This window comes from Nicotiana tabacum, chromosome 3, assembly GCF_000715075.1.
Source record: "Nicotiana tabacum cultivar K326 chromosome 3, ASM71507v2, whole genome shotgun sequence".
Classification (NCBI taxonomy): Eukaryota; Viridiplantae; Streptophyta; class Magnoliopsida; order Solanales; family Solanaceae; genus Nicotiana; species Nicotiana tabacum.
In genome coordinates this window covers 104,491,788-104,563,876 of record NC_134082.1, presented here as the reverse complement: position 1 = coordinate 104,563,876, position 72,089 = coordinate 104,491,788, and the positions used below count along the sequence as shown (strand labels likewise).

The 72,089-nt window shown below is 37.8% G+C and overlaps 5 protein-coding genes across 6 annotated transcripts; 2 read left to right on the top strand and 3 right to left on the bottom strand.

Annotated features, from left to right (window-relative positions):
* Positions 1-16,386: 16,386 nt before the first annotated feature.
* Positions 16,387-20,591, top strand: LOC107800763 (putative membrane protein At3g27390). The gene is made up of 9 exons (XM_016623991.2): positions 16,387-16,710; positions 16,820-16,928; positions 17,012-17,207; positions 17,291-17,424; positions 18,272-18,560; positions 18,655-18,761; positions 18,838-19,012; positions 19,289-19,737; positions 19,849-20,591. The coding sequence occupies exons 1-9, from the start codon at positions 16,626-16,628 to the stop codon at positions 20,078-20,080; spliced, it is 1,776 nt and encodes a 591-aa protein (XP_016479477.1). The 5' UTR covers positions 16,387-16,625; the 3' UTR covers positions 20,081-20,591.
* Positions 20,592-28,977: 8,386 nt separating this feature from the next.
* On the bottom strand, positions 28,978-29,873 carry LOC107800760 (uncharacterized). The gene is made up of 2 exons (XM_016623987.2): positions 29,367-29,873; positions 28,978-29,238 (listed from the first exon to the last, which is right to left on the bottom strand). The coding sequence occupies exons 1-2, from the start codon at positions 29,871-29,873 to the stop codon at positions 28,978-28,980; spliced, it is 768 nt and encodes a 255-aa protein (XP_016479473.2).
* Positions 29,874-33,344: 3,471 nt separating this feature from the next.
* Positions 33,345-35,164, bottom strand: LOC107800762 (cyclin-dependent kinase inhibitor 7-like). 2 transcript variants are annotated; one of them, XM_016623989.2, is made up of 4 exons: positions 34,458-35,164; positions 34,189-34,229; positions 33,879-34,037; positions 33,345-33,753 (listed from the first exon to the last, which is right to left on the bottom strand). In XM_016623989.2, exons 1-4 carry the CDS (start codon positions 34,806-34,808, stop codon positions 33,678-33,680), a joined length of 627 nt encoding a protein of 208 aa, XP_016479475.1. In that variant the 5' UTR covers positions 34,809-35,164; the 3' UTR covers positions 33,345-33,677. The 2 variants fall into 2 exon arrangements, with proteins under 2 accessions (XP_016479475.1, NP_001312619.1); NM_001325690.1 differs by having other exon boundaries at positions 33,350-33,753; positions 33,879-34,034; positions 34,458-34,891.
* A 1,321-nt stretch (positions 35,165-36,485) lies between these two features.
* On the top strand, positions 36,486-39,232 carry LOC142176810 (uncharacterized). The gene is made up of 8 exons (XM_075245178.1): positions 36,486-36,591; positions 36,700-37,313; positions 37,452-37,665; positions 37,762-37,871; positions 37,986-38,048; positions 38,244-38,471; positions 38,574-38,689; positions 38,986-39,232. Exons 1-8 carry the CDS (start codon positions 36,486-36,488, stop codon positions 39,230-39,232), a joined length of 1,698 nt encoding a protein of 565 aa, XP_075101279.1.
* Positions 39,233-45,002: 5,770 nt separating this feature from the next.
* Positions 45,003-52,310, bottom strand: LOC107800761 (uncharacterized). The gene is made up of 2 exons (XM_075241350.1): positions 51,561-52,310; positions 45,003-45,985 (listed from the first exon to the last, which is right to left on the bottom strand). Exons 1-2 carry the CDS (start codon positions 51,579-51,581, stop codon positions 45,284-45,286), a joined length of 723 nt encoding a protein of 240 aa, XP_075097451.1. The 5' UTR covers positions 51,582-52,310; the 3' UTR covers positions 45,003-45,283.
* Between the last annotated feature and the right edge of the window lie 19,779 nt (positions 52,311-72,089).

The following is a 72,089-nucleotide window of genomic DNA, read 5'->3' as shown; positions in this document are numbered from 1 at the left end:
TGAGGCACTATAGGCCACAAACAAAGCATTACAATCAGACGACATATCAAAGAAAAAGGAAGTGGGAGTAGTAATGGTGACTCAAGGCCCAAAATCTCTGCTGACATACCAAACACCTCCCCCACATACCAAACACCTCCACCCACATACCAAACACCTCCACCTACATACCAACCCTCATCTCCAGATATTGTCAACCTGCCACCGCTTATCACACTTATAACACCTAGTCGACCTACTATCATTCACCTATAACTCATCCAAATTACCAAAAACCCCGACCCAACTTTGATCACAAACCACCTAGACAATACATCGCTATTGCTGAACCCATTGACTAGCTATACGAAAGATTGAATGCTGCCGGTTATGTCACCCCTATTCCTGCTGTGGAAATGGAGAACTCATCTCAATGGGTCAACCCAAATAAAACCTGTGCATATCATTCCAGCATAAAGGGGCACACCATTGACGAATGCCAAACTTTGAAAGATAAAATCTAGACATTGATTGACAACAAGGTCATACAGGCAAAGGAAGCTACGCCCAGTATCCGCAACAATCCTCTCCCAGATCATAGGGGTGATAGGGTACATGTGATAGAGACGAATGAAGAATGGGATCCTGAGGGGTCGATCGGGCTTATTCGAGAAGGCGACGACTTTAAACCTGCTATCACACTCACTCATATTGTGGTGCAGACGCAACCATTAGTCGAGGTCGAGGAAACCACAGCGGTTCCATTTGAGGTTGAGGTAGCTCCACTTGCATCCACACCTGTTTCGTTTGGGGTAGAAGTGGCCACACCTTTCACAGTGATAGTATCAACCACACCTCTTTTCAATTCCAAGGCTATATCTTGGGATTATGTTGTTGAAGCCAGGCGAAAAGGAAAAGCAAAAATGGAAGAATCTGATGCTGCACAAGGAATGACCAGAACGGGAATGATCTATACACCTAAACATTTGGGAGGATCTAACAAGGAGGCTGCTACTAAACAACCTGTCATTGAAACTGGACTAGATGATCTTTAAAGAAAATTATAGGCAAGGGAATATTCTGTCGTCGATCATTTAAACAAAACCCCCGCCCAGATATCTATCCTATCATTATTGCAAAATTTAGAGGCACACAAGAATGCTTTGATGAAGGTGTTGAATGAATCTTATGTGCCCAACAATATCACCTGCGGAGAAATGGCCAACATGGTAGGGCAAGTGCTGGAAAGTCATAAGATTACCTTCCACGAGGATGAATTACCACCTAAAGGGTTAAGTCACAATCGAGCATTGCATATCGCGGTGCATTTTGAAGACAAATTCAATGTCAGGGTCCTAATAGATAGAGGTTCAAGCCTCAACATTTGTCCGTTAACTACTCTGAAAAGATTAGGCAAAGATTTCCACGAGATACATGCAGAAAATATGAATGTGAAAGCCTTTGATGGGTCTCAAAGGGCCACGATTAGGGAAACTAACCTTTGCCTGCAGATGGGGCCGACTTGGTTCGATGTCGAATTCCAGGTGCTTGACATATCAGCTACATACAATCTTCTGTTGGGTCGACCTTGGATACACGCCGCCGGGGCTATGGCTTCCACACTACACCAGGTCATGAAGTTTGAATGGAACCATCAGGAGGTAATCATTCACTGAGATGGAAGTAACCCCATTTACATCAGTCATACTATCTCAGTTATCGAGAATAGAAGAAGGCTAGGAGGGAAAACTTATCACCACATTGAACATGTCAATGCAGTTGAGAAATACAAATGGTGGAGTAACAAAATAGAAAACATACTAGCATGGTCTGGGTATGAACCCGACAAAGGGCTTGGGGAGAAACTCCAGGGCATTACCAAGCCGATATAGTTGAAACGTCACGGCACAACTTTCGGGTTGGGATATCCATACACCTGGAAGGAGTACAATGATTGGTTGCCGCCATGGCATGGTCTTTATTAGCCCCTCGAGCAACCAGTGCCACATTTGGGTTAGACTTTTCACTAGGCCGATACAATATAGGGAACTGCAGAGGAAGAAGCTTTAGTTGGGCTGAGGAATTTGTTCCTAGACGACAAGAATATGGATTGCAGTGCGATAATTGAGGAGGATGAAGAAGAAGGCCTCACCATTCAGACTGTTGAGAAGGGAGATGTTCTCAGGAATTGGACTGCCACACCATCCCGGGCCTGCCGAGTCCCTGGGTAGCTTGGCATCTTGCCTAATTTATTTCTATAGCCATGCTAGGCATTTCAAATGTTTTCATTAATTTTGTTTTAAAGACACTTTTTGTTTCAAAATAATTACTTGATTCATCGAGCCGTACTTGTTTTGGATATTTTCAAAAATTTAATCAATGCATTGCTATTTATTATTTGTTATTATCTTTCATATTTTTTTCTACAGCATTATTATTACTTTTCCTGATGAACTGATGACTATGACATGTAATAAGACAACACTACATAAGTATAGTGACTCAGAAGAAGAGGATGAAATACCTGAGAAAGTTGTCAGGGAGGTTGAGAACTTTGAGAACAAACCTAAGTCTAACCTGGACGAGACCGAAGCGATAAATTTGGGAGATGCCGAAACCATCAAGGAAACTCGCGTAAGCATTCACTTATCATCATCAGAGAAGGAAGAGTACATTCGTTTCTTGAAGGAATACGAGGATATATTTTCATGGTCATATAATGATATGACCGGTCTGAGCACATCCATATTGGCTCAAAAGTTACCTACCAATCCAATGTGCCTGCTAGTAAAGCAGAAGCTCAGAAAGTTCAAACCAGACATGAGCCTGAAAATCAAGGAGGAAGTCACTAAGCAAATCAAAGCTAAAGTCCTTAGGGTAGTTGAGTACCCAACCTGGCTAGCCAACATTGTACCAGTTCCGAAGAAAGATGGGAAAGTCAGGGTGTGTGTTGACTATCGGGATTTAAACAGTGCAAGTCCCAAAGACGATTTTCCACTGTCAAATATACACATCTTGATCGACAATTGCGCCAAGCATGAACTCTAATCCTTTATAGATTGCTTTGCGGGTTATTACCAGATCTGGATGGATGAAGAAGACGTAGAGAAAATGGCTTTCATCACACAGTGGGGGGTATACTGCTACAAGATGATGCCATTTGGTCTAAAGAACGCTGGGGCTACTTACATGAGTGCCATGACAACCATCTTCCATGATATGATACACAAGGAAATAGAGGTGTATATTGACGACGTCATCATCAAATCCAAGAGAGCCGCAAATCATATAACAGATTTGAGAAAGTTCTTTGACAGGTTTAGGAGGTACAATCTGAAATTGAACCCCGCAAAATGTGCGTTCGAGGTTCCCGCAGGGGAGTTGTTGGGATTCATTATCAGTTGCCGAGGAATCGAGTTGGACCCATCCAAAGTTAAGGATATTCAAGAGTTACCACCACCAAAGAGCAAGAAGGACGTAATGAGCTTCCCAGGACGTCTCAACTATATCAGTCACTTCATAGCACAGTCCACATTTATATGTGAACCCATCTTCAAAATGTTGAGGAAAGATGCTGAAACGAGTTGGACCGAAGATTGTCAGAAGGCTTTTGACAAAATCAAGGAATACTTGTCCACACCACCAGTCCTAGTCCCGTCAGAACTTAGGAGACCTTTGCTACTCTATCTGTCCGTATTGGATTGAGCTTTCAGATGTGTTTTGGGACAACATGATGAGACAGGAAGAAAGAAGCAAGTCATATACTACTTGAGTAAGAAATTCACACCTTATGAAGCACAATATTCTCTGATGGAATGCACTTGTTGTGCTTTGACTTGGACAGCCCAGAAACTGAGGCATTACTTCTATGCCTACACCACATACCTCATATCCAGGATGGACCTTCTAAAGTACATCTTTCAGAAGCCCATGCCAACCGGGAAGTTAGCTAAGTGGCAGATACTCTTAAGCGAGTTCGGCATCATCTATGTAACTCAGAAGGCAGTCAAAGGACAAACATTGGCAGACCATCTTGCCGAAAATCATGTGGGAGAAGAATACAAGCCCTTGAAAACGTATTTTCCTGATGAAGAAGTATCGTTCGTAGGAGAGGATATTGCTGAAGCTTACGACTATTGGAGAATGTTCTTCGATGGGGCGACAAACTTCAAAGGAGTGGGCATCAGAGTAGTTTTGGTATCAAAAACAGGTCAATAATACCTTGTATCCGTGAAGCTTATGTTTTTATGTACCAACAACATGGCAGAATACGAAGCTTGCATCATGGGGCTCAAACTAGCCATCGATATGAATACATAAGAGTTGCTAGTAATTGGTGATTCAGATCTTCTAGTACACCAGGTTCAAGGAGAATAGGCTATGAAGAATACCAAGATACTGCCATATTGCATCACGTGCAGAAATTGATGGAAAGATTCACAAAGATAGAATTCAAACATGTACCTAGAATTCAAAATGAGTTCGCAGACGCACTGGCCACTTTGTCATTAATGATACAACATCCAAATAAGAATTTCATTGTTCTCGTCCCGGTGAGGATCCACAATCAACCGACTTGCTGTGCTCATATTGAAGAGGAAACAGATGGAAAACCTTGGTTCCACGACATCAAAGAATATTTGGCAAGAGGAGAATATCCAGAGCAGGCAAACCATACTCAGAAACACACGCTGCGGAGGCTGTCCAATCACTTCTTCCAAAGTGGAGGGACCATGTATAGAAGAACTCCTGATCTGGGGTTGTTAAGATGTGTTTATGCAAAAGAAGCTTCCAGATTGCTCGAGGAGATACATGCTGGAACTTGTGGGCCATATATGAATGGCTTTGTTCTAGCCAAGAAAATACTCAGAGCTGGATATTTTTGGATGACCATGGAAACGATTGCATCCAGTACGTACAGAAATTCCAGGTACATGCAGACATGATAAGGGTACCACCAAACGAGCTCAATGCAACAAGTGCAGCTTGGCCTTTGCTGCTTGGAGAATGGATGTCATCGGTCCGATCGAGCCCACTGCTTCAAACGTGCACCGGTTCCTTTTGGTGGCTATTGATTATGTCACTAAATGGGTTGAAGCTACATTGTACAAAGTCGTGACCAAGAAAGTCGTCGCAGATTTTGTTAAGGAACGTATTGTTTGCCGATTCGGGGTTCCTGAGTCCATTATCACTGATAATGCCGCCAATCTAAACAATGACCTGATGAAAGCCATGTGTGAAACCTTCAAAATCAAGCACAGAAACTCCACAGCATACATGCCTCAAATGAATGGAGCTGTAGAAGCTGCTAACAAGAACATCAAGAAGATACTAAGGAAAATGGTAGAAAACCACAAACAATGGCATGAGAAGTTACCCTTTGCCCTATTGGGGGTACCGCACTACGGTCCGCACATCAACCGGGGCAAACCCTATTTATTGGTTTATGGTACCGAAGCTGTCATTCCAGCCGAGGTAGAAATTCCTTCTTTAAGGATCATACAGGAAGCCGAACGCAGTGATGCAGAATGGATAAGGAGCCGCTATGAGCAACTGACCCTTATAGACGGAAAAAGAATAAACACAGTATGTCACGACCAACTTTATTAGAACAGAATATCCAGAGCCTTCAACAAAAGGGTCAAACCAAGACAATTCGCACCGGGATAGTTGGTGCTGAAGAAGATCTTCCCGCATCAAGATGAAGCCAAAGAGAAATTCTCTCCCAATTGGCAAGGTCCTTACATGGTTCACCGGGTGCTAACAGGAGGAGCACTCATACTCGCAAAAATGGACAGAGAAGTTTGGCCGAAACCAGACACAGTCAAAAGATACTATGTTTAGATTGTTTACATTCCTTCATATGATGTAACTGAACTACGCTTGACCTGATTCCCGTTTAAGAGGGGATACGTAGGCATCCCTATAGGTTCGGTCATATCTTAATAAAATCTTCATTTTCCCTCAACACCAAAAACTGGGGTAGGATTTTGAGGAGGACCCTCAAAATTCTGGAGCAAGTCCAGCTGACGCCATCATATGCCAAACAGTCAGAAATCGGTTAAGAAACTGGGTCAGAATTTTGAGAAGGATTCTCAAAATTCCAGAGAAGTTTCAGCAAATTTCATCGCACGCAAACGCCGAAGGATCATTTACCAAACTAGGACAGAATTTTGAGGAGGACCCTCAAAAGTTTAATGCAAGAAAGCTACAATGTCTCTGAAATGTGTTTGGTTCATCTAAAATTACTCAATATTTCACTATGTTTTCTAGAATAACTCTACTTTCATCAATAAGTGCATATTTTCGAAAACTCTATTTCCATGACAGTCAGGTTCTACCTAGGGCAACTCAAACAGGGCCTCCAGAACGGAGCAAAGCACAGCCAGCAGACGAAGGCACGAACCAACCTCCCCTTACAAAACTTACAATTTTTCTTTGGATGCAGGCATAATGGACATGATAGTGGCATTCACAAACATATACACACAGCAAAATCACTATCAATCGAGCCACCAGACACCAAATATATCTCCAGCTAAGACACATTCTACTCCTATTTGCTGCTTGTTCACTACATAAGGCTAAGCATTGCCTTCTCTTTGCATGAGTTTAAGCTCTATCTCAAATCTTGCTTAAGGCTAAGCATTGCCTTCTCTTTGCATGAGACTAAGCTCTGTCTCAAGTCTTGCATAAGGCTAAGCATAGCCTTCTCTTTGCATGAGACTAAGCCTTGTCTCAAATCTTGCATGAGGCTAAGCACTGCCTCCATATTTGCATAAGGCTAAGCACTGCCTTCTCTTTGCATGAGACCAAACCTTGTCTCAAATATTGCATGAGGCTAAGCCCTGCCTCCATATCTGCATAAGGCTAAGCATTGCCTTCTCTTTGCATGAGACTAAGCCTTGTCTCAAATCTTGCATGAGGCTAAGCCATGCCTCCATATTTGCATAAGGCTAAGCACTGCCTTCTCTTTGCATGAGACCAAGCCTTGTCTCAAATATTGCATGAGGCTAAGCCCTGCCTCCATATCTGCATAAGGCTAAGCATTGCCTTCTCTTTGCATGAGACTAAGCCTTGTATCAAATCTTGCATGAGGCTAAGCCCTGCCTCCCTTTTTGCATAAGGCTAAGCGTTGCCTTCTCCTTGCATAATACTAAGCCCTGTCTCCAATCTTGCATGAGGCTAAGCCTTGCCTCCATATTTGCATAAGGTTAAGCGTTGCCTTCTCCTTGCATGAGACTAAGCCTTGTCTCAAATCTTGCATGAGGCTAAGCCTTGCCTCCATATTTGCATAAGGCTAAGCACTGCCTTCTCTTTGCATGAGACTAAGCCCTGTCTCAAATCTTGCATGAGGCTAAGCCCTGCCTCCATATTTGCATAAGACTAAGCATTGCCTTCTCTTTGCATGAGACTAAGCCCTATCTCAAATCTCGCATGACGCTAAGCCCTGCCTCCATTTTTGCATAGGGCTAAGCACTACCTTCTCTTTGCATGAGACTAAGCCTTGTCTCAATTCTTGTATGAGGCTAAGCCCTGCCTCCATATTTGCATAAGGCTAAGCACTGCCTTCTCATTGCATGAGACTAAGCCTTGTCTCAAATCTGGCATGAGGCTAAGCCCTGCCTCCATATTTGCATAAGGCTAAGCATTGCCTTCTCCTTGCATGAGACTAAGCTTTGTCTCCAATCTCGCATGAGGCTAAGCCATGCCTCCATATTTGCATAAGGCTAAACACTGCTTTCTCATTAGACTAAGCATTGTCCCTGCCTGCACAAATGTTGCTCTATTCTAAACTTGGCACTATCTTGTTCCCTCGGGCTAAGCTTTGCCCCCAAACTTTGCGCAAGACTAAGCTCTGTCTTGCTATAACTTTTGGTATCATATCTCTGCACCTCATGGGTTGATATATAGTCAACCTGTTCAAAGGCGTCATAGTTCAAAGGCATCATCCTCATAGCCTGAAGACACCATATCATGGCCTAAGGATCTCTCAATACATGCACATCATTATTTAAAGGCGTCATGGTTCGGAGACACCATCCTCACGGCCCGAGAACATCATTTCATGGCCTGTGAATCTCCTATCACATAATTCATAGCCTAGGACATCATAGTCTGAGGATGTCATCTGCACTGTCCAAAGAGAATCTTTCATGGTCCAAAGGGAATTTGCATCATGTTTAAATTTATGCACAGATGTATGCTTGTAGTACATCTTTACTTGCAGGTGATCCGATGAGCAAACCGCTACTCCAACAGGAGCAATCCCGCTCCAGTTCCTTCATACTGTCTCAAACTTGACCGCAACCTTTGCACCTACCCCGAAACCTTGTGTCTGTCCTTGTGGTAACTTCATCGGTATATTCCACTGATAAACCCCGAACTACACAGGGCCTGATTCCTATAAAATAAAGGATATATAGGCATCTCGGAAAGCAGAGTGCGACTTAAGACTCTCAAATCATCTTACTCAGTCAAAATTGACCATCATATCTTTACTTGACAACTCTTTCATCCTTCCCGGGTAAAGAGGGGCAGCTGTTGATACCTAGTTTTTTTCCTATAATATTTTTTCAAAATGCATATATACCTCCAAAACTATGCATTAGCATCAATTAATGTTTTTTCCATAATTTCTGCATCTTTAGGGTTTTTAATTAATTTATCCCAGTATTTTTATTTATACAAACAATTACTAATTGCATCACAAATGGTTTTATAATAATTTTGTGACTTAATCTTATCATTTGTATCTGTACTAAGTTTTAATTATTTCACAAATAGCCACATTTGCATTTTTGGGTTATAATTGTAAACTTTGCAATTATAGCCCATGTATGCATTATTACATTATTTTACCAGAAAATAGATTTTTGTATTTTTTAAAGTACTAAGTAATTGTTTTAAAACATTTCTAGGCATGAAAATTATTTTTTATAACCTTTTAATTATTTTTAAAAGTATTTTTTCAATTAATTGGGTATTTAACAAATAGCCCTTTTATTCCTTTTATTTTCGGACCTAACCCATTAAACTAGCCCAAACCCCTTAATATACCAGCCCAATTTCAACCCCAGACCTAATATATACCTGTCCAACCTAATAACCCCATTTAATCGTGGCTGTTGATCTTTTAGATTAACAATCCACAATAATACTTACTATTTTAATTCAATAGCCAACCCTAACCCCCCTCCCCACTCTTTCATTTCTGCCGTCATTGGTTTCCCTAGCCTCTCCAATTCTCTCTCAACCCAACCTAAACCCTAATCGCCGTCACCGGCGAAAAGTTCCCATCTATGGTGTTTTCGTGCATTCTCCGACCACTACCAGCCTTCTATACCCCCTGGCTGTTTGATTACATAGATCCTTGAGAGAATGTCATGAAGATTCAACCTGGTTCTTGCCAAAATTTGTCTATAGGCCTGTTTGTGGCCTTTCACGTTTGTGAGTATGGGTTTCCTCTCTTTTTTTTAGTGCAAATCCATAGTTTTTGACCGATTTTCTTTTACCTCTACTATTTTTGAAAACCCTAGTTTTGCTATTATTCGAATTTATTAAGATCTTTGTAGATTTGAAATGATTCGAGTACTATCAGGTGTTTCCCTTGAAAATCTTTGTTTTAGTCAACTGCTTCGATTTATTTCACTCTTTCTGAAATTAAGGTTCGTCCCAAACTCTTCTTCTAAGGTTTTTTTTCTAACTTTTCAGTGTTTAAACTAATTGTTCTTCACTATCTTGATTGATTCTCGTGTATATGCTTAAACCCCCAAATGTTTTTGTTTGTGACACTGGTTTCTTCGAATTTTTCCCATAATTATGTTTATTTCTGTGAACCAGTCATATTGACTGATTCTATTTAGGGATTTGAATAGTCTTTCTTGTTAAAATCAGTACTCTTTGGGATTTTTACTTGATTAATTTTCTATTAGGGATTTGAACAATCATTCTTGTTAAACTCACTATTCTTTGAGATTTTTACTGATTGATTACTATCAAGGATTCAAATAATTGTCCCGTTAAAATCAGTATTTGCTGGGATTTTTACCTATTTCTGTATTTGTGACCTTGATTAATTATACTTGCCTTAATTAATTATCAGCACGATTTGGGATTTGACTGACTCCCTATATGGTATGGTATTGATTTCTTACCTTAGTTAAACCCCAGTTCTGACCGTTAACTGACTCTCCCTAATTAAAGGGGTCTTTTCTGGATTTCTCTATTGGAATTGATTCTATAATTGGCTGATGGATTCTAATTGATTGAACTGTGATTTCCTTTACCTTATTTGTTTTGATCCCTAAGTGTTGTATATATACTCTCACTCTGCCTCTTCAAAACACGAATAATAGTTCACCAAAAACTCACATTCACACATAATTTGCTCTCATCTCTCCGCTACTTATGCTCATTGATTGTCTAGCCGGCTGAAAGCCAAAGCTAGACTACTGAATCCTGCATACCTTTTATCTCTTATTTGCTTCCCTTAACTGGTATGTTTCTATCTCTAATGTCATTATGAAGTTGAACCTATATGATTCTCTGTTTATCTATTCCTATTAATGTCCATGTCTCTTCTGCACTAGTCTAACTACCTATATACATAATTCTATATTCTTTCATGTTTACTGCTTTGATCAGCATGCTTAAGTTTTACTCTTTCCTGTTCATTGTTTTAATCGACATGTCACTTCTATTTTACTTCTATACTGTTTTCCTAAAGTTATTCCTACTCGGTCAAGCACTCTCACTCCTATTCTTAGAATACTTAGGATTCTGCTCCTCCAGTGTGTGTACTGCCTAGGAATCCATGAGATTCCTCTGAACTCTGGCACACTGGGCTGGCCCTTCCACACTGCACAAAAACTACTTCTCTTTAAAAGGATCTTGGTGTGAGCATTGCCCGGGGTCCCTCAGGCCCTTGGGAACTTTGACATACCAGGATACCTTCTCTTGGACACTATGAGATATGGTACTTTGGACTGTTTGAAGGCCTGATTTTTTTCCAAGTTTACTTTGGGCCTATCCAGTCTCCCTATAGTATAGTATTATTTTTGTAATTCATTTATGGTCTGTAATAATAATTCTTGTAAATAAATATTGGGGATATTAGTAAAAGTGAAGGATTTATATATATTTTTATGAGTAAATCGGGTAGAAATCATGCTCTTAGGATTATGATGCTTGTCTACTTGCATTGAAAACCATGCTTATAGGTCATTTTGTGCACTAGAGAATATGTTTAGAGGTGCATCATTTGTTTCTGAAACTTTTGCTTTCTAAAAGTTCTGCATAATCATGTCCACTTAGAAATCCTGTCACTAAGTTGTTACTAATCCTACCTAATAATCACGTTCATTGTCTTATGTGCATTAGAAACCAAGCTTTAGGTTTTTATTGTATTCACCTAAATACCATGCTCATATCGTATAAAATCAGTAACTACCATAGGTTTTTTTAAAAAAAATAGTCCCAACACCTAGATATCATGTTTATAAAGATAAATGCGTATAAAATCAATCCTGTAATATTCATCACTTAGACATCATGTTTGTAGGACATAACGAGTAAAATCTGCCTGTTTAAAATCGTTTGTTCGCCTATTAAAACACTGATTACGACTAGATATCATGCTATAGGATATCTCAGATCCATGCCTAGGCAAGCCTATAGGATAATTAAAATCTTGCAAATTATAAAACTGTGCTTTGTTTAATTATTTGTGAATTACCCAGATTCAGCAAGCCCTAAAATCAGTAGGCAAACTGATTAGGTCTCTATTGCCTTGCTTTAACACAATGCTGCATATATTCTGTTTGTCATGCTCACCTAGATATCCTGCTCTAGTATCCTTTGAAATATCTGAAATCTTGTTGTTTGAGACGTGCTATTGGCTACTTGTGTGAGGAGGTAAAAGTGAGCCTTTAATTGTCCCTTTATGTGAATGTCCTATTTGTTTTTGCTTGTCGCTTCGATTTTCTCCTTTTAAGCACTTTAAGAGAGTCTAGAACTACCTTAATTAGAGATCTTAAACACCTCTAGGTCCATAAGGAAGGGACGGGTAATACACGCATATAGTACGTTTAATTAGAATCACTTATATAACTACTAAGGGGATGGTAATTGGGTAGTAAAGGATATGATGACCTGTGCGCTAATTCTATGTGTAGCACCCCAACTTGGGGACGATTACCAAGCATTGCACAGAAGTGATCCTATAGGCTAAAAAACCTAGGACCCCCTTTATCCCTTATTTTTTAAACAAAATGTCTGTTTGTCTGAATTACTTTGTTTGCTTAAGACTAATTCGAGTTTGGACGGGACCCACCATTGTGGATCTCGAGGGGTGCCTGACACCTTTCCCTCAAGGTTATTTCGAGTTCTTACCCAATTACTGGTAATGCAAACCGGTTTTTTGAGTTATTTGCTTTAGGTGCCCTAACGCACCTTAAATCCGTTAGGTGGCGACTCTTCAAATTCCATGCCCAATTCCAAAAGGAAATGAGTTATTCCCAAGAAATGTCGAAATTCGGACTCCGCGAGGAAAAAGGGGGCGCGACACTCATCATCAAATCTGATTTTGACTTGATGATATCCAGATCTAAGATCACTTTTGAGAATATCGTTGATCCATTGAGCTCATCTAAGAGGTTTTCTACCATGGGGATAGGGTATTTGTTCTTCACAATTAGAGAATTTAATCTTCTATAATCCACACAAAGCCTCCAAGTATTATCTTTCTTCCTCAGAAGTAATGTAGGAGAAGCAAAACAAGAGTGGCTGGGAACCACTGTTTGAGATTTCAGCATCTCTCCAACCATGTTTTCAATGGCATTCTTTTGATCAAATGAATACTTATAAGGCCTCAAATTTAAGGGTGAGACCCAAGTACCAATGTTATAGAGTGATCACAAGGCCTAGAAGGTGGCAATCCTTTAGGCTCTTCAAAGATGTCTTGATATAGTTGCAACAACTTAGTGACTTCTTCAGGAAGTTCTGGTTCAGTGGACACAGGGGCAGTATTGAGGGTACAGATAACAGCCACAGTGGCCCTAGAATTCTTGAGAAACACTTTCTCCAATTTGTCCCTTTCTGTTGTGACCAGTTTAGGATCTTGTTGAAGACTCAGTAATGTAACCCAAGTGTCACCTCTAAAAAATGACATACTGAGGGGTCTAGTGTGCAACACCACTGGGGCAACCAAGTCTAACCAATCTATGCCCAAAACTAGGTCACACCCTCCTACTTGTAGCAGCCTTACATCAAAATAGAAGGGTTCCTCTTGCATCTTCCAACAAAAATTAGGGCAGATGGCCCTACTGTACATATATTCCCCATTAGCCACTTTCACTTTCATTGGAGCATAACTAGGTATTGCTTCTAATCTAAGGACCTTAACTATTTTCGGATTCACAAAACTATGAGTAGAGCCACAGTCAACCAAAATTGTGATAGGCAATTTCTTCGCATACCCTTGAATCTTTATAGTTTTAGAGGAAGAACTTGTCACTCCCATAGCAACACATAATGATATCTCACCTGCTCCTCTTTAGGAATCTCCTCTATTTCCACCTCATTTTTACTTCCACTACCTTCCCCTTCTTCCTGAATAGCTTGCACATGTCCATATAGTTCTACCCCTTCCCAAGCAATAACATTCAATATTTTAGGTTTACACTGGTGGCCAAGGTGGTATTTCTCCAAACATCTATAACAAAGGCCTTTATCTCTTGCTATATCAGAAAGTTAGTTTGGTTTGAAGGGAACTCTGGGCTTGGGAACCAAGACTCTGTATTTTAGGTTCTGGGGAGTGGTTCCTTGATAGGGTATAATGGCTTTGGAAGTAGGTTGGGGACTATTTGGGATATAGGTTATTCTGGGAGTGGTGGATCTAAGGAGAGCTTTAAAAGAGGCTTCATAAGACTTAGCTAAGTCAAATATATCCATCATGCAAATGGGATTTGCTAGTCCTACTAGGGGTTTTAATTCGGGTTTAAGGCCACTGATATAGCTGGAAATGAAATGAATGTCATTCAAGAGGGGATTTACCAACAACATGTATGATTTCAGCTCTTCGAACTTCTCCTGATAGCTTTCCACACTACCTGTTTGTTTCAAATTGTTAAATTCGTCCACAATATCAATGGATCTCACACTCCCAAACCTCCTACAAACTTCTGCGTGAAACACGGGCCAGTTAGTCCCCTTCTTCTCCAGGATATGGCTATCAAACCATATATCTGCCTTGTCTTTCACATGCACAGACACATAGCTCATTTTGCTTTGTTCAGGGATCTGATAAATTTCAAAAAACTGCTCACATTTAGTTCGAAACTGGCCCAGATTCTTGTATTATCAGTGGTCCTTGTGCTGAAGACGCCATGGATCTGGGAGAAGCAACAGTTTATGCTCTCTTCAAGGCATCGATCTGAGAAATAATTAGTTCCAACCTCCGATTCGTCTCTTGTGTTTCCCTTAGCTGAGAGGAAAATTGATTTTGACTAGATTCCAGTGATTCAAAACACCTTGCATTCTCCGTAGCCATGGATTCCAGCTAGGTTTCGAGTTTTTTCATACCTTCTTCGAGGCCCTTGAATTTTTCAGCGTCAGCCATTGTTATCCACGAGAATCGAATGGCTCTGATACCAATATCACGAGTTGAGCTATAAACAAGCTCAGTCGTGAAGAAGCAGAATAGGGAAGGAGAGGGAAAGAAGAAGAAGATAGAGAGAAAGTTGGATAATATTTCTGATAAGATAAAAATGCGTACATATGCCAGCTAAATAGGAATCCAGCATTAGATTCTAATGTAACAACCTATTACACCATTGACTGCCACGTATCCCTACTAGAAGGGATTTAATGAAACTTAATTGTAAAAACAAGAAAATAAAGATAGGAACTAAACTGAACATAGTAAGACTTATGGACCTCTGCTACTAAGCTTAATTCATGACTCTATATATATATAAGATTCTGTTTCTGTTTCTCTATAACTATCTTGTATTTCTTTAAAAAATTGATCGAATTTATCCGATTTTTTCCGTGAAATATTTTCTTTTTTATATCCCCAGTTATCCATTCTTAATTCGCATTTCTTAAAATGTTCTTCTACTTCGCTTATATATATAAACGAGTTTTTTCTCTTATATTCAGGAGCATGAAGCAAAAATTAAAACAACCAATTAAACGATAGAAAAGCGTTAGAATTACCAAAAAAGGGACGGCTAATGAGGAAGAGTTTGACCAATTAATACTGATCAGCGGCTTGCTATATTCTTATGCTTATAATTATAAATTTTCAATTGAAAGACTATTTTATTGATCGAGGTTTGGTGATAATTAAGACAAAAACAAATCATTCTTGGAATTGGATCATGTATTAGGTTAGTGGTTATGTTTTTTATGTAGTTGCCAGAGGGAAGACAATTGGTTAAGGAAAATGAATTGACAGGTTTATGGAACAATTAGCTAAAACATGACGGTTTCTTCACTTCAGTCAAAATTAATCGCCTGCTAGCATTGACTATCATCTTTGGCAGCCCCCGTCGGAGGACGGAAACTTTTCTGTTTTGTGCTTCACACGTAACCCACCACATGCCTCCTTTGCTTCTTATACTATTCACTACTATTATTTTCATTTCATAATCTTTTTGTAATAAAAGCACATCCAATTACAAAGAAAAAAAAAATACATTGCCCATATATATCTTCAACAAATGTAGTATCTAAGGCTTATTTTGCCGCAAAAAGAAAATTTGTTTTAACCCCCATTTCTCTTCTAGTCATATTACACAGAAAAATAAGTGGTATTTGTAATATTTTTCTTTTTAATTTTTTTTTTTTTTGGAGATACGAGCAGGCGGTGAATGTGCGAGGGAATTTTGTTATGTGTAAGTTGAAGATGCAGATATTAAGTGCTAAACTTTTTATATTGCACTTTTGAAAATTTAAATCAATAGATTCTGAATACCAGATAATCAAGTAAAAAGAAATAAATCATGAGACTGCAACTTCAATTTATAGTATAATAGCAGTTTGCTCGTAATATCTAAATTTAGAAATTCGGCTTAGTTTTTGTGTGGATTTCTTGCAGTCTAAGTTGTAATATCTTAGTCATTTGAAAATAGGTAGCAGAACTTCAGGTACATTAATTATTATGAGAAGAAATCAAGTAGTAGAAGCTATTCCTTTTGAAGCATAAGCAATATTTCAACTTCTTCGCCTCAGTTTCTAGAAGACAAAAATATATTTTATTGGTGTTTCCAGGATTTTCAAAATAAGTTAGCTGACTTTAATTTATGAAAGAAATAGCGAAGAAAGAAAAGTCGTGCAAAATTATTTTGATATTATAATATAACAAAAGTTGCACGCCAAATTATCTTCCAATGACTCAGACTCATCCCTAAGCAAAATTAGAAGCCTCCTTACGTCATGGACCAAGGCAATAACTCTTAAAGAGTCTTCGTTTCAAGCTAATTGGTTTAAAATCATACTCCATCTTCTTTGTCTCTTGTCCCAGAAACCTGCCCGCCCAGCTTCTCTCTTTTTTTTCTCTCATCCCAAGTTTAATTTCAACAAAATTGTCCTTCTTAGTTCATCTCCCCAGTTTCTGTTTTTTCTTAACACAAAAACTAGACATGTCCAACAACGTGGACAATTGGCTCAATGCCGTCTATGTGGTTTTTGCGTTTTGCTCTGCTTTACTTTTGGGTGCTCTTAAAAGTTAGTAATCTTTTCTACCCTTGAAGATTTTTAATATATGAATTTGTGATTATTTGCTCTGATATTATGTGTCATTCTTGGTTCTCAATTCCAAAATTTGATGATGCAGGTGTGTTAGTGGGTCCAATTGCTGGCCTTATACTTATTATAGGAAATGTTGGAGTAATCCTATGTCTCTTCCCAGCACATGTTTTCTGGACAGTTTACACCCTTTTCAAGTAAATGCTTTTCTTAGGCCATTGTCCAAAGTTGAATTCTGTATTTTTATGATTATAACATGCATTTCTTCGTTCTTGAACAGGACTAATAGATTTGATGCGCCACTTAAAGTTGTTTTCTTGTTTGCTTTGCCTGCGTTATTTGGAATATGGTTGGTTTTAAGCATAGCTGGTACTGTTCTTGTGGGAGTTGGATATGGCTTCTTTGCTCCCTGGGTTTCTGCTTTTGAAGCTTTTAGACATGACGACGAATTTAACAAGTTTATTCATTGCATTGTGGTAAGAATCCCTTCTTGTTTGGTACTGCAGTTTAGTTAGTATTATAATGTCTTTTTGTTGATTTTGATTTGGTCAACTTTTAGGATGGAACATGGGGAACCATAAAAGGTAGCTGCACTGCCGTCCGAGATTGTGCAGATATGTGTTATCATTCTTATCCAATGTATTTGAAAGAGCTGCGTCATTCGCCTTCTTCTCTTGACCTTCAACCTTTTAGGTTTGTTTCTATATAAAAACTTTCAGAGAAAAAAGAAATAGGGGAGAATGAATCTGTCTCATTGTTGTACACGGTATCATGCTCATTTTCTATTAGCACGGAGTAGTATTTTGAGGAAAAAGTCAATAAATGTGGTTGACTTTCCCCCACGCCCAGGGGCGGAGGGAGAGCATTAACTATGGGTTCGTCGGTAACTTTTGTTAAAACTCAGTGTTTGTATTAGAAAATTTATAAAATACGTATAAATATTTAATTGCAAACCCAGTAGCTAAGACGAGTTATGGGTTCGGTGACGAATTCAGAACTCATAAACTTCAAATTCTAGCTCCGCCTCCGTGCCCTCAATAATCACATTAAGATATTTTCGACACTAGGAATAGTATACTGAGGAAGAAAAGAAAAAGAGTAGCAATCAAGAAAAATAAGATGGAAAAAAGGTAATGCTAAGTGTAGAAACTAGAAAATGATAAGAAAAAGTCTGAAGAACTGATCAGTGAAGATGAGAAGAGATTTTTTTGGATGAATTCTAGGAAGTTTTATAAGTATTAAGTAGCAGACATTACCCAAAAATAAGGTAGATGAAGCCATTCAAAAAGAGATTAAATTATGTGTACGGACATCGTACAATATTTTTACACCATAAAGTTAAGATGACCTACAACAACATGTAACCATCTATAGTATTCCTAGTTGGGTAACTAATGTCGTAAAATAACCTGCTTCACAAGGTTAAAATACACTAATAGCCAGCGGATAGTTGAATTGAATGGTGGTTGTCCAGGGAATTGAATACCAGTATTTCACAATTCACACATTATGTAGTAATATGCTTAGTCTTGTATTGCAGATTCATCCATGTACCAGGATGTATCATGGTTGGTATACTAGGTCTGATTGTGGAAATTCCTCTTTACACTGCTATAGCCGTAGTCAAGAGCCCATTTATGTTGTTCAAGGGATGGTACCGACTCATACATGATCTGATCAGTCGCGAAGGTCCATTTCTTGAAACTGCTTGCATTCCTATTGCTGGATTGACTATCCTTCTGTGGCCTCTTGTTGTCATTGGAAGTGTTGTAATGGCTATCTTCTCTAGCTTTTTCATTGGATTATATGGTGCTGTTATTGTCTATCAGGTAATTAATTTATTTCTTTGCCTCATTAGTTTCTCAATTCTGCTATTTTAGTGTGACAGTCGGATTTATTATTAGTAAAACTATCTGAATTCAGGAAAGGTCCTTCCAAAGAGGTGTTGCTTTTGTGATTGCAATGGTGGCAGAGTTTGACGAGTATACAAACGATTGGCTTTATCTTCGAGAAGGGTCCATTCTTCCAAAGTAATTACTCAAGTTCTTCATTTTTACTCTGTGCTGTTTTCTTATCTAAGTTACTGATCAGCTTAATCTTTGCCAGGCCTCGTTATCGAAACAAGAAGTCATCCAACTCGTCGGAGTACTCTGTGAAACGAAATGGTTCAGTACAAGGCAGATTAAACTCTATATTTGCTGAAGCACCTGCAATGCTTGTGCCGAGCCTAACCTCATCTAGATCAGTCAGGGAGGCAATACAAGAAGTGAAAACGGTGCAGGTATGCTTTTCTTTCTGCATTGTTTTACGGGTTTTTTAGTAAAAGGTACACCAGAAGAAAAGGCTAAATTAGCAAGAATGCTGACAAACATGTGAAATGATCTACTCGAGTAAACATCCCTATGACCCTATATCTACGTTGAGAAAATAATTAAGTAAAGAAAGGGGCCAGTGAGATGGTCACACAATTCAACAGAAATTTCATATACTGAATCCTATTTTCTTGTCTAGGAAACTATGAATTTGGGTAATTGACATCTCACAAAAAATGTAACAGGTGTGGCAGAACATGATAAGATCATGTGAATTAAGGGGCAAGGAATTATTGGACGCGAAAGTGATAACTCCCAGCGACCTAGATGATTGGTTGAAGGCGAAACATGGACTTGATGTTGCAGTCGTGAATGTTGGTTTACCATGTTATACATTTCTACAGATCATCTTCTATTCCATTAAAGCTGGATCGTACGGATTGTTCCTTCTCGAGGATCTTGAGATCACTCACCTGAACAGACCTCAAGACAGATTATTGGACTGGTTTTTCCAACCAGTTATGGTCCTAAAGGAACAAATTAGAGTCCTAAGTCTAGAAGAAGGTGAAATGAGGTTTTTAGAGAAAGTTGTACTTTTCGAAAGCAATTCTGAACGCTTTAAGGCCTGGGAAAATGGAAGCTTGGCGCCTCAAGATTCTCTTAGAGCTGCTCAAATTGAAGGCATAAGCCGAAGGTAAGCCTCTTCTTTAAATTTTCATTAACATTTGAAGGGTTGAAACAAGATTTATTCTTGGATTTGAGTGTGGTGGTACAGTAAATGATGAAATTATGTTGCTTTTGGCAGGATGGTGGGAATGGTTAGAAGTGTTTCTAAGTTTCCTACTTATAGAAGGAAATTCAGACAAATAGTGAAAACATTGATCATGTATTCCAATCCTAAGGAAGGTTCCACGCGATCCATTTCCCAATCTGTAACGAAGAACAGTTCCACGCGATCCATTCCTCATTCTGTAACCAAGAACAGTTCCACCAAATCAGGGTCCACGAGATCAAATGGTTCCCTGGAAATTGTTTGAACGCTTGTGGACTATTTAATTTCACCGGATCAAGTCTAAGTTGGATTAGTTCTTTAAGTCCCATTGAATTGAAAGGTGAGTTCAGTTGATATTCATATTTGAAAGACTTCACAAAGTAGGCTAAAATTTGAAATCCAAGCTCAAGTCTCTGCCTAGGGACATCTTCTGTAGCTTGAAAATATCTTGACAGAGATAGCCAAGAACATCAAGAAAGGTTTAAGGCGTAGAGTGGTAGACAATCCAGTCTTATTCTATCAACGGAAGATCTAGAGGGACGTTTAAGAGATCATATTTGTCACAGGAGGTTCATTGAGGACAAGTTATTGACAAAGTTGTTTAAAGAATTACTTGCTTCTTTTTTCGAATTCAGTTATTTTTCCCTATTTGAAACTTGTATAGACATGGGTTTTTCTCTCTCAAAAGAGTGAGGTTTAGAGTTGGAGATGGTGTAAATTCTTTTATTCAATTGCTAAGATAGTGGATCATTCTAAGTTTTTTTTCCTCTTTTCAAGATGGATATTTCAGTATGCTGTAGACTGGATAAATTGGCGTCAAAATGGTCTAGTTTCCCTTGTAAATGCAGTTCAATTTCTCCTTCCTCTGTCATATTGGGGGAAACAAAAGTGATAAATAGTGTTTATTAGTCTCAAGACAAATGAAGTTCGCTTTTTGATTAGAAAGTAAAACCAAAGCTGGTGTTAGAACTAAGGATACAGTGTTACAGTTTAGGCATATGTTCCTTCAGTGGATTTACTCCATAGGAATAAATCTCTTTTGTTAGTGTAGGTCAAATTATTCTAGAAACAGGAATTTTGTGCTGTTGTTCTCAGGAAAAGGCAATTTGTCAAGATTGAAGACTCCAGAGCTAGACTTGCATAGGTATACACATAATTTTCTTCTACCATTCACGCTTTGTTGAATTTAGTTAATCTGCAACCTTCTTCCCGTCATTAAATTATGTTTCACAGCTATTCAAATTAAGGCTCTCTTAGCGTTGCCTAATCCATTATTTTGCTGCACTAATATGACTCTCAAAGCTAATTAGCTATACTTTTATACCAATTAAGAAATCCAACAAGGAAAAGCTAATTAACAACGGTAATTTGCAGGGGCAAATTAAAAGAAGTAGAAAAGACAGCTAGCTAGCGGAACTAATTAAACCAATTTAGAGGAATTTTATCTTAGTTGTCCCTTCGTTTAAGTTTTAACAAGTCTTTTCACTTTTGAATGAAGAGTTGAATATACAGCTACTATGTTTTAAATTCCAACAATGACCAAAAAATATATAGAGAAATAGCTAGTATAAACTATACAAGCCGCCTTACTGCCTTACTAATATAAGCCGCCTTATAACTAATATAGTTGACAACTGAATATTGGGCTTATTATTCATTATACTGTTCTTGCTTCATTCATACGTGAACTGGAAACATTAAAAGTTAACTTCTCCATGATGCATTCCTTAAGCTATTTTGATATCTTTCTGAAATTTAACAAAAAATTCTAATTCCACTAAAACTGAAAATACGTGAATAATTTATCATTTTGAATCTGGTGGGTATCTCTATAGTTACTTGATATCTAGTTTGTCAATTTATTTGTCACTTTTTGCTCATCATCAAGAGTTAGTTTCTTAAATTATGTGAAAGGCAACGACCCTAACGTTACTTGGGCCAATTAGGACAAAGAGAGTATTCTATTCATATTAATTAACTGAGTCAACTAGCCATTTGCTTGGTACTTTTTTGTTGATCACCCATATGCCACTTAACTTGTACCAAACTTGATATTGGAACAAATCTGGAAAAATATAATACCAGATAAAGATGCAACAGTATAACGGCAGAGGTAAACCCGAGATTTTAACGTGACAAGGGCATCACTATTTTGCTCAACCAGTGGCCTGTAAAGGCTTTTAGAGTTTTAGTGTTCAAAGTTTCAAATTATTTATATAATAATTTTCAAGATATATATACATATACAAGATTTCTGATGAAGTTTACGGGATCCGATGACCTTTCAATATTACACATAGGTGCGCCTCCGAGTATAACCGGACCTTGGTCTTGTGGCATTAAAAGTAACCATGAGACGATCTGCCAAAATAAGTGTTAACGGATATGACGCTGTTTTATTTGGAAAATCAGGTAAACGTTAGAACATTAGCGCCAAAAAGAACACATAAAAGGGGTAACATCAATTGATCCACATTTAGCACTAAGCCACTTTATGCTAGGAACAGTATATACCCCAATGGTGCTACTCCAGAATTTAATGTGGTATACATAACGAAGCAGCAGGTACACTACCCAATATAAGGTCTCATAAGCAGATCCAAGAAGAATGCTTATGTAACAAATGATGTAAGCAGCAGTTTTTGCGTATTTTTTTTTACTGCTGTGCCACTCCTTTCCGCTAGACCAACTAAAAGTCCTTGACGCACGCGCCCGCTCTTTGCTATTGTTTTATGGTTTTCAATCTCGAGCAATTAAGATTCCTATATTACCCTCAATGTTTAAATTTTGATATAATTACATTTAATATATTTAATTAGTAATTACCAATTTTATACCATAATATAAAAATAACGGTACATTAATTGTACTGTATATCCTTCCTAAATTAATGGTACCGTATATTCCTCCAAATCCCCCCCTCCACGTTTCTCTCTCACAAACTCACACCCTCACCCACGTATCACCTCACACCCACATTTCAAACCCATTATTTCCTCTGCTAAATCCAGAGAACATATGTAACTCCCACCATTAGCATCCAATTTCAAGTTTTTTCTTCTACAACCAGTCAAAATTGAAGTCAAATCTTCAAAGTTCATACACACATTTATCTTCAATTTCAAATTTTCTCAATGAAGAAGAACAAATCTTCAAAGCACCGCCCTAAAAAAGCTAGAGAAGCTGATATACCTTCTTTCGATTTGGGTGTATTATCACCACATTCACCCAAAAAGCAAGGGAAATCTTCACATGCAATTGTACATATGAAGCATAGTCTTTTTCCACGTCAAATCAGGGCTGAAGCTATAACTAAACAAAAACATGATTTTGATGCTGGAGAATCTTCGAGGCCAATCAAACAAGCGGAAAGGAAACGAAAAGAGATAGTGTCGATGATTTTGTAGAAGATGTGTCTATCAGTATACCTGGAAAGAAAGCGAAAGGGGCTCCCAGTTCAAAAACTCCCAAAAAGAAGAAAAATTCAAAAAAAAAACCTAGTGTTAAATCTCCTAAAAATGTTCGAAAACAGTCATTGGTGAAGGTAATAATTTAGTAATTTCTTCATTAGTTATTTTGTTTGTTTTAGTTATTAAAAATCTACATAATCTGTATTGTTTCTGCTTTGTAGATTTTTTGTAGTAATTTTGTATATAAATTGCAAATGTATCTATGTTTTTTAAGCACTGAATTAATGTGAGATTATTTGTCTTCATTTTGAAGATTAACTGTAGCTTTGTTGATCTGTATTAACATTGTTGATATTTTGTATATTTTTTGAAGTTATTTTGTAGATAGATTGCAATTGTTTCTATATTTTTAAGCACTGTATTAATGTGAGATTATATTTATTGATTGTGCAGAATGAACATTTTTTTGCATCCCATAATGTTGATTATGAGGTTCTTAGATTCCAGATATTATGTGACCCTAGCATTCCTAAACAAATTAAAGAGCTTTTGTCTCCAAATGGTTTGAAGCTATTCAAGAAGATATGATTTGGTTATTTACTGTCATTTCTCAATTTATGCATGCAAAATCAAGCTATCCATCTTCTTATGAAGTATGAATTGAATTCATCCGATGCTTCCTATTTTTTAACTGAGTTAAAAGGTAAGAGGTTAAATTTTGGATTGAGAGAGTTTGCATTAATAACTGGTCTTAGATGTGAGGTGACAGACTTTGGTTACACTCTGAATCATGTCAGTAAGATAATGAGCAATTACTTTCCAAACAAGGCAAAAGTGGAGAAGACATACCTAAAACAGATTGTAACCAACAAAAGCTGGGTAGATGATGAGGATGCAGTAAAATTATGTATTCTATATCTCATAGAATCCTTCATTTTTCCTTCAGAGAGAGACCATATTGGGTTGGTAGATCATTTTAGGTTTTATTTGTTGGAATCCGGTCAGTACGAGACTTTTGCATGAGGTATTCAGTCTTACAGACAGTTGATTGAATTAGTTAGGCACAAGCTAAATCCTTTCGTTCATTCTTATCTCATTCGAGGATTCCCACTAGCCATGCAAGTATGGTTGTATGAGTGTTGCTCCTCCGTCAACACTGATATAGCTATAATAATTTCTAATTCAATCCATCGCATACTTAACTGGTCAGCTAGTAAGGGTCAGATTTGGTTAGCTGCAATTGAAAACAGAATGATCAAGCTTGAATGAATGAAGGTAGATGGTTTTTATTTATGATTATATAATTTACCTATAAAATATCTACAATTGTATACATATTCTGCCTTAATCAAGCTAATTTATTTTTTTCCTTATTCAGTTCACCAACATAAATGAATCACCTGAAGAGCTTTCAATGATGTCTTTGCCTGATAAAGTTGAGTACATATTTGAATAGGTTGAACATGTTTCTGAGGATCCCAAAGTTGATGCTCCTCCATTGGAACCCAAAGAATCAACTGGAAAAGAGGACAAGGAATCTATTCTTCGTAAAATAAGCAAGTTAAAAAGAGGTCTTGAGAAGGTAACATGTATTCCTAAACAGCATTGTGATGTATACATAATAGTGCATCTGTTCTTTAGTGTATGTTAAGACATATTCTGAAGTTAACTATGTATTTTTTTAATTATGTAGGTCGATGAAAAGCTTGAAAAATTTAGGAAAGATGTCTTTGAAGAACTAGGTAGCCTTCGAGTGCTAATAAATGAGTCAGCCAAGAATGTTTGCAGGTGATAAATAATCCAAATGATCAAGTTGATGCAAATATAAAATTTCAATTTTATTCAAATTAACAAAACTATTTATGTCACCTCTAAAATATATGTCCTAACTAATATAAAACTTTCAGTTTGCTGGGAGTTCAACCAAAAATACTGACCAACCAAAAGGCAATAACAATTAGCAATTTTAGTTCAGTAGTGGAGAACCAGTGCAGGCTAGCACCAGTAAAATGGGTATCTACAAAATAACTCCACTTTATCTATAATTATCTACAGAATATCTATAAAATATCTACAAGTTATCTACACAATAACTATAATTTGTCTATATTATATATACAAAATATATATAAATAAATATAGCATATTTGGCACAGCTCTACAGATTTATTTGGATCTTATAACTCACCTACATATCTTCTTAAACTGTCAAGCCACTACTATCCATTATGATTTAACATTTTTAATGAAAAAATAGAACATGTTGAAGGTGCATTTGGTAAAGAAAATCATCCAGCACGTGTTGATTTATATACACATTTTGAAGGGGCAGTTGATGAAGAGAATGCAGGTATGAAAATGTATTCAAGTATATTTTCTTTAAGCTAGATATACATGGTGTTACAGAGAGGAAGATATGCATGCACAATCTTCAATTAACGGAGTGACAGTAGCAGCTAAAACAGAACAACAGAATCAGGAAGATGACAATGTAGGTGAAGAGGCAGACTATGTGAATGTAGGTGATTCAGAAGACTTCGGAGGTGAGAAGAAGGAGGTTACACTTGATGATTTCGAGCTGCCTGATAACTTCTCCCAGTTGGTTAAGTTCGGCGAGCATATACAAGATGAAACAACACCCGTGCATCAAGGTAGAACAAGGCAGCCGGGAAAGCATGCCCGATCACCATTTCTCCCTTTATACACTTCTGGTGGCAGCACCTCGGTTGGACCTCAAATTTTTCACCTCTAGCACCCATTTACTAGTGTTATTGGTTAAAATGTAGATCCTGAGTTGTTGGATCAATTTCACAAGTGGTTATACCACGATACCGACACAGGTTCAAAGAGGTTAGTTTTCACAATTTGACACTTTTATTCCAGTATTCATCTTTTACACATCCACTTCATGCAACAATTTTATTTTAATTTGTATTTGTTTATATAGGAGGAAGGCTTTGTATTCTATAAAGGACAACCAAATTAAGCCATGGTTAGATCTTGGAGTGAAAAAGGTTGATGACAAGAAGGAGTGGTTGTTTTCCCTGGCACACCCAGGACATGTCCTCAATGACTCGGTAAGATTCAATGTATTTGATTTGTAGATTTTTTATAGATAATTTGTATTCTGATTGTAGATGAATTGTAGTTATTTTGTAGTTTTCTGTAGAATATTTGAAGATAACTTGTAGAATAAATGCAATTTGTTTTTGTTGCAGCACATTAATGTTATAATGTATTACTTGAGGAAAAGAGGTAAGTATGGCCCCCACGACAAGACCAGGTTTACTACAACCGATTGTGTGTTCAAGACTAGGATTGATCAGATTTATGAAAAGTTCCAAAATTCTCCTCAAGAAAAGAAGTTTTCTGTTGTCAAAACCCAGGACGTTGTAGCAGAATATATATTGGGGTATAGACTACTCGCAAATGTTGCATGGGATGAAGTTGATTATGTCATCATGCCCGTCAACATTGTAGAAAAATTCCACTGGGTGTTGGTTGTTTTTGGCATTGCAGACAGACAATTTTATGCGCATGATTCCATGGTCTCTTCACGCAATCACCCAATTGTTGAATCTTGTGTCAACAAGTTTTCTGTTATTATCCCTTTGTATTTGTCATGCACCGGTTTTTATGGGAAGCGTAAAGACATCAACTTCAAGAATACAAAGGCATACATTGAGAAAGCTGTTACCGACCCTCTTAACATTCAGTGGATCGTCGGAGAGATACCACAACAAAAAGAAGGATCACTGTAACAAAAATCTTTTTTCTTTCTATACATTTAACCCTTTTTTCCTAATGGTTTGGTAAATTTTGACATTTTTTTTATCTTTGCAGTGATTGTGGTGTATTTGTTGCTGCCTTTGCAGGGTATGTTAGTCTTGGAGAGTTATCAATTCCGGCTTGAAGACCTTTTTAATATTGATCAACACCGTAGATGCTATGGAGTGCTACTTTGGGACTATGCTAGAAAGAAGCAGGATCATGGGGCAATTAGTGAAAGTGAGGTGACAGGAAAATTGGCTAGGAGAAAAGGTGCACCAGCTTTGAATGAGAAAATACGAGTCCAGAGGAAGAAGAAGTAGTTGTAATGTTTTGCATTAAACATGTAGTACAATTGTTTAGTTGATGACTTGATGCTAGTTTAGAAGAAAGATGGTAGACAAGTTTTTGAACAATATTCTTGTGTTTTAATTGTAGCAGACTTGCGTTACAATTATAGTAGCCTTTATTTTTTTTTCTTATCCAGTATAGTAGTTCAAATGGAAACATTCTGTTGGTTTTATATTAACTTGTTGAATCTTTACAGTACTTGATCTTCATTATTTTAGCATATAAATCCTTTCCAGCTGAATTTTTATACAATTATTCTGTCAACGCAAAAAATGTGTAATTATTTTGTTGTTTTTTTGTAGATAAAATAGGGCTAGGCATGTATCGGGTAAAACCGATAACCCAAACCGTTAATTGTTTATTGGGTTATCGGTATCGGGTTATTGGGTTAACAGTTCGATAACAGTTTAGAATTTTTTCACTATTGGGTTATCCGTTCGGGCCTTGGTTTACCAATTTTGTTAATGGATTAACCGATAACCTAATAAGAATTAATAAAATTATGATTATACCCTTAAGTATATACAAATGCTATCTCTCCTATTCTTTCTCAACCGCACTCTTCAGTTGCTTCATCTTCATTCTTCATAGACCTTACTAGTTACTTCTAGCGTAAGTATTTAGTATACTATATGTGGATTTCTCTCTTTTTTGCTTTAACTCCAGTGAATTGTCTTCTCTTTTTTGCTTAACTCTATATTGAGTTATCTTATCGGGTAAACCGATAACCGGACCGATAATGATCGATAACCGATTAACCGATACCCGATATCTTATCGGTTCGGTTATCAGTTTATTAAATTTGTAAACCGATAATCGATATGCTAAACCAATAATATTCATAACCAAACCGAACCGACCGATGCCTACCCCTAAGATAAAGTGTAAAAATCAGTAACTAAATATTTTGTTGCTTTTACATTTAATTTGTTGAATGTAAAAAGTACCTGATATGTATTATTTTTAGCATATAACTTCTTTCTAGCTGAAATATAATCTAGCTATTATGGCAGCTCTAGCTATTGTAGTTTTTTTGTAGTTGAATTTGTAGAAAAGTTTAACAATATTTTTGTTGCTTTTATATTCATTTGTTGAATGTAAACAGTACTTGATCTACAATATTTTACTATATAACTCCTTTCCTACTGATTTATAATGTAGTTACTCTGTCAATTCCAGTTAATGTAATTTTTTTCTAATTGTATTGTAGATAAATTGCAAAAATATATTAACAACAATGTATAGGATGCTATAGATAGTAAAAAAGTGGTAGATTATATATATAGAAACCATTCATAAACAAATCACTCTATGAAAGTATTATCTCAATACAGAAAAATCCTAACTAACTACATTATGATCTTAAAAAACCTCAACAATTACACATCAAAATCTGTTATCCTGAACTCACCAAAAATATTATGAAATTTTCTGTTAACTACATAAAATTTTATTTCTTTTTGGGTGCATTCTTGCAAGATCTTTTGTTATGCCTTTCTCCTCCGCAGTTGCCACATGAAACCTTGTACTTCTTTGAATTTATTTCATCATATGTTTTGTATCTTTCTTTTTGAGGTCTTCATGGCTGCCTTTTCCCTCCTGTAGGTGGATTTACTACTTTTTCAGATATATATTATGGCACATTCCATTTGCTTGCATCAGGTAGGAGATTTACTGGTATTTCATAAGTACACAAGAGGTTCTTCCTTGTGTAATAAGGAGAACAATATTGTTCAAAAGACTCATCTCTGTGTCTTAAAGCAGCCAAAGCATGTGGACAAGGAAATTCATCAAGCTGGAATTGCCCACAACTACATCTCTTATTTTCAAGACAAACAATATAGCGCCTCACACCATTTAGTACTGTATGGATGCAGTCTGTTGAAGCCCTCACCTACGATTACATTACAAACAAAAAAACAATTCATATACGGTTTAACTCAAAATATCTACAAAATATCTACAAATTATCTACATTGTCCTGTATAAATTAATTTGATGCAATAAATGATCAGATCTTACTCTAAGCTTGTGCGACAATGTTCTGTTGTCATCCAACTCTTTGTTGAATTTGAACCCAAGGTATGTGAATGTACCCTTTGCTTTCAATAACTTTTCCTTCATCCAACGTTCAAGAAGGGTCCTCATATACTGTAATAGTTCTACTATCGGCAGTTCTCTTGCATATTTTGTTACAACATTCAACGACTCTGCAATGTTTGATGTCATAGTCCAAGTTCTGTTCACCGTAGCATGTACTCGAGACCATCTATGATAGCCAATATCGTATAAGTATGCTTTAACACGGGGGTCAATCTCTTCAATCTTTGACATCCTTTCATTAAATTCATCAAGCGTGTATGACCATGCCGTGGCATAGTACAATTCACTTAACTTTAGATGTTCTTTCTTGAACTTTGCCCGTATATTTGTCCAAATATGCCACATGCAAGAATAATGTGGTATGCTGGGATGAACAATAGATGTTGCCTTCAAGATACTCTCATTACGATTCGAAACAACACACATATTTGGTCTTTCACCATATGCATGTTTGAATTGCTCAAAAAATCACTTCCATGATGCGTTATTTTCTGAATCAACAACAACATATGCCAATAGTAATATGGTACCTACATTATGTGGAAAAAATCAATTAATTGGCTGTAGGAAAAATGCAGAAGAAGACATATACATACAAACTACAACTTTTCTATAATATATCTACAAAAAATTTACAAGTACTACAAAAAACATACAAGCTACAATATTTCTACAATAAAACTTCAATACCTGCTGCATCTATTGTACTAGCTGTTAGCATTATTTCCCTGTATGCTGACGTTAAGAAGGTCCCATCAACTACTACAACTGACCTACAATATTCCCAACCACTAATTGACGTAAAAATCGCAATAAATACATACAAGAAGCAGTCATCGTCCGGCCTTTTCAATTTAACTACATACCCCGGATAAGTTATCGTCCGGCTGTATGAGTCAGCAGGATGACCTCTCAAAAACTGTAAAGCCTTTTCCTTTGCTCTCCAAGCTTGCATGTAGGTTAGATTCACGCCGTGTTCAGACAACATGTCAAATTGTATGTCTTTTGGTGTGTAAATTGTCTTAGGATCAGAATATTTTGGAATAACCATGCTACCAACTACCATGGCAGTAGGTTTGGTTGTATGAATGTATTGTCCATTAAAGAGCATGTGTGCTGACTGTCGAAATTTCTGACCTTGAACATTGCAGAATCATTTATGCTAGTTGCCTTGAAGTGCCATGTACAGTTTTCACCAACACATATCAGCTAGTAGCTACAAAATAAATACAATTTAAACGTTGTTTTAAAATGTAGATTTAAAAAGAAAAAGACTGTTTTAGCTTAAATGATCACATTATACAATTTATATAGAACACAACTACAATTCATCTACAATACAAATAAACATTAACATAAGAAAAAACTGAAGAAGTAAAAAATTACAAATAAACTACAAAATTAAAAAATTAAAGATCTTTGACCATTCATATGTTCATACCTTCTAACACTAGATTTTTTAACCCTGAATTGGAACTTGTGCATGACAGAATAGTGCTTCATTGCAGTTGCAATTGTTTGCTTGTCTTGGTATACTTGTCCTACTTCAATAAAACTTGGTGTACTATCTATTATTATTATACTTTCATATTCCTCTATAACGGAAGATGTTGGCACATCAAGTAACTTTAGTGTTCCAGACGTTGGACCTGCACGAAAATAAAGATAAATACTGTTATGAACATTTTGTAGAAATTTTGTAGATAATTTGTACAAACATTGAAATTCTGTATTTCATATTAATTTTTCAAATGATATGCAGTTTTATTGTAGAATAAATGTAGAAATTTTGTAGATATTATGAGAATCCATACTAATATATATATATATATATTTACTATGACATGTGGTTTATTTGTAGTTAAAATGTAGATAAAGTGTAGGATATGGACATACAACCAGAATTTGATAGAAAAATTAACAAGCCAAATCTGCAGCTGTGTTCTCATTGGTGATACTCAATTTCATATTGAAATCACGAACAATTATACATAGCGGATATGATCCTAAGTTTTTGTTTTCCTTTTTCGTCTCCATGTATACACGAACACCCACATCGTTCCTAATTTTCATTGGAAGACAATGCTCATTGACAATGTATTTGATTTCTATAATTTTTTCGGATGTATCGATCATTAATTGCTGTGCTATTGTAGAAATCAATAGACTATAACTCGCATCCTCATCGACTACAATGCCATCGACCTGAAATTTTCTAAATCTCCCATATCTATCCCAATTCTCATTCAGTTGTAGCATAATTGAGATTTTGGACATAATTGCATTTGTTGCAGAAGAATTGTAGAAAATTTAGTTGTTTTTGATTTGTGAAGTCAGAAAAAAGATTGAAACAGAGTGTTTCACATAAATAGAGTAGCTAAATTTGAAACGAAACTGACGATAATTATTAATGTACGTGATTTGCGTTGTAGAAGATCTGGAAGAATATTTAATTCCTCAATTTTAACGCGCCTAAATAAGAAAGCCTACAGCTACAATGATTCCTTATTTAATGAATTGTCTATATTTTGTAGAAATACTATTAGCATGACGGGTAATATGCAAACTATGAACATATTTGGTAATATAGTTTCCTATATGGTATAGGAACGAAAATTTTCCTAAATTGTATTAGTGGAAAAAACTACTCGGGCCTTTAACAATTTTCCCATCTCAAAGATGTGTTTGTGTTTCCACAGGGGCGGGGCGGGTAGGATATGGATGGGTCAAAACGAATAATGCAAAAAATGGATAAATTGTCTGACCCGACCCATAGTTAATACAGTTAAATAACGGGCTAACGGACGAATAATATGGATATTCATATTATACATGACTTCTTGAATATGATCACTTTTGGAAAATCTCTAATCTCCCAATTTGAGAAACCCCCAAATTGAGGGTTTACAAATGTAAAAGTTAAACCCATTAGTTATCCATGGATAATATGGTTTTTATTCATATTTGGTCCGTTTTTTAAAAAAAGTTCATTATCCAGCTCATCGTTTAATGAATAATATAGGAGGATAATTATTTTCTTTTAACCATTTTGCCATCACTATTTACACCTAAAATCCTAATAGGAGGCGCAAATCACCGTGTATAACCTGTGGGCCTCAACTTTTCGCCTCTCTAGGGCTTGGTACTATGAGAAATGGGCATTCATGAAATGCAAGTATTTTACTAGTTTGCTAATTCAGAATTCTAACTTGTGCAATTAAAATCAATGGATCAGTTAACTCAATTTTTTAACCCGACGAATTACTGTATAACCAGTCTACTATTCCTCAATCACCAGGCCAAAGAGTGTAGAATACTGGACCTCCTCTTCAACAACTTTTACTCCATGCTCATTTTAAAATTTCCTGTACTATACTTCATGTGTCTTTTTCCTGGGGCTAGAAAGAGCACATGCGGGTTAGCTTTCGTGCATAATGCCTTTTACCAATGAAATGAAACCCAAATTACCAAAAGAAAAAACAGAGATGGAAGCAGTAATAATTTGGCCAAGTGCGTAGTGTACTTTGTTCTGCATGGAGAGGGTCCAGAATACTCAAAGCCCACATGGGATAGGATAACCTTTCCATTAAACACGTGCCCGTAACTTACACGGCAAGGCCTACTGCTGCGTTTTCTGTACTGTAAGCTACTATCACTGCCTTCAGCGAATATTCTAGTGCTCCCTCTTTGACGTCAGTGGTTTAGTTCCATTCTCACTATCAGAGAATGTACATTTTGCGATACATTCGAACAGAATCACCAAAAATCAAAGACGAAACATTTCAGTGTAGCAATGTCTACAACGGTCTACTTACTGAAGAGCACAATTGCATTGCTCAAATACAAAATTCACCCAATTGTATTGTGAGAGTGAATACATTAGGTATTTTGAGAGGATTTAATAAAAAAGAGGTTTCTTCTCATTTCTCAGTTGTAAATTTGGAGTTCAGCTTCGGCGTGCACAAACTACTTTTAATTATCACAAAGGGAGACCGTTTTGCTCCCATACGTGGAAAGAAAGAAGAGAACTAACTGTACATATCCAAACTTAAATTAAACCATAAATAAAAAGAAAAAAGGAGAAAAAGAGAGAACTATTTTAGAAGGGCGAATACTTAAATATACTAGGAAATACTAGAATCAGTGCGCTACCAGGAAATTAGATTGAGAAGCTCGTGGTCTTAGCTTGTAAAATCGTGTTGTTAATCTTGCTAAAATCTCCATTCATCGTCATGGTTTTACAGTCGAACGGACCCACTCGTAGTGACCTTCCAATGGCTCCTCCTTCACAAAGTCAAAGTTGTACCTGAAGCACGCAAATTTTATAAGAATGTGTTAAAAATTTGAAGAAAATAGGAGAAAAAAACAAACTTCATAATTAGAATGTGTTAACGCGAATGTCAGAAAAAAAAGAAAGAGAGAGAAATGTACTTTTTGGTAAATCGTTTAAGGATATCTTTCTCGGCTGCAGCAAAGAATTCTTCAAGGTCAGTCTCCGAGGGCATTTTTTCCTCCGTTAATCGGCGGCGAGATTTGGGATGGTGTGCTCTCGTCGTTGGCTCCATTTGGCGTAGTTCAGCTTTAATACTACTACAGAGAGACGCTTTGTAAACGACGGGTGGAATTGAAGGCTTCATAGAGAGATATTTGAAACGGCAGAAAGGAACTAAGCGGCTGGTGAAGTGAAGAGACGGGGAGAGGAAACATATATAAGCGTGAAAATGAAATGACGCATATTTACCTCTCTTTACTCTTTGACGTTGCAATCTCCACTGTCTCCTCCTGAAAATTCAAATATTCAGACCGTCGGCAATTTCAACCAAAAAAAACAAGAAAAATAAAAGCTATGAACATCACTAATTCAACAGAATTTATAGTGCGACAAGACAATTAACAATACTTTAAATGCAGCAAGTTGATACGATTAAAATTGAATGAATCATATACTATATACGAGTGAATCAATAGAATAAAAACCGGAAAGCAAAATTCGAAGACTTTTGCACATACTTCCAGATCTAGGGATTTCGAGCTTCCATTACTTGCACAGCAAGATGCTAAAGCGTCATCAAAGTCAGAGCTCAGAGCAGCGTTCTCCTTTGGGGAACTGAGCTCGCTCGTCGGAGTAACTAAACTCTCTTGTGCAACTAAAATATCTTCAGAGTGACTTCTAACACAAGCTACAGTCGGTAACATCTCTAAATCACCATCACACATCTTCCTCTTCTTTGCGTGGTCGGCAACCTCTAAAACCTCCCGTTCAGCTGATGCTGTCATCTTCACTGCTACCTCTTCCACCTTGCCAACCTCCATAACCGTCATTTCTCCAATTCCCTTCGACTTGCTCTTATATCTTCTCATCGATGTTTCAATATCTCTCCAATTACGATCCTTCTTTAATTTCCCGCTATTACTTTCGCAATAATTTTGATAGTAGTATTTTTCTCTTCATTGGAGTACTCAAATTTTATGCAATCTAGAATTTTTTCTCTCCCAATTAACGCTTACGTCTTATTTAAATTCTCTCTTCGTCGGACACGGATTCTTCTTTGCTATAAACTACTGGAATTACAGCATTTTTGGACACCAGAATCGTACGATCTGAATGAGGATATCTTTCTTTTGCAGCAGCAGCAGCACTTTGTTTCAGTGTGGGGGAGAGAAGAAGTGTTGAGAGACGGTGATGGTGATAATGATGATGATGATAGGCCAATTCTATTGAATGATTCGATTGGGTTCGTGTATTATTGGTCGCTTAGTCATGTGGTCCATACCTCTAATGTGACGGGGGATCTTTTCCTTACCGTAACGGGAATTTGACGTCCGTTAGTCATAATAATACTTCGAGAAGAATAAACAGGACTAAAGTCATAACGTTCCTTTTCTCAAAACTGTTACACAAATTTGCTGGAACATGTTGAATGGATTTACTTTCAAAGGCATTTAATTGGATTAACAGATAATTTTAAATGCTTTTAAGTAGATAAAGTAAAAAAGTATTTTTTAAGAACTTGTTTTTAAGCTAAAATGATAAAAATAAGCCAAAAACTAGAATTCCTAACTTACGACTTTTGACTTAAAAGTCATTTACAACAAGCCCATCCAAACGGGCTCTAAGATTCCAATCTCCACTTGTTTTAATTTTAGACTTTTAACGAAAAAAATTTATTTAAATAATTTTAAGTTGAAAGACATTCCTTCGCCAATCTTAATATTTATGTTAAAACTATATATAGAGTCTTAATAAATATATAATTAAAACTATATATAGTTGGGTATCAGTGTATTAATATTATCATTATTTTGTAAGCAAGACCAACTAGTTAAATGAAGATGACCCATGCCATATATACCACTTTTTTTTTAACCACCCATGTATACCACTTGACCATGTGGAGTTTAATAGTTTTCCTTCATGTGAGGGCCTGAAACAAGACTATTTTACCGTTAAATTTAGTACTTGTTAGCCAAATAAAATTAAAAGAAATTGTGATTGACTCTCTTAACGTTTTGGGTTGATACCTAGAATATCTACTAGACAAGCTGGGAATGAAAGATCTATTTCATCCTTCAGCTTGAGGGGGAGTGTTGAGTATAGTGGGTCCCACTTATTTAATAGTTAAATGTTATTAGTTATAACTACACTTAGCTGTTAATTAGTGATAGTATAAATAGAGTAGTCGGTTAGTTACACTATACACAATTATCATTTTCTTTCTTCTGAGTTGTGTAATAACAGAGCTTTCTTCTTCATCTCTTTTCCTTCTTCTAGAATCTTTATATGCCATGGCTGTAGCTCCTTAACATGGTATCAGAGCTTGGTGCTCGATTTCCTTAAGCTCAGCCGTGAGAAAACTTAGATTCTTCAGCTATATCAAATCATCTGCTCATCAATTTGATCGAGCCATTTTCAATACGAAACTCTCTCTGCACAATCTAGGGTTGGGGAATTTTTGATTTTCTGGTTGAATCAAGGTCAAATTGCGTCTAAGAGTAAGTAATTTCTTATTTTCTAGTGAAGATCTCGCTGCTGTGCCAATGTCGATCAATGAAAATATAGATGGCTCTCCTATTACTGCGTCAACTTCTACAGAACTTGTAGATCACAACCATCCTCTCTACATTCATCCATCGGATACTCAAGGTTATGTTCTAATTTCTATTTAGCTTCAAGGTTCAGAAAACTATTCTATTTGTAGTATATCTATAAAAATTGTATTGCATGGTAAAAATAAGCTAGGATTTGTTCTAGGTATATGTAGAAAAAACAGATATGATACTAGTTTACATGAATTGTGGGATAGGTGCAATGCTATTGTACTTGCTTGGATAATGAACACAATTTCACCAAGCTTAATTAGTTCAGTGATCTATGCTTCGGATGCCTACACAGTGTGGGAAGACCTTAAGAAAAGATTTGATAGAGATAATGCATCTAGGGCTTGCTATTTGCACAAGGAAATTGCCATATTAACTCAAGGCATATCCTATGTGTCTGTACACTACACTAAACTGAGAGAATTATGGGATGAGTATGAGACTTTGACTCCTCCACCTACTTGTGGTTGTGCTGAATCGAGGAAATATGTAGAGCACTATCAGATACAGAAGTTATATCAATTTCTCACAGGGTTAAATGAGTCCTATGAGAATGCAAAGAATCATGTTCTCATGACTCGCCCCTTACCTAATCTGAACCAAGCTTATGCTATGATAGTCAATGTGAAAAGCCAGAGAATTGATGAAAAATGTGTATTTTTTGAGGGTAATGAAGCTGCTATGATGAGTAATAAGGGATATTCTGGAGGACAGACTAACAATAATCCTAATGGATGGTTTATAGGTGGATATAATAGTGGAGGACAGGTTAACACCAATTTCAGTGGAGGCTATAGACCTAGAAATTCATTTGGTAAAGGTGTTGTTTGGTGTGACTACTGCAAATAAAAAGGTCACACTAGAGAGAATTGTTTTAAGCTTCATGGCTATCCTTCTGACTTCAAGAACAAGTGGAAAGGAGGGAAACCAAATGCTCAAGCTAACAGTGTGACTAGTTATGGTGTTTCAACCTCAGATATCCAAGGTCAAGGACATCAGACACCAGTAACCTCTCCAGCTCACTTCTTTACTCAGGAACAGTACCAGCAAATTCAGCATTTGTTGAACAAGGATAAGGAAGCTGAACCTGTTGCGAGTGCTGTCACTGCAGGAACAACAGGTAGTATACATGCATGTATGACAAGCCTAATACATAGTAACTGGATTATAAACACATGAGCAACAAATCATATGGTTCATAGCCTGCACTTACTAGAGAAGTATGATGAAATACCAGAAAATGCTAGGAATAAAGTTCATTTATCAGCAGGAGAACAAGTGTCTATTACTCATACTTATATTTGTTCATTCTTCAAAAATAAGAAGGTTCAGAATATCCTTCACATTCCAGAATTCAAATATAATCTCCTCTCAGTGTCCAAACTCACAAAGGAGTTGCAGTGTCTAGCAACATTTTACCTTGATTTCTGTATCTTTCAGGAACTCTCAAGTGGGAAGGTGTTAGGGATTGGTAAAGAAGAGTTGGGACTATACATTCTCAAGGTAGAAGACAGATCAATATTCCATCATCAATGCACTCATTCAAATTCAATTGTATATACCATTCCAGGTGACATCAATAAATGCATTAATCTAGCAAGTAATAAGACTTGAGATGTATCCTCTTTGTGGCATCAAAGATTAGGACACGCTCCTTTAAAGGTTTTGAGATCTGTAGGTGCTTTGCATAATATGCAGCTGAAGGAACATCATTGTACTGTGTGTCCCGTAGCTAAGCAATCAAGATTACCTTTCCCTACTAGCTCTTCTTGTTCCAAGTATATTTTTGATATTGTGCATGGTGATGTCTGGAGGCCATATAAGGTGGCTACACATGATGAAAAGAGATACTTTCTGACCTTAGTCAATGAATACTCCAGGTTTTCCTGGTTATTTTTACTGCATTCTAAATCAGATACAGTTGAAGTAATCAAAAGCTTTATAGCAATGGTCTCAACACAGTTTGATCACAAACTCAAGTGTCTAAGAACAGATAATGACACATAATTTTTTAATGATCAAATGTAGTTATTGTTGAAGACTCAAGGTATAGTACATCAAAGCTCTTGCACATATATCCCTAAACAAAATGAGGTTGTTGAGAGAAAACACAGGTCTATTCTAGACATGGCTAGAGCACTCAGGTTCCAAGCCTTCCTACCTCTCAAGTTTTGGGGAGAATGTGTATCTACAACAACTTATCTTCTCAATCGTTTGCCTACTGTACTGTTACTAGTCAAATCTCCCTTTGAAAAGCTATTTCAAAAAGCTCCTTCATTGCAACATCTGAAAGTATTTGGCAGTCTGTGTTATGCAACTACCATGAAGAAAGGAGATAAATTCTATCCAAAGCAATTCTAGCTGTACACATGGGGTATTACTCAACTCATAAGGGATATATTCTCTAGAATTTGTGTTCAAAAAGGTTCTTTATTAGCAGGGACACGGTGTTCAAAGAAGAAGTGTTTCCTTTTAAGCATATAGCTTCTGATGCTTCTTCCTTATTCCCTGTCTTAGAGCTAGTAGAACAATCTACTCAGCCAGCTGTTGATCTTAATGATGTTGAGTATCCTGCAGCTTCTCCTAGTCAATTTCCTACAACCACACCTGGCCAACACTCTATAGATGCAGTTGAATCTCCTTCCTCATCTCTTTCTTCCATCTCAATTCCTTCAAACCTTGGCTAGCCTATTCTGTCTTCACCAAGCTCTCTACCTCTTTCTGCTGGTGCACCTTCTTCTCCTTCCTTAGCACTCAGAAAATAATCAAGGATCACCAAACCACATGTGTGGCTAGCTGATTATGTGGTTCTATCAACTAAGTCAACATATCCTATTTCAAATTATGTAGCCTATCCTCTGCCTATAAGTTTTCTCTTGTTGCATTTTTAGCTATTGTATAACCTAAATCCTTCTTAGAAATCAGTAGGGATCCCAAGTGGGTTGAAGCTATGAAAGCAGAAATCTCAACTCTTGAAGAAAACAACACTTGGTCTATTGTTCCTCTTCCTCCTGGCAAAGTTCATATAGGGTGTAAGTGGGTGTTTAAAGTCAAATACAAATATTATGGTTAAGTGGAGAGGTATAAGGCCAGGTTGGTGGTCAAAGGTTACAGTTAGCAAGAAGGTTTGGACTACACAGAAACTTTCTCTCATGTGGCAAAAATGGTTACTGTGAGAGCTGTGGTTGCATTAGCTGCTGCTTTAGGATGGTATGTGTTTCAAATGGATGTTCACAATGCCTTTCTTCAAGGAGATCTTCTTGAAGAGGTATATATGCATGTTCCTGATGGCTTTTCAAGTTAGGGGGAGTGTCAGCATGTGTGCAGATTGCATAAGTCACTCTATGGATTAAAACATGCTCCTAGACAGTGGAACCTAAAAATGACTGAAGCTCTTATAGATATAGGATTTGCACAAAGTCACTATGACTACTCCTTATTTGCTCAGAAGATAGATTCTGAATTGGTAGTTATCCTTGTCTATGTGGATGACCTTCTAGTGACTGGGAGGAGTCTAAGTCTAATCCAACAAGTCAGGAAGGATTTGCAAGATAGGTTCAAAATGAAAGATCTTGGTAAACAAAAATATTTTCTAGGAATTGAGTTCTCTAGATACCAGGAAGGAATTGTTATGTGCCAAAGGAAGTATGCTCTGGAACTAGTCTCTAAACTAGGGCTAGCAGGTGCAAAGCCAGCAGCAACACCTCTGGAGTTCAATCACAAGCTCACATCCATTGAGTATGACAAGCAAATAACAGAAGCTGGATCTACAGATGATAGAGAACTTGAAGACAAGGGAAGCTATTAGATACTAGTTGGAAGGTTGTTGTACATAATCATGACAAAGCCAGATATTGCCTTTGTGGTTCATTAATAAAAAAACAGGGAACTGTATCCAGGAGCTGCTAAAGCTGAATTTAGAAGTATGATATCTACTGTAGTAGAGGTGGTGTGGATAACAAGACTTTTTAGGGAGCTGAGAGTTGAAATAGTTCAGCCTATACAATTGCATTATAACAGTAAGGCTGCAATACAAATTGCAGCTCACCCTGTCTTTCATGAATGAACCAAACATATTGACATTGATTGTCATTTTGTGAGGGAGAAACTGGTTCAAGGCCTGATTAAAACTCAATATGTCAGAACAACTGAGCAGTTGGAAGATCTGTTAACTAAGAGTCTATGCAAGCCATAACACGAATATCTACTAGACAAGCTGGGAATGAAAGATCTATTTCATCCTTCAGCTTGAGGGGGAGTGTTGAGTATAGTGGGTCCCACTTATTTAATAGTTAAATGTTATTAGTTATAACTACACTTAGCTGTTAATTAGTGATAGTATAAATAGATAGTCGCTTAGTTACACTACACACAATTATCATTTTCTTTTTCTCAGTTGTGTAATTACAGAGCTTTCTTCTTCATCTCTTTTCCTTATTCTAGAATCTTCATCTGCCATGGCTGTAGCTCCTTAATAAATACCATTGAAATTAACAGAAGAATAATAATTGTCACAGAATATTGGAATATCAAAAATACTCACTAATTATTATATGACGCCAAACTTGTTTGTGCATTGACAATATTTTTAGGTGTCAAAATTAAAGCGAGGTATAAGACAAAGAGAAAAACATGAAAACTTTCCTTTCAATTTTTTTTTGAAAAAATCTTAATATAGTTCGAGCAGAAGTGCATATATTGAAACTTATATCTTATTCTGTCTTTTTACTTCCCTTAAACTTCATGTTGGTGAAAATACAATTACAGTTGAAAAATAAAATGAAGAAAATAAAATATCTTAAGGCTGAGGTGCGGATATCTCGCTCTCTTTAAGGAGATTCTAGCTCACTACAGCAAAGTCTTTACTAGTCCAGCAATAATCTTCTTGACTTGTCTCCCCTAAGATACAACAGCCCGATCACGTCGTATGACTCGAACAAACTATGGACAAGTTGTTGAGTCCAAAGCTCCACCAAGATGAACACCTTCCTTCAACAAAAGTAAAAACTCTCTTTTTTTTCCACAATTTAACCTTACTTTATTGAAACATTCTCAATTATTTTTCACATACCACATTATGGAAGAAAGACTCCTATTTATAGGTGTAGAAATTCTTGCTTGAATTAAATTGGAAGAAAGTGGGGTAGTAAGTTATGAAATCATGGAGAACATGAGAGAAGAGTTACAAAAGAGTTATGGATATTTTCTACATCATGGAGTAGTGGGAGTTATGACCATTTTCTATATTATGGAGTAGTGAGAGTTATGACATATTTTATTTTAATATTAAAATACTAAAATACTAACATTTTCCCACTCACTTTAATATTAAAATATATAAGAGAGTTTACCAGTTGAAGGGAGACTATTATGCATAATGAAGGTGTGCTCTGCATTGAACCTTCACTTAGCAAAACAACAATCTTTACTCCAGAGTCAGTAGTGGTCTCAGACATGAACTATGACTGCTTTAGGAAAATAAATTATCACTACTTACACATAATAATCAAGGTGTTGACCTGAGTTTTATTAGCTAGCACATTACGGCCTTGTGCTATCCCGGTTTTCATGAGTGGTTTTGAGAACAAGCCCAATTCTCATAGAAAGTGGCCTACTTCCACACTCACATAGGTGAAATCTGTCAAGGGTGCTCCTGTAACACTAACACTCCACTCTTACGAGCTACATATTTTCATTAAAAGTTAATAAAACTCAACCTCACAAATCATTACAGGATAAATGCACTCACATCATAAGGATAGAACAATAAAAAATAGTGCATTTCAAACCAAGCCATCATATGATTCGTTCTTCCCATTGAACCTGGTTATAAGATCTCTAATCCTCATGTTGGGTTTCCTCATATATGACTTATGAGCTTGTGGTCTTCAATCCTATCTCCCTCGATGTGCTCCAGACCTTTTCTTTTGCTAAGGCCTTAGTCAGTGGATCTGCAAGATTATCACAAGATTTTAACATAATCAACATTAATAGCACCACTTGTCAAATATGATATCATAGTACTATATTTCTCCTTATATGTCGGGATTTACAGTTGTAATAACGGTTTTGTACTCTACCAATTGCAACAATGCTATCACAATGAATCAAAATAGGAGGAATTGGTTTATCAAAATAAGGAATTTGAAATAATAAATCTCTCAACCAATTCGCTTCCTCACTGGCTGAAGCTAAAGCAATTAGCTCAGCCTCCATGGTAGAGTTAACAATTATTGTTTGCCTTTTCGATTTCCAACAAATAACACCACCTTCCAAAGTAAAAATATAACCTGTAGTAGAACAGGAATCACCAGATAAAGTATTCCAATCTGCATCAGAAAAGCCTTCGAGTAGAGCAGGATATTTTTTATAAAATAAGCCATAGGTTTTTATACCAAGTAAATACCTCATAACTCTTATTATGGCATGCCAATGTTCACTACCTGGCTTACTTATAAACCTGCTAAGTACTCCTACTGCGTATGCAATATCAGGCCGAGTACAATCAGTCACATATCTCAAGCTTCCGATTAAGCTAGCATATTCCTTTTGATTTATCACATCATTATCACTTTGTACAAGAAATAAGTGAACACTTGAATCAAAAGGATTTACAACATGCTTGCAATCAATAAAATTATATTTTTTCAAAATTTTCTCAATATAATGTGACTGGTCAAGGAAAATTCCATCACATATTCTAGTAATTTTCATTCCAAGAATGAAATTTGCCTCACCCAAATCTTTCATGTCAAAATGGCTACTAAGTATGCTTTTAGTTTATCCAATAACATTCATGTTAGAGCCAAATATTAACAAATCATCAACATAGAGGCAAACAATTACATGTGAATTTATTCCAAGACTTATGATAGATGCACTTATCACCCTTATTTGATTTAAAACCATTTTCAATCATGCAGGAATCAAACTTTTCATGCCATTGCTTAGGTGCCTGCTTCTATAAAACCCCCAGGTTGATCCATATAAATTTCTTCATTTAGGTCCCCATTTAAAAAAATAGTTTTTACATCCATTTGATGAATATGCAAATCAAAAATTGCAGCAACAACAATTAAATGTCTTATGGATGTAATTCTAGTTACCGAAGAAAAAGTATCAAAAAATTCTAGGCCTTCTAATTGCTTAAAACCTTTAGCAATTAACCTAGCTTTATACTTATCCACATATCCATCCGATTTTAATTTTTTTCTTAGGACCCATTTGCACTCAATTGTTTTACAACCTGGTGGTAAATCAACCAACTTCCAAGTTTTATTAGAAATTAGTGACTCAATTTCATAATTTACAGCCTCTTTCCAAAAAATAGCATCAGGTGATAATAAAGCTTCTTGTAAAGTAAGAGGGTCATTTTCAATATTAAAAACATAAAAATCAGGATCAAAATCTTTTTCTATTCTAGCTCTTTTACTCCTTCTTAACTCAAAAGCATCATTTTCTTTATTTTTTAAAATAGAATTAGAAGAACTAGACATAAACAAAAAATTATCTTTATCTCTTTGACCCCCATTATTTTTAGACTCAAATAGAAATTTATTTTCAAGAAAACTAGCATCACCTGGTTCTATAATTATATTCTCTTCAAGATTTAAAAATCTATAGGCTGTACTATTAGAAGCATAACCAAGAAAAGTACAAGTGATAACGTTTTTACCCAATTTCATAATTTTAGGATCCGTTAGCCTAACATAGGGTAAACAATCCCAAACTCTCAAATAACCCAAATTTGACTTGTGATTTTTCTACAGCTCAAATGGTGTCAATTTTATTTCCTTATGAGGTACCGTATTCAACACATAACATGTAGTCAAAATAGCTTCACCCACAAATTTAAAGGTGCATTTGACTCAATAAGCATGACATTAGTTAACTCTACCAAGGTTTTATTTTTTCTTTCAACCACACCATTTGATGCCGGAGAATAAGGTAGAGTAATTTCATGAATTATTCCCAATGATCTAACAAAAGAATTAAATTTATTAAACTCATATTCACGGCCTCTATCACTTCTAATTCTTTTTATTTTTCTACCGAATTGATTTTCAACCTCATGGAGATAATTTTTAAAATTTTCAAACGCATCACTTTTATTTTTCATCAAGTAAACATAGGTTTACTTAGAGAAATCATCAATAAAAGTGATAAAATATCTATTTCCTCCACGAGTTAAAATTCCTCCAAGTTCACAAATATCAGTGTGAACTAATTCCAACAATCAGTTTTTCTTTCAACTTGGAAATGAGACCTTCTAGTTATTTTAGCTTTACTACAAGCCTCATTTTTTTCAAAATTCTTTTTAATCATTGGGATTAATCCTAAACTACTCATGATTCCCACATAGCGATTATGAATATGACACAAACGAGCATGCCAAAAATTAGTAGAAGAAAGCATATAAACAGAACTAGAAGAGGTTTTATTAATATCAACATTCAACTGAACATCCCATCGCATGCATACCCCTTACCCACAAAAATATCCTTTTTAACTATTACATATTGATCACTCTCAATAATTTGTTTGAAGCCTGCCTTGTTAAGAAGAAAACTAGACATCAAATTTTTTCTCATTGAAGGAGTATAAAGTGCGTCTTTCAACGTTAATACTCTTCCTGAAGTGAACTTCAACTCGACCTCTCCCTTTCCAAGCAACTGGGTTGTGTGAGAATCACCAAGCCTGATGGTTTTGGGCTCCTCAAATGGATTATACACTTTAAACTAATCTCTATCATAGCAAAAATGACGGTTTTCTCCAGAATCATCCCACCATCCATCAACATTTTCTACCATGTTAATGTCTGTTATCACCGCCACAAGTGGCTCTTCAGTAACGTTTGCCTGTAGTGTAGGACCACGTTTCCAAAATTTGCAAAATCGAGCAATATGCCCACTCTTGCCACTGACAATGCATGGTTTCACAATTTGAACTTGTTGATTCTGTACTTGGTTGTTTGCACCATTATTCTTCTTGGGAGGTCTACCATAATTTTTCTTAAAAGTTTTCTTCTTCGACTTCAAAGAGGTATTTTTATGAGTTTCATGAGTAATATTATTTGAAGTAATTAAATTTACCTTTGTAGTGACGAGTTGTAGAGTGCTCTCTTCCGATTGCATAAGTGCATCTTGGCCTCTTGCCTCTTCTTCCATGCGAATCCGCATTATCAACGTCTCAAATGAAGTTTCCTTTTGTTTGTGACACATAGTTTTTTGAAATTCCTTCCATGAAGGTGGAAGTTTATCTATTATGCCACAAATAATAAGATCATCTTCAATTTTAATATCCTCGGACTTGAGCTCTCCAACGATCATTATGAAGTCTTGAGCTTGGTCTACTACAGATTTGTTGTCCACCATTTGAAAACGAAAAAATCTGCTAGCAACATATTTTTTCGCACTTGCCTCCTCGGTATCATACTTACTCTGCAATGCTTTCCAAATTTTCTTAGCAGTAGAGCAAGTTCTACCATAATAATCATAAAAATTATCAGATAGACAATTAAGAAGATAATACCGACACTTGCATAAATCATCGTTATATTTTTCAATTTTTTCTTGAAGGGAAATTAGCTCATCATCATTCATGGAGGAGTTGTCTACTTTGCTTGGATTCTTCTCAGTTAAAACGTAAGAAACATTGAGAAAACTCAAATAAAAAAGTACTTTAAATTTCCATCTCTTGAGATGAGTATCATTGAAACGGAATGGCTTGTTGAGATCTCCCACGTTGGTATCCGCAGATTTTTCAACTGTAGCCATTTGAATCTCCTTAAAATTGTTGGTGAAAAATACAATTACAGTTGAAAAATAAAATGATGAAAATAAAATATCTTCCAGCTTAAGTGCGGATATCTCGCTCTCTTTAAGGAGATTCAAGCCCACTGCAGCAAAGTTTTCACTGGTCCAACAATAATCTTCTTGACTTGTCTCCCTCAGGATACAACAACCCGATCACGTCGTATGACTCGAACAAACTCTGGACAAGTTGTTGAGTCCAAAACTCCACCAAGATGAATACCTTCCTTCAACAAAAGTAAAAACTCTCTTTTTTTTTTCCACAACTTTAACCTCACTTTATTAAAACACTCTCAATTATTTTTCACATATCATATTATGGAAGAAAAACTCCTATTTATAGGTGTAGAAATTCTTTCTTGAATTAAATTGGAAGAAAGTGGAGTAGTAAGTTATGAAATCATGGAAAACATGAGAGAAGAGTCACAAAAGAGTTATGACCATTTTCTACATCATGGAGTAGTGGAAGTTATGACCACTTTCTACGTTATAGAATAGTGAGAGTTATGACATATTTTATTTTAATATTAAAATGCTAAAATACTAACACTTCACTTATAACCTAGATTCTTTTACTACAACTTGATACCTTATAGTTACGAGTCTAAATTTTATACCTTTAGGTCAAATAGATTTTACTCCCTTGGGTCCATAGAAATGGTTTTCTAGCCTTTTTAATTTGATCTGAAATAAGTTCTTTTTTATAAATAAAAAAATTATAATATATATTAACTATTTTCTTCCAAAATTATCATTGTCAAATAAATGATTGAACAAGTTTCTAAGAAGTATTTCAACACCTGCATTTTTCAATTCACAGGTTAAAGGAGAGAAAAAGGATCCCTTGGTCAAATAACCTTTTTGGGCATATATACGTAGGAATTTTTGTACTTTCTTAAAACAAAATTAAGCACATAACCAATGCGTCAGGAGATAATTCGTGTCAAGTAGTGTCATTTTTTTCTATTCCGCTATATATATATATATATATATATATATATATATATATATATATATATATATATATATATTAACGAACAGTTATCGCGTGACACCGCTAATTCAATAAATATGCATCCGCCCCTGAAATCTTATTAATGTTTTTAAGTGACTTTCTATGTCAAACCCTTAGAAAATGCACTTATATCGTACAGGAGGGAGTATCTTACTTATCAGTGTTTTATTGAACTGTTTAGGACCGGAGGGAGAATCTTACAAATCAACATCTCACAAAAACCTGTTCTTTGTGATTTTATGTCTTTCTCAAAAATTGTCACCTACGTTTATTTTAAATAATGGACATTAAAATAATTTAAGATATATACATAATTCTAGAATGTTTTAAATTTTTTAATTACAGAAAAATGTTACTCCTTTAAAAAGGGATTGTCTAACCTATTGAAGAAATACAGGAAGTACCATTTGTCAACTCCAAGAAATTAAAGCGAATTAGCTGAAAATTCGAATGTCATCACACGTGAGGGCAAATGCCTTGAAAGTTGGGATCGTACGCTCATTACCCAAATTTGCCATGCAATAATTGTGCATGGAAGTTCATTGTTTTCGAGTTTACCGTGAAAGTTTTACGTTGTTGAGGATTTATGTTGAGGAGTTATAAGTAGTAAGAATTTATGAGCCAAGACGGAAAAGGCAAAGTAGGAGGAACCGAGGAAGGAGCACGTATAGAAACTAACCATCAGACGCAAAATCATACCTTTAAATACTTTTGTGTACGGATAAAACCGGGAGAATGTTTTCCCCGATTTCCCGATAAGGAGATGAAAGGGAAGCACGGTCCGATGCAATTACAAGCAAGGCCGAAGGATCCCTCGTATCGGAACTCGGGAAGTGTGAATGATACGTCTGGGATCGAGCATGACAAAATAACGGACCTGGACCAAGTAAAGTTTCGAGACCACATGAAAAGGAGAAGCGGTTAGGCATGGCAAGTAGGAAGCCGAAATATTCGCCCTCAACCGGATATTATGGCGCAAATCATGTCCGATATCAACTGCGGATTGACATTTACCGGAAAAAGAATTTTTTTACTTTATTTAGTGTTACAAGGTCAACTTTTTTCGTTTTGAGACTGCACGACAATCATACAACAATGACTCAGCCCTCTCCCCCTTTTTTCCTCATGTTTTGATTTGATACTTAGAATATGAAAGACAACAAAAATCATGCAAGGCACACAGGTTACAGGAATCACTTCCCAACTTGTATTAAACTAGTGCTATAAAGAAACACATACAAAAGCCTTACAAAAGATAGCCAAAGACAACCAACACTCTACCTTGACAAGTCTGCCTATCCTATACATATATAGGCAATGCTTTTTTGTCTCACAGCCTTGCTAATCTAGCAGTTGAATCCTGAATTGCAAAGAATTTCAAATTTCGAATTTCAAAATAGACAACTGCCCAAGCCCCACATAGCCACTCTTGCTGAAAAACAGAAAACTGCTCAACTAGCCAACTGCCTTGCATGTGCGTGGCACATGGGTGCAACCTTCAAATTTTGGTGCCAACAAGCCCTTACTTGTCATGCCTTCACGCCATGCCAATGTGCAATATGCCTTGCACGCATGTCTGCCAATGCCACATGCCCAACTCGCCCCTGACACTGCCTTGCCCGCGCCCATCTGCCTTGTCACTCCCTACCTTAGCTTGCCTTAGTTTTTCTAACCCTTGCTATGATTTTGCTGCCCGTTGTCTTTGCTATGCCATGGCCACACCAATGTCATAGGCTTTCCATGCCTTAGCACCTAAACCACATGCCATCGTGCCCCTATCCATACCCATCAATACCTACCCATGTTAGAAAGTCTTGTCAGTATGATGCCACAGTCATCACGGGACTATGTTGAGGTCCATCATGTAAATTCCTCGTCACGCCCATGCCATATTCAACCAATCAAGCCAAGGGGCTAACAAATGTTCCTTACCAAATGAGCTCGTCGCTCTCGACAAGGCAGAATCCAGATACACCTTGATTTGATCCTGAAATTGCCATAGAGATGGTCCGTTTTCTCAAGTTGCATCATACTCCTGCTTTCCTGTCCATTGAACCAACAACTCTATCTGCCTGTTATGTTTGCTTTGACCCAGTGTACGATGATCCAAAATCATCTCAATAGTCTCCTCAAATTGCTTACGCTTTACTGGAGGAGCACGATTTGGCACCTCCCTTGTCGCATCCTCAGCATCTTCATTGAACCGTTTCAAGAAACTCACATGACTTGGGTGGGTGAATTTTGAGACGTTCCGGCATATTCAGCTGGTAGGCCACTTCACCCACTTTATTTACAACTTCAAATGGGCCATCATACTTTAGAATCATCCCACAATGACTCGTCTTGCTACTGATTTACTTCCAAATCTATGGAGCAAGCTTCAGCAACACCTTGTCACCAGCATTGAACTCCAAAAATTGCCTATTTCTGTCAGTATTCATTTTAATACTTTTAGCCGCTCTTCTTAAGTTGTATCACGCCTCGCCCAACAACTCATGCTTGTCGCGAGCATATCCATAAGCAGCAGGACACTTGCCCCCTTATTTCAACTAAACAACTTCTAGCGGTGTGTCAGGCTATCCCAACACTATCTCAAAAGGACTCATTTCAGTTGCCGAAGACCTGTGTAAGTTGTAACAAAACTACGCATTGTCTAGTAACTCAAGCCAATTCCTCTGATTAGCAGTCACATAATGCCTCAAGTACTCTTCAAGTAGATGATTGATGTGTTTGGTCTGCACATTGGTATGTGGGTGATTTGCAGTCGAGAATTTCAAATCAGTCAAAAACCGACTTGTAAATCTCGGATTCCGATCACTCACAATATCCCTTGGAACCCCATAGTGTTTCACAACATGCTTGTAGAATAACTTAGCAGCTACTTCAAAAGATCAAACGGTTGGAGCAACAACAAAAATCCCATATGTCACGACCCAAACCGATGGGCCGCGACGGGCACCCGGTACCTTACTCAACCGAGTACCAATGTAATGTATCTTTATTATTACATCATCATATACACGTGACATACGGTCCTAATAGGCCAACATAATCATTTATAAACTCAAAACATAGGCCGACAAGGCCGTACAATCTTTCACGTACACGACATATGTCTACAAGCCTCTAAGAATACATAAATGTCATATAGGTCGGGACAGAGTCCCGCCATACCAAACAATACACATCTAAATCATACTAACCAAATATGCAACTCCGAAGCAAATGGAGCGCACCACCATCTTTTGCTGAGCTGATAGCCTACTTGGAGGGCTCTCGACCTATCTATCAGGACATGCGGGCATGAAACGCAGTGTCCCCAGGCAAAAGGGACGTCAGTACGAATAATGTACTGAGTATGTAAGGCACATAAATAAATACATAGGGGACATGGAAGACATATGGAGTACATGACTCAACCCGTAAGTCTGAATAACTTTGTAAATCATAAATTACTTTCAGCGTCATGCATATGCGTATGAATGCTATATCGTGCATATGTATATGTTCCATAACATCATCAGCCTCTGAGGGCATCCCATCATATCATATCGGCCACTGTGGGCAAAGTCATAATCGTATACCAGCTGATCAGGTGGTGGTGCGTATATAACGCCATAACCATTCTCATATCCCATATACATATATATACATACATATATACGCGTATATAACGCCGTTTGAATACATACATACATATGCGTATATAACGCCATTTGAATACATACCCATATATGCGTATATAACGCCGTTTGAACCGTATTTCAGCCACTGTGGGCAACATCATCATCATTTACCAGCTGATCAGGTGGTGGTACGTATATAACTCCATAACCTTTTCCCATATCACGTATACATATATTTACATATATACGCGTATATAACGCCATCTGGTCACGGGTCAGTGCACATGAATGCAGTGCATAAAAAGTACGTCAATAAAATTATTCGGAATGTCATAAGACCATTTTGCCTCTGAGTAATATCATAAAGTAAACTCTTTTCAACTTTCGTATTTTTCTAAGCCCCATGAACAGATGATAAAATATTATGACACATGGGAATTAAAGAACATAGATATTTCTATTACTTCTATGAGTAGAGTCACTTATAGAATTTGTGCATTTGCACACTTCGTTCATATCGTATGGATCATGCCAAGAGAAAGAAGGGATAGCCTTAACATACCTGGAGTAAGGAAAACTCCATATAATATTTTTGAAGATTGCACTGTACTCTTTTGGAGCCGCAAAATTTTGTGTTGCTACGATTTTAACAATTTTTGTTAGAAACCTTCGTGGATTGAATTTAGAACCCCAAAAATTGGATTGAATTTTTTCTTCTGTATTTGAAGCCTTGAACGAACCAAGCTCCAGTTCATTGAATTATTTGGAACGAATCAAGTTTATGGTTTATAAAGCATTTGATCGAACTAAGTTTCTGGCTTTTGAAGCAATTTGAAGCTAGGAAATGGTATATAGGATTCATACTTGGTATTGAACGTTTATGACTTTTCTTGTACAAGTCTTAGTGCAAATGAAAGACAAGTCTTTATTCTAATGGAAAATAAGACTTATAACAAGTCTTGATTTGCTAAATTCCCACCTAACCTTAGGTAGCCACCTAAGCATATTTGAATCTTAGTCACTTAGTTAGGTTAATATAATGGCTGCCACGTTTTTGGCAAGCTTATCTTATCCAAGACTTAAAATAATTCATCACCACTTATTAATTAACTAGGTAGTGTTTCGTTACCCGATAATTAATCAATTACCCGCAAAATTGAGAATTATTCCCACTTACTTAAAATATTACTCACTTTTCACATACCTTATACACTTTACTATTATGGTCATGTGATATCTTGTATGGTACAAGTCCATAAATACCGAGTATTTTAGCTCAAGACGTATTTTATCCCAACATGCCAAACTTCGACAAAATTCGTTTTCTTCGATATTACTTACCCTCTTACCTTCACGAATTTACTCATCACTTATAATTCCCAAATAATCTTTTCATTGGACTGATGTCAATTACCTTACGACAAATTCAACGTACAATACTACTGGGTGCAACATCATCGTAACTTAATACTGCGAAGCGTAATATCACCGTAATATATTACTGCAGAGGGTAACACCATCGTAACATATTACTGCGAGCATAACAGGGCGTAACATCATTTCCCCCTTTGGAACATTCGTCCTCGAATGTTGACTGATGCTCTTGTGAATACATTAATACTCTTCTTGCCATTCAAGCAGTTGCTTTGTGAATAAATCCAAAGTCTAGGGTATTCCCCCCTTTAGTCTTTTTGCTCATATCCTGACCTATGGTCGAAATCTTCCTAATCTTGCAACTTCTGTTACCTCTTGTCATGCGGCCTGTATGACCCTGTCTTTGTAGATGCATTTATGCGATTCATCTTTTCTTTTTTTCCTTTTATCTTTTAGTCAATCTGTAGGCCTTACTTTGTATATACAAGGCTTAATAGGATGCCTCTCCGGGCCTCTATAGGTATATTGAAATCCTTTGCTCGATACTTTGTAGAACTTGCGAATATGGCCATATCTTATTTCATAGTGTTTCAATATGACTCACCTTATGGGGTATCCTAATTTCGTGTTGCGAACGAAATATTTTATCCTTCTCTTCTTCTATTTTTTTTAAATCACTATTCAAACGAAGGCCCAAACGTCATCCTTTATCGGTCACAATTATACACTCACTTTATTACTAGGTCAACATTTCATTCCTTCTAAATGCTATTAATCTTAGACTCCTTTGAGTTCATTAAGGCTATAGTGAGCTTTGTATAACATAGAGAAATGGTCTGCTCTTCTTGTTTTCATGGGCTTAATCCTAAAGACTTATCCATTCTCGTCACCCTTTTCACTTGCCTTTCCTCATCCTTACTCATGTTTCCTTAAAACTTTATCGCTCTACCATACTTTAGCTTGCGACCTATACATATCCATTTATAAACTTTCCTTCAACTTGTTTGCACCATAGATTGTCTTATATTATTCTGGAACGTCAAGTGAGACATCACATCGTCTCCAACTTTTCTCTATTCTCTTAACTAGATCTCTCAGTACTTAGAAACCATAGGCTGGAAGACATGCTGCCGACGATGCCGCTATCATTCCCGGTTATTGGATCCCCATGTTTATAGTCTTCTATCCGAAGTATGGACTATTCATGATCTTCTGCCTTTGAGTATCTCGTACATTGTTCACCTTTACCTTACTTACCTTAAAATCTCGCATCATATCTTCTATCTCTTTCCTGACCTCCCTTCCACCTAGGTGTAATTTCCGTCCATAACTTAAAGATCCATTATAATACTCGTACCTCTGGTACATACACAATCCGGTAGGAGCTTCGTACTGACTTCTTATGAGGCTGGTACTTCTTCTAACTGGTTTCTTGGTAGAGCCATTGTAGATAATGGTTGTTGTATTATTTCTCTTGAACATCTGATACTAAGAGTGATTATGTCCTGTTCTCAAGCACAACTTCTATAATTTTTCTAGGTCCAATAATCAGACTCCTGATTTACTTGAGTGATGTAATTCTTTAGTTTCCTCTTCCTTCTGATTAGCCTTTACGTAGGCTTAAGCTATCTTCCGATCTGTGGCTCATGGTATCGGTTATTACCTTAGCCTTTCATGGGCGTTATGGAATATCCATGATACAATCTTCTAATATTCAATCCTTTGTCCATGCCCTGGGCTTAATTCTTTCTTTTAACTTATACCGGAGTTTTCTATGGCTGTATGATTGTCAACAAATATGCTGCCTGGATAATGCTCCAAAATCCTGAGTGTATCCATAACGTACTAACTCTGGATCATTGATCAAATAATTCTTTTGTTCCATCTTAGATTTTTTTTCAACGTAAGCTATTACTTTTCCGGGTCTTTCTGCCCCCTCGTTGCGTCCATAGCTTATCTTAGTGCCCACGCTTGCCAGAGTTTTTATACAAATCATATGATCTCGAATATTACTTTTAACTCTTACTTCCCATTCATTAGCCATGGTAGGTGCCACTTTCCTTTGGAATGCTTACAATGTTATTGCGAGATTGTTGTTACACAACCATTTCCTCTTTAGGTCATTGTACTAGGTTGAAGCCTTCTTTTTTATCTCCTCAGCTAGTCTTTCGTTGTAGTATTTAGGGAGAACCCTTGACTCTCGTAAAGCTGTGAGCTTATTACGAACCTTTTCTGATGTCCTTACTTGCCTATAATCATATGTAGTTTCTTCTTCCATGCCCTTGTGCTTATATGATTGCTTCTGAACTGATATTTTGACTGCCTTCCTAGTGACACTTTCTTTTATCCCCATAACACTCATATGGTACCTTTAACTACCCCGACTCTTGTTTGAATATATCTTAAGTATTATAATGATATTCTCTGAGGCTGAATTCTCCATGTTGGGTTCTACTATGTTTATCTTAAACGATCTGCTGACTCGTCTATAACTTCCTGTTTAGCCAAAACTGAGATCTTCCTGACCAATTACAAACTACTCGTTGGCCCATTCTCATATCAATATTCCTCATAACCTTTCTTGGGTTATTTACATTGGTCTTAACTTACGTCTCGCACTGGCTCCTTAACTATTAATAACATATCGGGCAGGAACCCTTACTTCTTCTCCTTGACATCGCATATGCATAATGTTCTAGAATCGTAGCATATCTGTAGCATTTGGATAAGTGCAATCTCATCCCTTTCTCATTTTTATTGCATTATTCCTTTTATCATTCCATATTCCCCCCTTTAGGGGGGTACTAAGAGTTGAAGCCATGAGGATCTACCTATAGATGTTTTACCTCTTCATCTTTGGGGTCGTTTCTCAACATCAATGATACTTACTCGTCTTGCGGCAACCCTTTTGTACCAAGGATGACAAATCCCCTTACTCGTAAGGGTGAAACTTAGTATAACTGGCACATACAGTCCCTTAGGCTGAACTTTGCTCACATTGCTTGCTCTAGGGAAGCGTTTCCCTGAATGATCATTCTCAGAATTTCTCATGAATCTTCTTCGGTTGTCCATTCTATTACCGCCAGAACGAAATCTAAAATTACCATTATGCTGAGTACTTTCCAATTATTCAGTCCCTAATTCATATTTGGTTTATCTTGTTTACCAATCCATACTGATTTCTGTTACTCTGGGGATTAACTCTCCCATCTGGTAGTTGTGGTGGAGCCACGAACTTATTTCTCAAAACGAGGATATAACCTTATGGCCTATATTCTTTCGTTGTCTCAAGGCCTGTCATCTTTTGTCTTTCCCCTCACTTGACTGTAGGTTCTGTAATACTCTAGCATTTTTATCCATGTATCACACCTTATTCATAATGCTTCTTTATCTCTCTTCCCATTATTCTGCTAATATTCTGCATATCCCTTTTCTTGTGAAAACTTGATTACGACATTCTTTCGCTCTTAGCTTTTCATTGTTCTATCTAGTGGCTCTTCGAGTTGCTTAACGTTCTCGCTTTACTAGGGACGCGAACCGTACTAAGGTACTATTTATCCCTTCAAGGCTTATAGTGCATATCTTTGTAGTACTCATATCCGGCTGCACTATTTTAAAGTATATCATCTGGGTGTCTGACAAGGAGTTCTATTAGCAAATTTGCCATATCCTTCGAAAATGTCAGCTGACACAAACAATTCAACCATCATATCTTCTTATACTATTTTCTATTAACCCCCATAGGGCATATCTGGAATGGGTGCGGCCAATTGTGTATATCTCTGTTACATTTGAATATAACTCAAAAAGCTTATGTTCTTATGCCTGAATTATAAACATTGTTAACCTTTGTTAACCGGGCGCCTCATACCCTTCTTATCTTGCTTCTTTTACTTGCTGAAACTTGTACTTATCTTCTTAATCTCTCATTGTCCTTCACCATAAACATGGATAGGCATTCTTGCCTTAAGGCTTCTTATCATAAAGCTTACACCTTTCAATATACCCATGATTTGCTAAAAGACCTCATATTTACTTATCGTAGGCATCATACAAAAATTGAATTCCTCTAACTGAGATCTCCCACAACTATCTTTCTTTCCAATCGTCTTTCGGGATGTAGGTATCGTCTTATTACGAATAATATAGAATTTTGAAATTTGACTTCTTATAGGCGAGCTCTACCACACGATCTAGAGTAAGAAGAAAGAGTAACAATCCTAAATGCCCTGTAGCCTCCTGTTTATAAGTGTGGTGCACGACACACCCATAAACAAGACTCTACTAGACACGGCTTGTAGACTCCCTAGGACAGAACTGCTCTGATACCACTTTTGTCACGACCCAAACTGATGGGCCGCGACGGGCACCCGGTACCTTACTCAACCGAGTACCAATGTAACGTATCTTTCTTATTACAATATCATATACACGTGACATACGAGCCTAATAGGCCAACATAATCATTTATAAACTCAAAACATAGGCCGGCAAGGCCGTACAATCTTTCACGTACACGACATATGTCTACAAGCCTCTAAGAATACATAAATGTCATATAGGTCGGGACAGAGTCCCGCCATACCAAACAATACACATCTAAATCATACTAACCAAATACGCAACTCCGAAGCAAATGGAGCGCACCACCATCTTTCGCTGAGCTGATAGCCTACTTGGAGGGCTCTCGACCTATCTATCAGGACCTGCGGGCATGAAACGCAGCGTCCCCAGGCAAAAGGGACGTCAGTACGAATAATGTACTGAGTATGTAAGGCACAAAAATAAATACATAGGAGACATGGAGGACATATGGAGAACATGACTCAACCCGTAAGTCTGAATAACTTTGTAAATCATAAATTACTTTCAGCGTTATGCATATGCGTATGAATGTCATATCGTGCATAGGTATATGTTCCATAACATCATCAGCCTCTGAGGGCATCCCATCATATCATATCGGCCACTGTGGGCAAAGTCATAATCGTATACCAGCTGATCAGGTGGTGGTGCGTATATAACGCCATAACCATTCCCATATCCCATATACATATATATACATACATATATACGCGTATATAACGCCGTTTGAATACATACATACATATGCGTATATAACGCCATCTGAATACATACCCATATATGCGTATATAACGCCGTTTGAATCGTATTTTAGCCACTGTGGGCAACATCATCATCATATACCAGCTGATCAGGTGGTGGTGCGTATATAACTCCATAACCTTTTCCCATATCCCGTATACATATATTTACATATATACGCGTAATAACGCCATATGGTCATGGGTCAGTGCACATGAATGCAGTGCATAAAAAGTACGTCAATAAAATTATTCGGAATGTCATAAGACCATTTTGCCTCTGAGTAATATCATAAAGTAAACTCTTTTCAACTTTCGTATTTTTCTAAGACCCATGAAAAAATGATAAAATATTATGACACATGGGAATTAAAGAACATAGATATTTCTATTACTTCTATGAGTAGAGTCACTTATGGAATTTGTGCATTTGCATGTTTCGTTCATATCGTATGGATCATGCCAAAAGAAAGAAGGGATAGCCTTAACATACCTGGAGTAAGGAAAACTCCGTATAATATTTTTGAAGATTGCACCGTACTCTTTTGGAGCCGCAAAATTTTGTGTTGCTACGATTTTAACAATTTTTGTTGGAAACCTTCGTGGATTGAATTTAGAACCCCAAAAATTGGATTGAATTTTTTCTTCTGTATTTGAAGCCTTGAACGAACCAAGCTCCAGTTCATTGAATTATTTGGAACGAATCAAGCTTCTGGTTTATAAAGCATTTGATCGAACTAAGTTTCTGGCTTTTGAAGCAATTTGAAGCTAGAAAATGGTATATAGGATTCATACTTGGTATTGAACGTTTATGACTTTTCTTGTACAAGTCTTAGTGCAAATGAAAGACAAGTCTTTATTCCAATGGAAAATAAGACTTATAACAAGTCTTGATTTGCTAAATTCCCACCTAACCTTAGGTAGCCACCTAAGCATATTTGAATCTTAGTCACTTAGTTAGATTAATATAATGGCTGCCACGTTTTTGGCAAGCTTATCTTATCCAAGACTTAAAATAATTCATCACCACTTATTAATTAACTAGGTAGTGTTTCGTTACCCGATAATTAATCAATTACCCGCAAAATTGAGAATTATTCCCACTTACTTAAAATATTACTCACTTTTCACATACCTTATACACCTTACTATTATAGTCATGTGATATCTTGTATGGTACAAGTCCATAAATACCGAGTATTTTAGCTCAAGACGTATTTTATCCCAACATGCCAAACTTCGACAAAATTTGTTTTCTTCGATATTACTTACCCTCTTACCTTCACGAATTTACTCATCACTTATAATCCCCAAATAATCTTTTCATTGGACTGATGTCAATTACCTTACGACAAATTCAACGTACAATACTACTGGGTGCAACATCGTCGTAACTTAATACTGCGAAGCGTAATATCACCGTAATATATTACTCCAGAGGGTAACACCATCGTAACATATTACTGCGACCATAACATCATCGTAACTTAATACTGCGAGACGTAATATTGGCGTAATATTGCAGGGCGTAACACCATACTTTGAGAATCTATTTACCACCACCATAATTGATGCTTTGTCATCAACTTTTGGAAGCCTGCTGATAAAGTCCATAGAAACAGAAGCCCACGAACACTCCAAAAGTGGTGGAGGTTGTAGCAAACCAGCTTCTTTCTTCCGTTCAGTCTTGTCAAGTTGACAAACCAGACAAGTTTTCACATAGGCATCAACGTCATCTTCCATCTTTGGCCCAAAATAATTTCGTTACAACAAGGCAAACATCCTTTCAACACATGGATGACTAGCATAAGGAGTATCATGTGTCTCCTTTAGAAAAGAACAATACAATCTAGCACTTTGAGGAACCACAACTCCCCCTCCCCTTGAAGTGAAACAGATAGTCATCGATCCAATACCGCTTAATTGTTCTTTCTTTTACTTGATCCGTTAATTTCACATGCAATGGATCGTTTACAACACATAACTTGATTATATCTAGAAAATCCGATTCAATTCGAGTAAGTGCATAAGTTGCATCAAATACCTCTTTGCGACTAAGTGCATCAGCAACCTGATTTTGCTTTCTAGGTTTGTGCACCTAAACAAAGTCATATTCAGCCAAAAACTCTTGCCATCGGGCCTGTTTCGAACTTAATTTCTGTTGAGTTTTGAAGTATGTATTAGCCACATTATCCATCTACACCACGAACTTTGTTCCCAACAAGTAGAATCTCCAAACTTGAAGGCAATGAATTACTGCAACCATCTCTTTCTCATGTGCAGAATAACGTTGATGTGCATCGTTTCAACTTTCTTCCTTCAAATGCAACTGGATGATCCTCCTAGACCAGCACACGCCCAACAGAATAATCTGAAGCATCAGTGTGTACTTCAAATGGCAAATCAAAATCTGGCAGCTTTAAGATTGATTCGGATGCAATAGCCTTCTTCAATGCACTGAAAGCCTTGTCACATGAATCCGACCAAACCCAGTTGACATTTTTTTCGGCAAATCCGTCAAAGGAGCAACCCTTTTTGAATAGCCTGCAATGAATGTTCGGTAATAATTTTCCAAGCTCAAAAATGATCTAACTTTCTTTATCCCTCTTGGTGCTTGCCAATCACCTAGTACTTGCACCTTCTTTGTGTCCATTCGCACTTGATTTTCACTAACCAAATTGCCTAGAAACTTTGTTTCACAACTTGCAAAGTCACACTTCTCCATCTTAACATAGAGTTGATAGGCTCTAAGTCTTTCCAGCACTTTCATTAAGTTAGACAAATGATCGTCAAAGGTCCGATTATAGATTACTATTCCATCTAAGTAAACAACTACAAAGTCATCAAGATACTTGTAAAGAACACTGTTCATTAAATTACAGAAAGTTGTCGGGGCATTGGTTAGACTAAACGACATTACAAGAAATTCTAAGCTACCATATCTAGTTCATAAATGGTCTTAGGGGAATCCCCCTCAGCTATCTTAACCTGCCAATAGCCTGAGCTTAGGTCTAACTTAGTAAAATTACTAGCCTCCGAGAGCATGTCTAGCAGATCTTGAATCAAAGGGACCGAGTACTTTTTGTTAGTCACTTTATTCAACGCCTTATAGTCAACACACATCCGTTTCATACCATCCTGCTTTTTTGGAATAAAACAAGAGCAGTGTATGGAGCCTTCGATGGTTGAATCAACCTAACATCAAGCAACTCAAACAACTACTTCCTTAATTCAGTCAGTTCCATAGGCGACATGCGGTAGGGAGGCCACGCAGGAGGCAGTAATCTTGGAATAATTTCAATTATGTGATCAATCTTCTTCCTCGGTGGTAACTCTCTTGGCTACTCTGAAGGCATCACATCTTTGAATTCTTTAAGCAAATTTGCAACACAATTCGGGACCTCAATCTGCATATCTGGCTTGACTTCAACGAGTGCAGCGAGGTAAGTCTCCTTATCCCTCTTCAAGCATTTCTCAAATGCAATGGCAGAAATCAAAGCAACAATCCCAACATTCTTTCTTTTATCCCTGTACGGCCAAATACCTTTCATAAAGTCGAGGTTTATCTCCCCCATGAACATAAGTCCAGCAGCAATCCCAGCGCTCTTTCTTTTATCCCCGTAGGGCCAAATACCTTTCATAAAGTCGAGGTTTATCTCCCCCATAACATAAGTCCATCCAAATGAAGAATTAGAGAAACTTTGTTCTTCTTCAGAAAAACCAATTCCCAACAGCATATTGAAATCATCTATTGGCACCACTGTCATGTTGAATTTCCAGACCAATGGCCCGATATCATCGGGATATCTAGCGACACCCCATAACCAGGTTGCGCCTTTGAGTTCACAACCTTCATCTTCGTCGGACACTTTGTCATTTGTAGCTCATACTCTTGAACAATTCTAGAGGCAACAAACGTGTGCGTTGCTCCGGTATCAACCATTGTCACGACACTCTTGTTTCCAATTTTCAGATACACAAACATTAGTGTGGAATAAGCGTCAGCCAAATCATCTCCTGTATTCACGTATGCAACTTCTTCCTTGGTAGCATTGTGTTCATCATTCGCCATAGTCATACAAACCAAACTTTTCAACAACCGCAATGAATTCACACAAGCAGCAACTTCCTGTCCCTTTCCTTGTTTCTCCTCTTCAGTAAGAAGAGAATTTATCTTTCCGTGATTTGGACAGTTTCGTGCATGATGTCTAGGTTTTTGACATGTCCAACAAACCTTTTCACTACCTGTTGGCATGTTTGTTTTTTACGAAGAAGCATCCATCTTCCCATTGCCTTTGTCATTTCCATCTTGCTTTTGAGTGTCCTTCTTTCAGTTCTTACTCTTCTCCTTTTTCTTTGACTTAGAAGAAGAGGCAGGATCAGAAATTAGACCAGTTGAGCGAAAATCCACTAATGCATCCACCGCCGCAATTGCACTAGGCAGATCTTTAACTTTCTGCCTACAAATTTCGTTATGTGGCCAGTCTTGCATTCCGGAAATAAAATTATGCAGTTTATCCTCATCAAACATATTTTGGATGTCCAGCAAAAAGGATGAAAAATCCTTCACATAGTCCCGAATAGAACTAGTCTGTCTCAACCGCTTCAAACGATCCCTATCAACCCAAGACGAGTTGCTAGGAAAAACTTATCCCTCAGTGCATCACGAAGTTTCTCCCAAGTATCAACCTTGTGTTTTCCATCACTTTTATCGTTTGTTTTTTTACGCCACCACATCACTACATATCTCTGAAATAACACACCACCAAGGTCAATTTGTCCTTCTTCGGGACGTGAGCAATAGAGAAGTAATGCTCCAAGTCCCATAAGAAGTTTTCCAGTTCCTTGGCGACTCTAACGCCATCAAATGCCTTTCACTCTGGAATCCTAATTTTGGTATGTTCTTCATCTCCTTGGGGCACATTTGCAATAGCCCGTTGAAGGATTTTCATTTTCATTTTAAGATCCTCGTTCTCTTTCTGTAACGTTTTCAACTACTCTACATCAGTTTCGTGAAAAACCTGCAATTCCACCAGTTGGGTATCAACACTCTCACGAACGTATTTAAGTTTAGTGTTACCACCATGTATCTACGTTAGAATATCCACCAGATCCACTGCTTCATTAGTTATTCCCACTAATGCCTCCAACTTTTAAAGCCTTTCACGAAGTTCTGCATTTCCAGCCATGATAACTCCAAGATTTTATCGACGTTGCTATCATACCAGATGTTACAGGGTCAATTTTTTCCGCTTTGACACTAGTATTAGGATAAGAAGGAAACAGAGGTCAGTACGAGGCCGCCCGAGGATTAGGTGGGACGCCTTGACTAAGGTTAAAGCCCAGGAGTTGGAAGGAAGGTTGTCGGCAATGGGAGCTTGGAGAAGTAGTGGGGACACAAACACTATGTGGTCGACGACGGCGGACTATATAAGGAAGGCGGCGAGAGAGGTGTTAGGGGTATCTTCAGGCCGCACCGGTGGCCACAAAGGAGACTGGTGGTGGAATGCAGTTGTACAAGGTAAAGTGGAAGCGAAGAAGGTGGCTTACCTGCGGTTAGTGGGGAGCACTGGAAAGGAGGAGAAGAGAGCGAACATTGCGAGATATAAGGTAGCTAGGAAAGAGGCAAAGATGGCAGTGACGGAGGCAAAGACGGCAGCTTTTGCTCGTTTGTATGAGGAACTAGGGAACAAAGGCGGGGAGAAGAAGTTACTCCGACTCGCTAAGGCGAGAGAGAGGACGACTCGGGATTTGGACCAAGTGAGGTGCATAAAAGATGAGGACGGCAAAGTTTTGTTGGGGGATGACCAGATAAAGAGGAGATGGCAGACCTACTTTCATAAACTTCTAAATAAGGAAGGGGATCAGGATATTGTACTAGGTGAATTGAGGAACGCAGACAGCCCCCATGAACTAAGTGATTGTCGGGACATTGAGGTCGATGAGGTCATGGAGGCAATGCGTAAGATGAGAAGGGGCAGAGCTACCGGACCAGATGAAATTCCGGTTGAGCTTTGGAGGTGTGTGGGTAGAGCAGGCTTGGAATGGCTTACTAAGTTGCTTAATGTTATATCCAAGACTAATAGGATGCCCGAAGAGTGGAGGTGGAGTATAATGGTCCCGTTGTATAAGAACAAAGGCGATATCCAGATATGTAACAACTATAGGGGTATTAAATTACTAAGTCATACCATGAAAGTCTGGGAGAGAGTGGTAGAAATGAGAGTGCGAAGGACGGTGTCTATTTCAAACAACCAGTTCGGGTTTATGCCAGGGCGATCTACCACAGAAGCTATCCACCTTATTAGGAGGATGGTGGAACAATACAGGGATAAGAAGAAGGATCTCCATATGGTGTTTATCGATCTAGAGAAAGCGTACGACAGGGTTCCTAGGGAGGTCTTATGGAGATGCTTAGAGGCTAAAGGGGTCCCGGTTGCCTACATTAGGGCTATTAAGGACATGTATGATGGAGCTAAGACTCAGGTTAGGACAGCAGGAGGTGATTCAAATTATTTTCCGGTTATTACGGGGTTGCACCAAGGGTCTGCGTTCAGCCCTTTCCTATTTGCCCTGGTGATGGATGCTATAACGCATCATATTCAGGGGGAGGTGCCATGGTGCATGCTATTTGCTGATGACATAGTCCTAATCGACGAGACACGATGCGACGTCAGCGAGAGGTTAGAGGTTTGGAGACATACCCTTGAGTCCAAAGGTTTCAGGTTGAGCATGACAAAGACGGAATACCTTGAGTGCAAATTTGGGGCAGAGCCGACGGAAGCGGGAGTGGAAGTGAGGCTTGATTCTCAAGTCATCCCTAAGAGGGGTAGTTTCAAGTACCTGGGGTCGTTTATTAAGGGGTCCGGGGAGATCGACGAGGATGTCACACACCGTATAGGGGTGGGGTGGATGAAATGGAGGTTAGCTACGGGAGTCCTGTGTGACAAGAAAGTGCCTTTGTTACTGAAAGGTAAATTTTATAGGGCAGTGGTTAGGCCTGCTATGTTGTATGGAACCGAGTGTTGGCCGGTGAAGATCTCACACATCCAAAGGATGAAAGTTGCAGAGATGAGGATGTTGAGGTGGATGTGCGGGCATACAAGGAAGGATAAGATTAGAAATGAAGATATTCGAGATAAGGTGGGTGTGGCCCCCATGGAGGACAAGATGCGGGAAGCAAGACTCAGATGGTTCGGGCACATTCAGAGGAGGAACACTGATGCACCGGTGAGAAGGTGTGAACGACTGGTGGTGGTGGGTACGAGGAGAGGTAGAGGGAGACCTAAGAAGTATTGGGGAGAGGTGATCAGGCAGGATATGGCGCGACTTAGGGTTACTAAGGACATGGCCCTAAACAGGGAATTGTGGAGATCGAGCATTAAGGTTGTAGGTTAGGGAAAATTGTGATATCTTTTTTACAGCGCACTAGAGTGAGACTAGCTAGTTAGGAATTAGTCTTAGGATGCTATTGATCAACTACTAATGATGGGCTTTATCTTCTGTGTATTAATACCCTACATATTCTCGTATTTCCTATATCTCTTATATTGCTGTTACTCTGTTACTTTGTTTGTATGCTATTTATGTTATGTTATGGATTTTATGGTATTTTATGGTGTTTTATTATGAGACTATTGATAGTACTAATATAGTGTCTCTTGTTGCCTCTTGTTGCCTTTTTGAGCCGAGGGTCTCTTGGAAACAGCCTCTCTGCCCCTCGGGGTAGAGGTAAGGTCTGCGTACATATTACCCTCCCCAGACCCCACTTGTGGGATTACACTGGGTTGTTGTTGTTGTTGTTGTTGTTGTTGTTGACACTACACAGTAGTCAAACAATAATGACTTAGCCCTCTCCCTTTTTCCCTCGCATTTTGGTTTGATACTTAGAATATAAAAGGCAATAAAAATCAGACAAGGCACATAATTTACAGGAATCACTTCCCAACTTTGTATTAAACTCGTGCTACAAAGAAACACATACAAGAGGCTTACAAAAAGATAGCCAAAGACAACCAATACTCTACCTTGACAAGTCTGCCTATCATATATATAGACATGCAACGTTTGTTTTGCTCACAGCCTTATCCTAACTTAGCAGTTGACATTCCCAATTGCAAAGGATTTAAAAATTTGAATTTCAAAACAGAAAACTGCCCAAGCCCCACATAGCCACTCTTGTTGAAAAATAGAAAACTACCAAACTGGCCAACTGCCTTGCATGTGCGTGGCACATGGGCGCAACCTTCAAATTTTGGCGCTAACTAGCCTAGCCTTTTGCATGCCGTCATGCCATGCTAATGTGAAGCATGCCTTGCATGCATGCCCAGCTCGCCCATGACACTACCTTGCCCGCACCCATCTACCTTGCCATGCTGATTGGGGACAACCCTACACCACTACAAAGTAGCGAGAGTGGTTGAAGAAGCTTTTACCCGAGATGGTCAGGATCGAATCCACAGGGAGCTAGAAGTGGGAATTGGAGTCCTATCTAAACTATAGATGTGTAATTGCTCTTAATTACTCTTCCAAACATCATTGGTTTTTATATTACTCTTAATTTTATGCTAATAAGATGCTAAATTAAGCTAAGAGTAAGATACTTGAAAGGTTGTCTAAATGGTTAAGGAGTCACTAGGGCAGTGACTTTCTCCTAGGTGAATACTTGACAGGTTCTCGAGTATAAGGAAAGATTGTCATGTTGAGGATTACGATATAACCAATTCACAAAACTTCTCACTCTATACCTCTCGGTAGTTTGAGTGATCTTGCCCTAATTGACTTTCTCAAGACCAATTGGGTATGATAATTTGTGCAATGAGGTTCAAGTCGGGTATTACTATATCTAGGTTTAACCCTTTAATTGGGGCTATCAATCTCTTGAATACGCCCCAATTCCTTGTTGGACTAATTTTCCTAGACTCAAGCTCTCTTTCTCAAGAAGAGCCTGAGTCAAAAAGACACAAATTAGTGTTTGCAACTACTAATTCAACATGGAAGACACAAATTAGTCCAAATATCAAACACCCATAGATATTCAAGCCTTAAAACTCAAGACCCATCAAATACCCACACTAGGGTTGCGCCACAACCCTAGCTAATGGGTCTAGCTACTCATAATATTAGAAGAAAACAAAGAAATAGATGAAGAAAAATCCATAAGATTTAATTACAAACTAAGATAAAGAAACTTTAGTGTTAAAGTAGCTACAAATTACTCAAAATGGTCAAAAACCACTGTTCACGAGCACAACTTAAAGCTAGATTACAACTGATGACCTAAAAATGGGAAAAGAAAGTATTTATACTAGGCCGAATTTTCTGGACAAAAATACCCCTGCGGGGGTTGTGCGGTCCGCACAAAATTGAGTGCGGCCGTAGTGAGGCTTCTTGGATTTAGATCTCTACTCTCTGAACTTGGCCACCGCAGGCCGCATAAAATGCACTGCGGCCGTGGTGGCTTCTTCTGCGGTCTGCACAAAAAGGACTGCGGACCGTACAATCTCGACTGAGGCCGCGGTGAGGCCATTGCGGTCTGCACAAACTGCTTTACAGCCGCATTGCTTGAGTTTCCAAAATAAGCACCTCTCTAAATCTCCTCACTGTGGACCACACTAAATGGAATGCGGCCGCAGTGGACCTGTTGCACTGTGCTTGGACTTGTTCTTGGTACTTGTGCATGTTTCACTTCTTCTTGAGCTGGTTTTGACTAATTGTCACCTTTTGACCAAATCCTGTAAACAAGTACAACATGTAAGCCTTTGGGACTATTTTGTATACATTTTTAATCAAAACTCAAGTAAGAAGGAGTGTAACATGAACCATAATCTCTAGTTATCAACTCCCCCAAACTTAAGCTTTTGCTTGTCCTCAGGAAAACAAAATAAGACTTGAGATTAAATCCAAGAAAATTCAGCTGACCTAAAGTGACCTCATCTAGCATCAATTGGGACTAACAATTGCCGTCAATTCAAATGAATCATTAACAACATTCATTCTTTTAAGAACCATGGTTTTAGTGCGACACAAGAGCATCAAGAATTGACTCAACCCATCAAGGAAAACTCTTTCTACTACTTTGGTCATTGTGGAACCCAAACTCACACATCCTCAACTCTCCCTAAACAAACCTCACTTTTAGATTGTAGCACTCAGAACAAGGATAGTGGAAACATACTCATATCTCTCAAACAAAGGTCACAAGTCCGACTCTATGTACCATAAGCTTGACCCTTATATGATTCACCACTAATGTAAGCTTCATTCAACTCAAGATCATATAGGGCTTTTGTGGAGAATTGGCGAAGGCTTTTGGTTCAGGTAGGAAATATTTGGTCTAAGTAGGTTCCATCTTCCCTTTACCACTTCATTTGCTTCATTTTGGCACACATTCTCTTGACTTTTTGAGTCATTAAATCCTTTCTTAGGGATTAGAGAGACACACTGTCACTCTTTCTTGTTCATTTCAAACCGTTTTCTCATTTCTCAACTTTCCACACCTTTCATCTCTTTACTTTTGTTGAATCCCTTCATTTTTTCTATATTGATCATTCTTTTTGTCTTTTTGATTTTCTTTCTTTTTCATTGCCTTTCCTTTTCTTCATTTTGTACCTCTTTACCACTTTGTTGCATTCCTCGTCTCTCCCCCCAAACTTATGCTTTTGCCTTGTGCTAAGGAAAGATCGGGTGCCAAGAGAGGATATTTTTGGAACGGGTAAAGGCTTGTATCGTGGTTTTTAAAAGAAAAAGATCTATGGCTCAAAAGGGTTGACTAGGGATTTTATCATTGGTAGGCTATGGAAGTGTTCAAGATATCATTCGGATCAAGGAGAGCCTATAATCACATCTCAAGTCAAATTACACTTAGGATTTTGCCTAGACAAACATTCAGGGCAAGTTCTAGACTAATGGCTCGGGACTTGGACTTGCAATTCAAATTCTCACCACACAAGCTATAGGATTACTAAAGAGAAAGATTCGGGGGCGCACAACAACCTTAACTAATATTTGAGCAACACAATGGTGCCAAAAAACCACTTGATGATTATTGGCGAACATAAGAGTCTCAAGGTCACAACTTTCACCATCCTATACACAACGATTTGTTTTTGACCATAGGATCAACGACAAATGTGTTAGGCCCAAGTGAAGCTTTGCTTGAGGCACCATTACGCACTAGCTACTATTTACACAAAAAACAAAAAGAAAATAGACTCAAACCTTTAAGAAGGTTGTCATGCCATCCATCATCGGGAAGAGCCACCTAGTTCACACAAATTCCACCTCTGGAAAGAACCGTGACATTAAGAAAACCAAAGGCTTATTGCACGCAAAAACTCAAAATAAGAAGCTACAAAAATAAAATAAGAAGCTATGAAAGGAAAAATGCGGAAAGTAAAATAAATATATACAAGAGGGAATTTAGTCGAATATACATAGGGGAGAATGAATATATACATTAGAACGTAACTTTATATACAGATCAAAAGTAAAAAGTAGGAAAAGTGCAATAAAATGATAAAATTATGTACATAATAAAAGTAAAAAAGAAAGCATAAAGAAAAAGATAATGTCATATATACAGTCATCCAAGTAGAGCTACTCCCTCAAATGAAAGCTAATATTGTCTTCAATGCTAACTAACCAAAATAAGCATAAGAAAAGATAGAGAGGAAAAGGAAACTCCCTATTGGACCTCCGTCTGCATAGGATCCTAAGTCTGGGTCCTTGGGTCCTCAGTTTGCTCAGGAACCTGTGACTGGCTCCGTGTAATCTATGTCTCCACTGGGACCTAGGCCTGTACTGGAATCTGGGGTTGGCTAGAGGAACCTCCCTGCGGGTCCTCCAACTCTATAACAACATTATCAGTACGGGGAATCACCCTCTTCCTCTTGGATGGCCTCTCTGTCTCCTGCTCCAGCTCAGACTGGGCTGCTGGAGCCAGGTCATGCAATAGAAGGTCCAAAGGCAAGTGATCCGCCTTCAACCTCTCCACCTCCACTCTCAACTCTTTCACCGACTCCTTGGATGCCCTAGTCTTCCTCAGTTTCTTAGCTTCTTTGGCCAAATCCTTCAATGCTTTTCCGTGTGAACCAACATCATCCAATATTAATTGCTTATTCTCTAGGAGCTTCTTCTGGTTCTCCAAAAGCTCCTTGAGAGTGTCCTCCACTGACTGTGGGACCTGTGGCTGAGGAAGTGCAGACTGGGCTGCCACCGAAGTAGAAAGTATAGATAGCTTAGAAGTGGTTGTCTGCATCCAGTTGTTGATACCGGTAAGGGTCTGGCTCAAGCGGTGGGTAGTCAAAGGATATGCTGCGGAAGAGGGGATATCTGGAGCTATAGAAGTGGAGGGTCCTGGGTCCATGTCTGGTGTGGCTGAAGGAGGCTGAGTAGGAGCCACTACTACTACTGGCTCGTCAGACTAGCCAGTTGAAGTAGTGGCTTTACCCTTAGGGTACTTAGGGTTGTCAGGACCCTTAGTGCTGTACCAGGAGAACGATGCCTTTGCTTTCACTTTCACATCAAATATTCTCTTCTCCACATCTAGATCCTCAAAGTACATGGTCAAGAAATTGGGGAAGGGGTAGGATCTATCACTTTCGTTCACCACCTGTGTAATTACCCTAGACATCACATTTCCGATGTTGATCGGGTACCCCGCCATGATCGATGCCACTAATATAGCCCGAGAGATAGGAAGAGAGTTGTCGTGAGTGATGGGGTCTATCCTGCTACAAACAAATGTCTCCCACCCTTTTGCTTCGAAGTTCAGGGTCCTCCTCAGAATTTTCACTCCCACTGTCAACCAAGCTGGGGTGGTACCTGGGATTGCCAAGTACTCTGCTAACCAAGGATGAGTAGCCTCACCCAATGCCACCTTTTCAAAATACAATGCCTCATCCTCCTTCGGGAAGCCTAGGTAGTCATTTATCGTTTTTCCATCAAACTTTACTTTCAAGTTTCGCACCTTAGTCACTATGGTGCCCTTTTTGATGTGGTCAACATGGGTATAGAACTCCTTAACTAAGTGCTCATTGGCATCCTCCACATGGCCTATGAAATAATCCTATCCTGCTCTTTCTCTAAACTACCTCAGCACATTGGGGTTATAAGGCAAAAGGTCCAGTGTGATAAATTTTGCTCAGGTATTAACTTTCTCTCGGGCCACCATTCTCTAAACTTGTGGTAGGCCACTTCACTCACGAATCTATCTTGCCATGCTTCCAAATTCCTGATTCTATCTACCCCTCCTACTTGGGGATCACCCCCTCCTTCTTCTTCTCCTTTTTCTTCTACGGAATCCTCACCGAATATTGAAGTTGTAGGTGAGGTAGAATAGGCATTGTCATTGCCCGCAGCTGAGCCCTCAGACGACTCAGAGGATATGTGCACTGATGCTTGGGCAGTAGGAGAGCCCGGAGGTGTATCTCTCAATCTGTTCCTCTCCGTCCAATCAGGAACATATTTTGGCACAGAGTCTGAGTCAGACGCCTCCCAGGAGGGCACATACTTACTCCCCGAGTGGTCAATAGCTCTATCAATAGCCCTATGATCCTCCTGGTGTTTTTGATGGCTTGCCGGGCTTGTGGGGTCAATCTAATCATGCCTCGTCCCCTACCCCGGGAGGACTCTCATTTCCCTTTTTGTTTATCGCCTCTGCCTTATGATTTCACCATGATCTGCAAAGAGAATACATTCTATTCTTGTTAGTATCCCAGTAACATATAAAACAATGTAGAATAAAATTGCAGACCGCAGACCACACAAAATGAAGTGCGGCCGCAAAGAAGTTACCGTGGACCGCACAAAATACACCGCGATCCGCACTGAGGTGGGGATCAGACTACCCACTCTCTGATTCTAGGCACCGCGGACCGCATAAAATGTATTGCGGTCCGCGTTGAGGCACCGCGGACAGCACAAAATCCATTGCGGCTGCAATCCTCAATTATCAGCTTTTAGAAGTTTTACCACCGCAGTTTGCACAAAATAACATTGCGGACCGCACAGAAGCACCGCAGACTGCACAAAATCCACCGCGATCCGCGGTAAGCACCCAACAGCAATACCAACTTAGGGTTTCAAGTTTTTCACATTTTTGTCAAATTTTCACCTATTATTGATCACCTAGGTGTTAAATCAGTATCTTTATTCAATTAATCCTAATCTAAACAACTAATGACACCCTAAGCTAAAAATTAAAGAAAAAGGGGAGAAGAAATATAGAACTAACAATTTAAAAAGAAAATAAAACACATTTAAAATCTAGGGAAAGATTAAAAATACTAGGAATGAGATGCAATGTAGATGAATGAGACTCAGCAATTGAATTCGCATAGTTAGACGTGATGAACAGTACTTTTTTTAGCTTTTGAGAGCAAAGGGTCAAATTTTTTGAAATGAGGGCCTCAGGTCCTACTTATAGAAAAAGGAAATGGGGCCCATCTCACCTACCCACCGCGGACTGCACAAAATGGCAACGCGGTCCGCGGTACTCAGAAACAAGAGGCAATGGGGAGATGTCCACTGCGAACAACAAGAAATGCAATGCGGCCGCAGTGGTCCACGACGGACCACACAAAATGCATTGCGGACGCGGTGGAAAACTT

Excerpts from the sequence above, each read along its gene's own strand:
- LOC107800762 (XM_016623989.2), bottom strand. The coding sequence starts at position 34,808 with ATGAGAAGATATAAGAGCAAGTCGAAGGGAATTGGAGAAATGACGGTT. Across the intron at positions 34,038-34,188 it reads ACGTCAAAGAGTAAAGAGAG|TAGTATTAAAGCTGAACTAC; the intron begins GTAAATATGCGT and ends GTCTCTCTGTAG. Across the intron at positions 33,754-33,878 it reads CTTAAACGATTTACCAAAAA|GTACAACTTTGACTTTGTGA; the intron begins GTACATTTCTCT and ends TGCGTGCTTCAG.
- LOC107800763 (XM_016623991.2), top strand. The coding sequence starts at position 16,626 with ATGTCCAACAACGTGGACAATTGGCTCAATGCCGTCTATGTGGTTTTT. Across the intron at positions 16,929-17,011 it reads ACAGTTTACACCCTTTTCAA|GACTAATAGATTTGATGCGC; the intron begins GTAAATGCTTTT and ends GTTCTTGAACAG. Across the intron at positions 17,425-18,271 it reads CTTGACCTTCAACCTTTTAG|ATTCATCCATGTACCAGGAT; the intron begins GTTTGTTTCTAT and ends CTTGTATTGCAG.
- LOC142176810 (XM_075245178.1), top strand. The coding sequence starts at position 36,486 with ATGTCGATCAATGAAAATATAGATGGCTCTCCTATTACTGCGTCAACT. Across the intron at positions 37,314-37,451 it reads GATATAATAGTGGAGGACAG|AACAAGTGGAAAGGAGGGAA; the intron begins GTTAACACCAAT and ends TCTGACTTCAAG. Across the intron at positions 38,472-38,573 it reads CTAAATCAGATACAGTTGAA|TTATTGTTGAAGACTCAAGG; the intron begins GTAATCAAAAGC and ends GATCAAATGTAG.
- LOC107800761 (XM_075241350.1), bottom strand. The coding sequence starts at position 51,581 with ATGGAGTTTTCCTTACTCCAG. Across the intron at positions 45,986-51,560 it reads TGGAGTTTTCCTTACTCCAG|AGTAAGTATGATACCGAGGA; the intron begins GTATGTTAAGGC and ends AAAGCATTGCAG.
- LOC107800760 (XM_016623987.2), bottom strand. The coding sequence starts at position 29,873 with ATGTGTGTTGTTTCGAATCGTAATGAGAGTATCTTGAAGGCAACATCT. Across the intron at positions 29,239-29,366 it reads CATTGTCGCACAAGCTTAGA|GTGAGGGCTTCAACAGACTG; the intron begins GTAAGATCTGAT and ends ATGTAATCGTAG.